The 71,294-nt window shown below is 38.5% G+C and overlaps 4 protein-coding genes and 1 long non-coding RNA gene across 15 annotated transcripts; 4 read left to right on the top strand and 1 right to left on the bottom strand.

Annotated features, from left to right (window-relative positions):
- Window positions 1–30,858: 30,858 nt before the first annotated feature.
- Window positions 30,859–36,685, top strand: LOC110800743 (uncharacterized). 9 transcript variants are annotated; one of them, XM_056830762.1, is made up of 14 exons: window positions 30,861–31,400; window positions 31,561–31,692; window positions 31,952–32,091; window positions 32,291–32,336; window positions 32,869–32,960; window positions 33,064–33,271; window positions 33,374–33,632; window positions 33,720–33,783; window positions 33,868–33,892; window positions 34,015–34,066; window positions 34,160–34,247; window positions 34,390–34,731; window positions 34,812–35,045; window positions 35,728–36,685. In XM_056830762.1, the coding sequence occupies exons 2-14, from the start codon at window positions 31,584–31,586 to the stop codon at window positions 36,169–36,171; spliced, it is 2,103 nt and encodes a 700-aa protein (XP_056686740.1). In that variant the 5' UTR covers window positions 30,861–31,400; window positions 31,561–31,583; the 3' UTR covers window positions 36,172–36,685. The 9 variants fall into 9 exon arrangements, with proteins under 9 accessions (XP_056686737.1, XP_056686740.1, XP_056686736.1 ...); XM_056830758.1 differs by having other exon boundaries at window positions 30,862–31,400; window positions 33,868–33,931; XM_056830761.1 differs by having other exon boundaries at window positions 30,862–31,400; window positions 33,061–33,271.
- Window positions 36,686–36,784: 99 nt separating this feature from the next.
- Window positions 36,785–40,253, bottom strand: LOC110800744 (hexokinase-2, chloroplastic). The gene is made up of 9 exons (XM_022006065.2): window positions 39,776–40,253; window positions 39,049–39,199; window positions 38,779–38,961; window positions 38,587–38,661; window positions 38,330–38,485; window positions 38,147–38,242; window positions 37,938–38,068; window positions 37,407–37,488; window positions 36,785–37,299 (listed from the first exon to the last, which is right to left on the bottom strand). Exons 1-9 carry the CDS (start codon window positions 40,066–40,068, stop codon window positions 36,967–36,969), a joined length of 1,500 nt encoding a protein of 499 aa, XP_021861757.1. The 5' UTR covers window positions 40,069–40,253; the 3' UTR covers window positions 36,785–36,966.
- A 128-nt stretch (window positions 40,254–40,381) lies between these two features.
- Window positions 40,382–51,862, top strand: LOC130462479 (uncharacterized). 3 transcript variants are annotated; one of them, XM_056830763.1, is made up of 5 exons: window positions 41,388–41,781; window positions 46,292–46,406; window positions 46,827–49,829; window positions 50,324–50,537; window positions 50,611–51,862. In XM_056830763.1, exons 3-5 carry the CDS (start codon window positions 49,567–49,569, stop codon window positions 51,214–51,216), a joined length of 1,083 nt encoding a protein of 360 aa, XP_056686741.1. In that variant the 5' UTR covers window positions 41,388–41,781; window positions 46,292–46,406; window positions 46,827–49,566; the 3' UTR covers window positions 51,217–51,862. The 3 variants fall into 3 exon arrangements, with proteins under 3 accessions (XP_056686743.1, XP_056686741.1, XP_056686742.1); XM_056830765.1 differs by lacking the exons at window positions 46,292–46,406; window positions 46,827–49,829 and adding an exon at window positions 40,382–41,362 and having other exon boundaries at window positions 41,580–41,781; XM_056830764.1 differs by lacking the exon at window positions 46,292–46,406.
- Window positions 51,863–52,053: 191 nt separating this feature from the next.
- LOC110800745 (WEB family protein At1g75720) lies at window positions 52,054–59,610 on the top strand. The gene is made up of 2 exons (XM_022006066.2): window positions 52,054–52,337; window positions 58,859–59,610. Exons 1-2 carry the CDS (start codon window positions 52,191–52,193, stop codon window positions 59,360–59,362), a joined length of 651 nt encoding a protein of 216 aa, XP_021861758.1. The 5' UTR covers window positions 52,054–52,190; the 3' UTR covers window positions 59,363–59,610.
- Window positions 59,611–62,357: 2,747 nt separating this feature from the next.
- LOC130462778 (uncharacterized) lies at window positions 62,358–64,217 on the top strand. The gene is made up of 2 exons (XR_008923547.1): window positions 62,358–62,934; window positions 63,267–64,217. It is a non-coding gene; the product is annotated as an uncharacterized lncRNA (long non-coding RNA).
- Window positions 64,218–71,294: the final 7,077 nt, after the last annotated feature.

Below are 71,294 nucleotides of genomic sequence, written 5' to 3'. Positions count from 1 at the left end.
GCCGTAAAGAATCCCACAAACGCTGCACAACGCGTAAAGGACGTTATTAGGCAAGCACGCAAAATCAAAGTCGCATAAACAAAAAAGTAGACGCAAACAGAAAACGAGAACCAGCTAGGGACGCATTTTCAGCGCCCCTGGCTGGGCGCCGATATTTCTCACGCCCTTCTTTGGGCGCTGAAGTTGTTGCCTGGCCTTTTGGTCAGGCAAAGCAGCCTCGGTGCCCACGCATGAAGAAAATACGTAGCAAAAAAAAAACTTTTCGAAAAAAAAAAATTGCTACGAGGGCTTATGAAAAAGCACTCGATTCTAAAAGCGACTTATAATAAAATAAATAACTCGTTGTGTCGTTGTTAGGCCTCCTACGACGACGATGTTCCGCTCCAAAACCGAGCACACTAATTGAAATAACCTTGAATGTCACATGGGCAAAGTATTCAAAAAAATGTTCAAATGAAGTTTTCAAGAAAAAAAAATAATGTTCGAATAAAAAGTAAATCCGAGTCTAGACTAGGCTATGCCAAAGTACAATCCAAATCCTAAGTCTTAGTTGTCTTATCCATAGAATCGGTCCTAATGCTTGGTGTCGTTCTGCAAGTTAAAAGGTTAAACCATATTGAGTCTCCCTTCCTAACATTTAAATCAATAAGCACCCATATGTAATTGTCATCCCTTGCTAAGAATCCACGGCCTCAATACTCTCTCTCACCCATAAAAAGAATATGTTATGTATTTGCAAAATGGAAACAGTCACATTCTAGAAATCATTCCCCCATAGTCACACAACCCCCAAAGTGAACCTAAGGTGTTAATACCATTGGCAAAGAAAAAATTAATGGCCCCAAGGCTTATAATCACATTGGGTCACGACTATCATAGTCCTCTCGAGTCACTCGCTCCATGAAATACTACTAAGTACGGACTAAAAGATTTTCCATGAATGCAACATGACCAACCATGAAAATACCCAAATCGGCATGCCATAAGACAACCATTGGGGTAAAAGCAATACACACTAAGAGAGAAGCCGCACTAATGATTCTAGTCTTGCAAAAATAAAAATTCGATCTCCCCAGTTAACTACCTTGCCAACATTAAGCAAAATGGCGCATGACAAATGAACACCCAAGGGTTAAAATCTAAAGTGTCAACCAACGAAAGTTATGGTCCAATTAGCCTAAGTCTGAGAGTCGCTTGGTCAAGTATTATAGGCTTACACCACGTCATTATTTTGAGTCTAGGCTACCTCCTTGTATTCATACACGGGTTATAATCAGAAAGATTAATGAAAGTTCGAGTCTAAATCACAACTTCCAATTAAATCCCAGAAACTGGAATCTGAAAAGAAGCAAAAAAGTTATTTTCGATGCAATTCTTTCGTTAAATTTCAATAAGGCAAAAACAAGATTTCGAATCTACGCTATTTGCACATTTTAAGAAACGACTAAATACGCTTGCAAAGTAAAGACAATTAAAAGGTCCACCCTAGGCCTACTAAAATTAAATGTCCACCCTAGGCCTACTAAAATTAAAGGTCCACTATAGGCCTACCAAACGAGGCTCACTCAGTCTCGCCTCGTGACTCAAAAACCACAACCATCCACGCTTTTAGCCCAAATAAAAATTTGAAGGATTTATGTTGGGGAGAAATCCCAAGCAAAAGAAAAAAATAGAAAGAGAAAAGGGAGAGCGAAAAGAGCAAGCCATGAAATACTTAAAAAGAAAGAGAAAAGGGAGAGCGAAAAGAGCCAGCCATGAAATACTTAGCCCGTACCTCCCAAAGTGCGAAATTTACCCAAGTGAACGAAGGAAAAGAATTGAGTCAACCAATCCAAAACATAAAATTCTACGATGTCTACCCTTTCCAATCCTTATGCTCTTAGATGCCTTCGCTCTGGGGTCCCTGTTCAGCTCATTAAACCCATCCATGTTCTCACCGCCATAACCCAAGAAAACATTACCTCAACTCTTGTTTTTGAACTTGTTATCAACTGCAAACCACGTACGGCCATTTGACACGTGCGTCATACCCATTATTTCCAAATCCTGTTCTTAAATCACCATTAGCATAATGATCATATAACTTGTTTGGATACATCCTGTTGATATACCCTTGAGCCATCCCTATGCTACTCATTGACCTTGATTAATGTAAACTCGTGACACTAGCCTGAGGCCGTAAAATGTGAATCCTAGCAGATGTAATCCTTATGCTTGACCAATACCTATACAAATTACCCTATCTCATTCAACCAATCTTTCAAACCATCTTGAGTCACAAATAAAAAAAAGACAAATGAAAAGTACATTCTACACTCAAAAATGAAAATTAAAAAAAATTAAAGAATGTGAATAATAAAAAAAAAAAGAACTTTGCAAAGCGCCTCTAAAGTTAGTCTAAAAAGGAAAAGAAGCATTTAGCGCACGAAAAAAGATCCACCCAGAAATAATTTTCAGCGCCCACAGCTGGGCGCCGAAATCTTTAGCGCCCCAGCCTGGGCGCTGAATCTCTCTGCTTGCCAAATTTTGTCCAGAAGTGCTCGTCATTTTATCCGCACATACACGGAAAAATAACGAACACTTGGAGGGGTACAACACGTATTCAGATATACGTACCACCAAAAAATACATGTACTCAAAAAAATATATAAAATATAAAACAAATTTTTGGCTTACGGCAAAGCAGCAGATTAAAATAATAATAAACTTCACTTATTCTACCGTTTCAAATAATATGTTTCCACCTCAGAACATACTTATCGAATTTGGCATTCTAAGAAACCATTTTCTAGGCTAAGAACTACGCAAGACCTGATTCCAAATTAAATCTATTTAAGGCGGATACGTAGGCAATCCATGATTCGGTCCAACCAATCTGCAAAAATATTAAAACCTATAGAAAAACAAGAATAAAAATAGAAGTCCCTTATTGAAATTTAATTACTTGCAATCCAAGTCAAAAGAAAAATTTAAGTCAAAGGAAGAATCCAAGTCATCAAAATGTCAAAATTAATGAGCACACATCGAAAAATAATAAGGGCACGTACCCTTGCCAGAAGGAGCACTCACACTCCTAGGCGCTTAGCCAAGACTCAAAAGATCGCTCTGCCTCAATTGAATGGGGGCTAGCGCAAGCGTCCATGACCTCTAAAAGTACTCGACTTGATCCTCCCTAAAGAGAACTAACTCACTTAAAGACTTTCTTTCACCACTAGATATAGTCGTTCGCTTAAAGACCTTCTTTCACCACTAGACACAGTCATAATCGCCAACAAGTAGTAAAGGCAGTAAGCTTGCAATAAAGAGGATTGTTCTACGGCATCGCCCCATCGTTCATTCGAACTCAGGGCACCCGTTCATGGTAATTCGAATGCTTGCGAATCCCCTTTGAAAAAAAATCAGACATTGTCAATAGGACTTGGCACTTAACCAAGGCTCACCCTACTCAGACATATGACACGGGCATCTAAAATCGAAATCTAAAAGCATCATTAATGGGAAGACATAACAGCAACTGGGGGCTAAAAAATTGAAATGGAAGAGCTAGGGAAAGAACTAAGTATACCTTGACCTTTTGTACAGACATACACCAAGTAAATCTAAGTCAATTTGAAAACGGTTTATATTCCCGTAATTCTGGAAAAGACGGCCCTAAAAGCCTAAAGCATATGCCGAACGGGCACAAGTATATCTTGACGCCTGCACCCTGGCTTCCAGCAAATCCTTAGACAGCATTCCAAAAATCGTAACAGTATTTTGATTCACTCGTGTAATCCTGTACGAACCCTTCTATAAGTCAACCTACTTAGGACACCTCGGATTGTACACAGTAGGATTCGGATTTTAAAATAATTTTCAAAGACTTTTTCGAACATAATAAAGTGTCGTTGGTTTAAGCTAAGTATGCGTTTATCTCAATGTTGCAAGTGAGTCAAAAGATTTCCAAATATGATTATGGGTAAAGAAAGGCACCTAGCTTTTGGACAAGGCACACTTCAACATGTTACTACCTTGACCATGGCAATGTCGCACAATACGACATTACAAGAGAAGCATCAAAATCACTACTCGAACGTACCTCGCACTAAACGAGTCTGGTTCAAACTATTCATGATCCATGTCACCATGAATGCATAAAAACGTATGCAAAGCATTATAGCACCAAGCCAATCCCGTAGCTACAATTGGGGGCTTGAGAAAAACACTCTAAAAATGCTCGAAATGACGATTTTATCGCAAATTCTCGACGCTAATGCTATACATACATCATAGGGGCACGATCCTAAGGTCTAATCATGTAAAACGTACCTTAGAATGGCTACAACCCCTCCCAAATTCTAAGCGCTACTTAGAATATAAAAGTCACCCCACTAACAAGGGTAACTGAAAATCGCGAGTCACCAAAACTCCGATCAAACTACTGCACGTAACGCTCGCCCTACAAGCGCCCCCGTTACACAGTCTACCTCGTTCCAAAGCAAAAGCGAAAGAAAAAAATCAAGGATAAGAACTGTCAAAATATACCCAGAGATAATTTTCAACGCCCAGAGCTGGGCGCCTATATCTTTAACGCCCCAGCCTGGGCGCTGAATATTTCTGCTAGCCAAGTTTTGCCCAGATATAAAAATAAGAAAGAAACACCTATGAATCCTCGCATCGAACGAAGTAATAAGCCGTGCAAACCCACGCAGAAGGTGCTACACTTGTTCGAACACCTGAACGAGGCGTAATGAAGTACTCCAATGCAAAAAATAATAATGATATCACAACACCTGGAGGAATGTTCCAAGACACGCTGTTAGGCCACACAAGCCTACGTCGCACCATAAGTTCAACCATCCCACGGTACAAGTCTAAAAAAAAAGAGTAAGGCATATTGCACTAATGTAGGCACGACCAAGAGCACGTGTAAAAGGGGCAAAAACTACTTATCGCCCAAATTCAAAATGCAAGCCACACGACTTCTACATTAAGGATTAAAAGGTAGCCAAATATTACTTACCACGGAAGGGATAGCTCGCACCTACACGAGCGGAACCCCAAGGCATCTTTCTCAAAAGAACCTACAAAAATCGTACGCCAAAAGGAAGCATCCCAACATGCATACTTGGGGGCTCCAAGCTAAGAAACAACCATGGCAAAATAAAAAAAATCTCTCGAAGCAAATGTTTGAACAATCGAAATGGCACGATGTTTGAGCCCACTTCATGAATGGGCCTGAACCCTATCAAGCTTCTAAGCAAACTATTCAAAATCCGTCGTTGCTCAAAAAAAAATGAAACGATTCAAACAAACTGATTAATGGACCGCACACAACGGCCATTCTATAAACGCTCGTTCGCACATACATATCATCTTTTCTAAGTATCGAACATTTACGAATGCGTTCAAAAGAAAAAAAAGAAAACAAACGAACGAACAAGAGGCCAACTGTGTCATCAAGAAAGCTCGCCAGGAATTATTTTCAGCGCCCAGCGCTGGGCGCCGAAATCATTAACGCCCAGGCATGGGCGCCGAAAATGATTCCAGACCCAAAAAACAGCTCTGACTTCTATAGGGCCCTGCCATATTTATTCGACTTGAAAATTGCCGATTCCTTTACTGAAAGTCGCACCTCACTGCTTTGATAAAAGTAGCACACCACTACAAAGATCGCTCGCACTTACGAGCACAATCCCAAACACGATCAAGGACATTACAGAATGCGTATCCCCAAGGAACCTCTTTGACAAGAAATGACCGTCAAGCACGAATGCTTGGGGGCTCGAAAGAAAATATACATTATGCAAAGTAAAAACAATATTCCCAGACTACGCTGTACGAAGTCCCGTGTTTGGATGTCTCAAAAAATAAAACCAGTTTACGACCTCAAGACAAAGGTCGCCGTTGATACTTATACATAGTCCCCTAATCAAGGACCCAGGTAGTGGCAAAATTGAGCCAAAAGACTAGCTCAAAACCATGAAAAAGGTGATGACCACGAGACTATGGTCCATCTAAACACATTGTCAACCCACATTCAGGTTGCAACTAAATCCAAGCATCCCTCGGAAGAATTCGCTCCTATAAGAATAAATAAGAAAAGAAATTCTCAAAGAAATCACAAGAACAAATGAAATAGGGACTTGCCCACCTCAATCGGGCAAGATCGCGCCACGAACCGCGCAAATTCCAAATCAAGGAAAAAACGAATTCAGGGATGTCCACCCTTAGCGGACAGGGCTCGCCCACCTTCAGCGGGCGGGGTCTGCGTCACTAGCCGCGCAGGTCCTCAGTTTTCCAAAAATGAAATTTTCAAAATTCAAAAATGAAACAGGCTCGCCATCTTCAGCCGGCGGGGTCTACGGCGCAAACCACGTAGGTCCTTATTTTCAAAAAAAAAATGAACACAAAACAAATTCCAAAATAGATTCGTCCACTTCTATCGGACGGGGTGTCCACCCTTAGCGGACAGGCTCGCCGTCTTTAGCCGGCGGGGTCTACGTCACAAGCCGCGTAGGTCCTTATTTTCAAATTTCAAAATAGATTCGTCCACTTCTATCGGACGGGGTGTCCACCCTTAGCGGACAGGCTCGCCGTCTTTAGCCGGCGGGGTCTACGTCACAAACCGCGTAGGTCCTTATCTTCAAATTTCAAAAACAGATTCGTCCACTTCTATCGGACGGGGTGTCCACCCTTAGCGGACAGGCTCACCATCTTTAGCCGGCGGGGTCTGCGTCACTAACCACGCAGGTCCTTAGTCGCTGCAGCGATAACTTTTCTGGTTTTCCCTTTTCAAAAAATTAAAAGGATTGGTTTTCCGTTTTTCCAAAAAAGAGCGATGTGCTGGATTTTCCTTCGTTTTACGTCCCATAAAAACAAGGGGGTTTTCTCGTTTAGCTAGCCCTGAAAATGAGAATCTTTAAAAACATTTTTTACCTCGTGGTTGGGCTTGGCCAGGCCCAATTACACTTTATAGCTTTGATTTCGAAAACATCTGTAGCTACTCCCAATGACAAAGTGAGGGAGTTTCTACGCCTCTTTAGATACTTCCAATGACAAAGTGAGGGAGTATTCTATACTATCCGTTGACAAATCCCAATGACACGTGAGGGATATGTCGACATTTCAAGTGATGACCCTTAAGTCAAATGTTATCACTCGGGGGCTCGTGAGACCCTCGCAAAACAGGTCACATACACCATGGCTTGTGTGACGCACTCCGTCTAATACTTTGACCATCGTCTCATCCCGAGACTCAGTCAAAGTGGGGGCTAACTGTAGACACCTACTTTTGTCCCCATTCCCGAAAGGGAAAGGTTCGATGATGAAAACATAAATCTCCACTTGACAACGCATCTCCTATAAAATAAACGAATCTCAATTCCCCTTTTCATTTCACCCGAAACCTGCTATTTATGGAAACCTGCTAAAAATAGTAAATGCCGTAAAGGGTAGCTTCTAAAAGTGGCAAGTCATAAAAGATAGAAACCTGTCAGAATTAGGTGTTGCACTCCAACATAAATCCTAAATGAGATAGAAAACTGCAAGAATCCTATTCCTAATATGATTCGAAAATAAGAGTTACGTATTAATTAAAATCCTAACGAGCCTAGAGTTTGTAACGGGCCCAGGCGCATTCCGTCATGAAATTGATACGCACTAAAAGACTCGATTAAGTCTCAAACACTATGGATTTCAGGAATCCGAATCTGACAAAGAAACGGCCCAAACAGCAATTTCAACGCCAAGCCCTGGGCGCTGAAATTGCCTGGATCCTATTTTCAACGCCCAAAGCTGGGTGCCGAAATCTTTGACGCCCAGAGCTGGGCGCTGAAAATACTTGGGTACGTGCTTTTTCCTAATTCTTTATGGATTAGAACTCTGCAATTCTATCTTTCCACGAACTCTCCCCTATAAATACAGCCCCAAATTCGACGTGAAAAGAACACAACAACACACAATTCATATTCTGAGTATTGACTCCAACCCTTAGCCTAAGCCTCACGCTGCGAAATTGTTCACGCGTTCTGTCGCAATCGATCCATAAATCGAACAGAACGTATCCTGTCCCATAATTTGAGATTCGTTAAATAAAAAGGAGAAATAGCAAAGTCAAAGTGGTTAGTTTTCTGAGAACCGTGACGCACCTCTTAAGGGTGCGTCGTAATGTGTCCATTTTCGATGATTTAATTGCTTTCCTCGCCCTTTTTATGAATTGTTAAACTAACTAAATCTGATTTTTCTATCACGCCTAACAAATATAATATTTTTGGGAAATTGGATTATCATGCTAGGTCCCTTAATTCTATTTAAATCAGATAATCGCGATCGATCTAGTATTATATGTTGCATATTGCTAAAATCAACTCAGATTAGTTTAATAGTTAACGCATGTCCCTTCAATTATTTATGCTGAGCTAGTAAGGATATCCTGCCTCTGGAGTTATCGAAGAGCGAGTACTCCTCTCGGTAGTTACAGTCCTCCGAACCCTCAATCTCTACCTTGCGGGTGTATGTTGAGAGATCCCCACACCAGGGATCACAAGGGAACCTACGGCCGTCGTGGTCAAACATAATTGCACTCCCTTTATGTCACGATAACCGGGTTTTGTCAGTTTTTCTCATCGTCGTTAAAAACTGAATGGCGACTCCTATATTACTAGTCAATTGGGTATAAACTCACAGGAAATCCAATTACACTTGATTGAATAAAAAGAATCGTCACACCCACGAGGGACGAGGTCACGCATTAGCCTCGTACTTTTTCGACCCTCTCACACAACTCATGGTCTCCAATCCATGTTTCCATTCCAAACCACGATGCTCTTTCGCTCGTCCTTGCCAATGGTTAACTCCAAAGGGATCTTGCCTGATCCTTTGCCAGTGTTTATGCGTGTAGTATCAATATTTAGCATATCTTTATTTCCTTGAATCAAGAACTATTCATATGTATCTTTTCAAGTACCATAGTTTTTCTTAATCTCAATCTAGTTGATCTTTACTTAGACCAATAGAGATTGGTATATGTTCGTTATGCCTAAAGCCATACGATACATTTTTGGCGATCCTTATATTATATTATACATGATAAATTCTTTTGCAGAATAATTCTAATTGAATTCTATTCGTGTAACTTTAGCTCATCTAGTTTCAATAGATACTAATTCCAGCTAAATTCTTTTGACATATAATATAGGTTAAGAATCTCACTTAGATCCTTTGATGTTTAACTTAGTAAATGTTTATACATAGTTCAAACATTCTTTACTTATATTTATTCATAGGGGTCGAATATCTCCAATGGAGTCTTTCGTGTTTGATTTAGTAAATGCCATTACTTAATCTAAAACAATATTATAAGATCTTTGTAAATAGATCTTAATACCCAGTATGTACTAAGTTTCGCCTTGGTCCATCATTGATGAATAATTTCAAATCTAAGTCATTAGAATTTGAATGTCATTTCACAATAGAGAGATATGTGTGCGATACACATAGGACCAATTAAGTTTTACGTACTCCCACTAAACTTCTTATATATCTATTAGATTCATGTACATTTTATGAAACTAAAATACTTATTAGCTTCACTAAAATATAGTTCCAATTCCCAATTGCTTGCTTAAATCTGTACTTAGATTTCATAAGCTAGCTTTCCTTTTCAAGTAATTATTTGGATCCACAAATCCTATGTCATTCCATGTACATAGTTTCTTCCAACATTTGATTAAGGAAGATGTTTTGTCATCCCATTGCCATATGTACCAATATGCAATCATTGCTTAATTTATAGACTTGAGCATTGCGAGTTTGCATGAGACTTCAACACAATCCACGCCGTGAATTTGCTTGTAACCTTTAGCAACTAATCTAGCTTTGTGTGTGAACACAATTCCATGTTCGGTGGTTTTTATCTTTAAAACCAATTTGCAACCAATAGATGTAAACCATTCTTGCAAATCAACAAAATTTCAATTTTGTCATCAAAACATTGAGTATGTTTTATGGCCTCTAACCATTTAAAACATTTGAGTCTATATATGGCCTCTAACCATTTTAGGGAATCTGGGTTTCGTCATAGCTTTCTTACAAGTCACAAACTCATTAATCTACATGATAATAGTTTGACTGCAAGTTGTAGGTTTCTTCACTATCTAATAGAAGAATCTCATAGTTCAGTGTTCTGAACTCTATGTTTCTTCACTATCTAATAGAAGAATCTCATAGTTTCAGTGACTTGAACTCTATGCCTACTTGGGTATGGAATATCAAACAATAGAATATCAACAGACACTTGAAAGTCCTTTGAATATTCAGTTCTCCTTGAAGCACTTGTAAAGTCTTCTAAGAGATGTCTATTCTTTAAAGCCACTTCTAAAGTCCTTAAAGAATAAGTGTTCGGATTTTCTGAAGAACTTATAAAAGCCTCCGGAATGTCCGTTTATGTTTGTTGTTCGCCTTGAAGACTTTCGAGGTCTATTTTCTCCCACTTGTCATTTTGGAACGAATCTCCAAAAGGACGTTATTTCGAGCAAACAAACATTATGTTCTCAAAAATTCGTGGTAGAAACAATACCCTTGTGTCTCATTTGAATAAATCAAAATGAAACATATATCTATATTGGGCCTTAGTTTGTTGAATAACAAACACTAAGCTCCCACTGAAAATATATTTATTATTGAAAAGATATTCTGAATTTACTTTTCACAAGCTTTGACGAATTTGGTTTAGTTTGGTGGTAGGTGAGCATTTTCTTTAGAAATTATAGGAAAAATCTTTATGATTCATCATTGATCGAATCAAGTACCAATTGACTTCGATCATTCCAATTTAGATAAATCATATCTTATGGAGCTAGATTGTGAAATTATAACACATAATCGTTGATGATCATTCTTGGTATAAGTAATCATCAACATGATCTAACCTAGATCTTTATGATTTCTTGCCAAGTGGTGATTTTATGCTTTTTCTATGAATCTTTGAACTAGCCAAACATATTCAAATTTATATCACATTGAGTAAATAAACCAATATTCACTCAAACCTAGGTGAAATAATAAAGTCATAAAATCTTTCTTTAGCTTTGAACTCTATTGTCTAGGTGTTCTAACAATAGTTCATATCTTTTGTTACTTTGAACAAGTAAGACCAGCTTGTCTTGAATGATCTAGAAATCAATCCACTTTCAAAAGTCCATCAAAATAGAGCTTTAGAATGTTAACTTGTTGATATGGTCTCAGTAACAATGCTAAATATTAGTGGAACTCAAATCAAGAGGTTGATTTGCACCTAGTAAAGTTCTTATTGTTAAAGAGTTGTTTGTTTTAATCAAGCATATTGACTCAACCCGTAAATGACCATTTTATTCAAATAAACAAACAAACATTGTTTTTGTTTTTCTTGAATGTGAGTCTTTCTGTGTTTGAAAATAGAAATTTTGGTATTCTGATTATGGAACAAAATAGCCATTAAGTTCCAGCCTTTGAAAGGACTTAAAACAAACTAGATGACCCTACAACTAATGTAGCATTGCTATGCTTCATTTCCCACTTGTAGGTCATTAGTGTACCCTAGCTTCCATTGTTTGAGTTATTACCAAAGTAAGAACCTCAAGCGGTATATGATACCAAGAAAGTTTGATTGCTAGGTCACTTCTCTTTAAACATAAACTTATAGGTCGAAACGGAATCGTAAATTCCTTTCATTTGTTCCTTGTTTTCCAATTTCTTGTACCCTTTCTTATACTCTTAAGAATTGACTTCTCTAGTGTTGACTTTTATACTTTGTTAGACATGTCCAATGTCACTCCAACAAATTTCTTACCATTTTATTTATGTTGAATATTCCGTTCAACTAGATGATCTTACCAGACGCTTCTAAAGTTCTCTAAGTATCGATCTATTCGAATGTGTAGGGACTAGACTCATTCGAGAATTAAATGGACAAAGATTTTAGGTTGTTAACTATTGGTAAAGCTGAGCGTTTAAACTCAATGCTTTATGATCTCAAAACTACATTGTATTTTGAATTCACAAGCACCAATCGGTTTGCCATTTGACTTTGATACTCGAAAACAACCATAAAAGTCGCTAAAAGAAACGTACATTTTAAATTGCTCACTTTCTCTAATTTCCATGAATCATTCTTGGATTCACTATCAATCGAGGATATTTACTGTTACCTTCCTATAATGATTTACTGCAGTGCAAGATATTTAATTATAAACAATAATTAAAACATACATTGAAGCAAGCAAAGTCTAAACATTTATCATGAGTAATAACTTGAAAATTAAAGCAATCATGCAATTTAAAGAAGTCATTGGCATTTTATTCGAATTTATTGTTCCGGCAGGTGTGAATAAAATGAACCCAAGATCCTTAAATCATCGAAGAATTAAACACATTATGTATTTAGACTCAATTATAAAATATTTTAGGTAAGCAAATCCTTTGCTAATAGTCTAGAAACTACTCTTGGTTGATAGGTACGTCTAAGAACTTATTAGGTAAACCTATCTCATTTTCCACGACATAAAAGGACTCCTTACTTATATCGTTGAGTTTCACCAACACTAACATGTACTCACAATTATTTGTGTACCTTACCCCTTTAGGATCAACAAGTAACTCCTCGCTATGGCGGAAAACTATTACTTAGATTGATGTAAGGGTTATCCAATTAAGTAAGTGTTATTTTGGCATGGTACCTTTTAACTCAATTTTTAAAGTTTGGAACTTAAAGCTCTTACTATGTTGGCTAGATTTTAAGTGAACTAAAACCCTTAATCATGCAACATAATCAAGCCATAATCTCATGCATAATTAAGACATATTTAAAGCAATAAATAACTTAAAGCATGCATAAGATTTAAATGTGATCTAGTATGGCCCGACTTCATCTCCAAACTTCAACTTTAAACTCCGTCTTTGAAAATGGATTGGAAACTCCGTCTTGAATTTCACGATGGGAGGCGCCATTTTTTTCAAATAGGATATGCTACAATTAAAACTAATTACAACTTTTTGATGGTACGCAAACCATATTTAAAATAAAAACTTTGGCGCATTAGACCAATTTTACATTCAAATAAATGGTACGCATACCATTTTTTCTATCCTATTTAGGCCATACTAGTCACTTTCCATAACCTGCAAAACAGTACATTTACAATATACCATTCACCCATTCATTTATCAATGAATGGCCCACATAGCAAGTTAGTAGAAAAAATCATGCATCACATAAACTTTTGCAGCAACTAATCAAAGGTTCCAACAATCTACAAATTATTCAACCTTATTAGTTCTAATCGAGTTGTTTGAACCTTAAAGGAACGTAGACCTAATCAAGAGTTTTATGACTAAAAAGCTCCCACTAAAACCAAGAATTTACGTGCTTTACAAATTTTAAACATAAAATTGTATTTCCTAGTCCAACCGGAAACTTACAAATTTAATTAAAATTTAAACTCATATAAAATAATATTTAAATCCCTTAATTTTATTTTCAGTTGATTAAAATTAATTAATTAAATTTTATCAAGGTTTTAATTTTAGTAAAATAATTAGTATAAAATAATTTATAATAATTAAATTAATCAAAATAAAGTTCCGAGAAAAAATTAAATTACGAAAAAAAATTTAATTAAAATCGTTTTCAACCGAAACATAAACAAAACGGCCCAAACGTGCCAAGGCAAGGCTGTTGGCCGAAGCCAACGCCTCGCCCAAGCAGCCACGCTGCATCGCCCATGGGCCGCGTGCACAAGGCAACGCCCAAGGACTGCTTTATTGGTGGCCAAGTGACGCACCACAGCAACGCACCGGCCCAGTGTTGTGCTTGCTGCCTGCGCGCTGAGCAGGGGCTTGCGCAGCGGCACGCGAGCTCCCTTGCTCGTTGTGTTGTTGTCTTGTCTCATGCCTTGCGCTACGATGCATCGTCGCCTTTGGTCGATCACCCGCACAACACACACCGTACAGGGTCGTGCCTGCCGCGCATGCTCGTGCTTGCTCATTGCTTCGTACCGCATGGGCGACGAGCTCCCTTGCTCGTCGTCGCATGCCCGCACTATGCAACACCCCTTAAGGGTAACACTTAGCTTCCATTGTTTCGTGCGTGCAAGAGTGGTGATCGTTTTAAAAAATTTATAACTTTTATATTTTACATTTAACGACAAATTAATAATTCATATTAATTTCACTAAATTTAGGCGAAAATTCGAAAATTTATTATTCAAATTAATTTTCGATTACATGTATTTTTATATATGGATTAAAATCTAGGTCATAAAATTTTAAAACTTTTCAATTTTAACAAATTTTATGGTGGTTTTTAATCATAGGATCCTAATTAAATTATCAATTAATTATGAAATTCAAAACAAATTCTAAATTATTTGAAATTCAACGAATTAATTATAATTACAAATTAGGTTGTATAATTAACAAGATTAGACATTAAAATTGTTAAACATATACAGTAGGTCAATCATAGATTCAAGATTTACATACAAGATTCGCAAATATTTAATTTAACATCATAAAAAATTACAAATTTTGCATTCGAAAAACTAAAACCTCCAAAAAGTCATAGTTAGGCTTCGAAATTGAAAATTCTGGGTTCGGCGTCAAATCTTGGATTTTTGTCAAAATTTTAAAACGTCGTTTACATGCAAAATTCACTATAAAAACATAAGATTCCGACCATTATTGACAAAACTGCCGAAAAATCCTACGAACATATAATCAAATAATCGCACGAATTTGCAATTAATTACATACACGAAATTAATCACCCCTTTAATTCATTGCAAATTTATAAAACTTAATCCATGTTAACTATAATTGATTATGGAATAAATTAGAGGCTCTTGATACCACTGTTAGGGTTATGAAAAATATAAACAATATAATTCATGCGGAAAAACCATAAAGCCAGTAATCCAAATTAATTGCCACATAGTCAATTAGCATAATTTAGTATACATACAATGTGATGCGTGTCTTCCCTAGCTGCTCCCGAACCGAACAAGAACAAGTACAGGGACTCCAAATGTCGTCCCTCCGTAGATAGTCCACAGCACGTTCGGATCCGCCTTAGATTCAACCAACTAGAATATTCTCTAAGGTTTTATGTGCACTCGGGAAACTCACAATGGTGATAGGCAAGTGTTAAATTCTCCCTTGAATTTTATGTGTTGGAATTGTATTATAAATTGTGATCATGAATCACATATTTATAGAGTGGAAATAAAGGGTTTATAATCCTACTAGGAATCGATTAACTAAATCCATTAGGACTCTAGTTAATTAATAACATTAGAATTCTAGGGACAATCAAATACTAAGTATTTCAGGTCTACCCTTAATGTCTAATTTTAGTAGAATTAGGAAAGCAATAACTTGTGGCCCAAACTACTTGCCGCGCAAGTAGCTTGGCACACAAGATTGCTTAGCTTGCAAGCAATTGGCCGGCCAAGGCCTTGCAGCGTGTGGCCTAAGCCCACGTTGCTGCGCTGAGCTTGGTGTCCAGCAACAGCACGCGGCCCATGTTGGGCGCTGCTGCCTTGCTTCGGCCCAAGCGCGCTTGTCGTCCAGCAACAGCACGCGGCCCATGCGATGGGCGCTGCTGCCTTGCTCGGCCCAAGCGTTGCTGCTCCGCGCGGGCTTGCTTGGCGCTGGGCCTAGCGCTTGCGCTGGGCCTTGCGTCTCGCAAGCTCGTTCGTCGAACATTCGTACGTCGCGCTTCCGAATCGTTTTTCGATTCCGGAATTTATTTCCGATTCGAACAAATATTTACGTTTCCGTTAATATTTCCGATTCCGGAAATAATTTCCTTTTCCGACAATATTTCGGATTCCGGTAATACTTCCGTTTCCGTTAATATTTCCGATTCCGGCAATATTTCTATTTCCGATAATATTTTCCAATTCCGGTAATATTTCCATTTCCGGCAATATTTCCGATTCAGGTAATATTTCTATTTTCGATAATATTTTCCGATACAAACCATATTTCCGTTTCCGGCAACATCTACGACTTGGATAATATTTATATTTCCATCATGATCCATATTTCCGTTTCCAGCATTATCATCATTTCCGGAATATTCTTTATTTTGCCTATTGACGATTTCATCTCCCGCTGGAACCGAAATCCGTCGTTTCCGAATGTTCATAAATGGAGTAATTAATGAATAATATATTCACTTAAATACTTGATCCGTTCAGGTACTATTTGTGTGACCCTACGGGTTCAGTCAAGAGTAAGTTGTAGATTATTATTATTAATTCCACTTGAACTGAAGCGGCCTCTAGCTAGGCATTCAGCTCACTTGATCTCATTGAATTATTAACTTGTTTAATTAATACTAAACCGCATTTATTAGACTTAGCATTGAATGCATACTTGGACCAAGGGCATTATTTCCTTCAGAGACCATGGGTGAAAATATTATGATGCGGCATAGCCCGAACCCGGCTTGGCTCGCCATTTGATCAGTTCTAGAGAGGACTAAGCACATCAATGTAAGGTATCATTTTCTTAGAACTGAGAAGAGAATTAAGGTAAACAAAGTGGCTACTGCTGATAACCTAACCGATATGTTAACCAATCCGGTTCCACATAGCAAGTTTCAACATTGTTTGGACTTGCTAAATGTTAGGAGTTGTTGATTGCCCTTCTTGAGTGAAAAATCCGAGGCAGAGGAGTTTCTGGTACATCTGGCATTATTATTGTGCATCTGGTACATCTGTTATTTGTGAGAGGATTCAAGTCAAGGTGGAGATTTGTTAGAATCAGGCCTTTAATCAGTCAAGCCCCTTACTGCTGTTAGGTTATGATACATATGACAATTCATAAATCACGCGGAAAAAACCATAAAGCCAGGAAAACATATTATTTACACATAATCATTTAGCATAGTTTAGATGCATACTCTTTGTTGCGTGCCTTCCCTAGCTGCGCCCGAACCGAACAAGAACAAGTCTTTAGGACTCCAAGTGTCGTCCCTCCGTAGATAGTCCACAGCACGTCCGGATCCGCCTTAAGATTGACCAACTAGAATCGCCCTTAAGGTACTACTTATTTTCGGCTAAAATGGGCAAGAGTTATGGCTGATTTTTCTGCTTAAAAATCCTAGCTTTGAATACTTGAAAACTTGTGTATAAATAATGACCCTAGGCCCTTATTTATAGAGGTATGGAAAAGGAATTGTAATCCTATTAGGATGTGGATTTGTTAATTAGAACTTTATTAGGACTCTAAATAACAAAGCAATTCTAATAAGATTAGGATTTTAATCTTCGCACGAATCCTAATAGAATTAGGATTTCCCGCACACGCATCGTACAAGCCGTGCACCCGCGCAGGCCTTGCGGCCCACGACAAGCGCACAGCCCATGTGCGGTGCTGCGTGCGCGCGCGCGCCCTTGGCTGGGCCTGGCCTTGCGCTGGGCCTGGTCGAGGCGTGCGTTGCTGCGTGCGGCTCGCTGGGCGATGGCCTGGCTTCGTGCTGGGCCTTCGTCTAGCGGGCCTCGTCCGATGCTAATTCGTACGATACGCTTCCGATTAAATTCCCGATTCCGGAATTCATTTCCGATACGAACAACATTTAATATTTCCGATTCCGGAATTAATTTCCGTTTCGAACAAATATTTAATATTTCTGTTTCCGGAATTATTTTCCGATTCCGATAATATTTCCGAATCTGACAATATTTCCGTTTCCGGCAATATTTCCGATTCCGGCAATATTTCCATTTCCGATAATATTTTCCGATACGTACCATGTTTCCGTTTCCGGCAACACCTACGACTTGGATAATATTTATATTTCCGATACGATCCATATTTCCGTTTCCGGCAATATCATCGTTTCCGGAGTATTCATTTCTTGCCTGTGACGATCTCAGCTCCCACTGAAACCAAGATCTGTCGATTCCGAATATCCATAGATGGAGTATTTAATGCCATTAAATACTTGATCCGTTTACGTACTATTTGTGTGACCCTACGGGTTCAGTCAAGAGTAAGCTGTGGATTAATATCATTAATTCCACTTGAACTGAAGCGGCCTCTAGCTAGGCATTCAGCTCACTTGATCTCACTGAATTATTAACTTGTTAATTAATACTGAACCGCATTTGTTAGACTTAACATAGAATGCATACTTGGACCAAGGGCATTATTTCCTTTAGTCTCCCACTTGTCCTTAGGGACAAGTGTGCATTTCCTAATTCCTTTGTCGCTCGATGCTTGCTCTTGAACATAAGGTAAAAGTTGTCATCCTTATTATGTCCAGAGGTGTTCCTCGGTTTCAGAGTTCAACTGATCAAATAAACAGATAATCATAGCCTATGATTCATCCGAGCACGGCCATGCATTTCACAGTTTCTAGCTCTCCGAGTGGCCTTGTACAACTTTTAAGCATCTCATCCCGATTTATGGGAGGACAATCCCAATCTTGCGATCTTGAGATTAGACTTCGTTTGATAGGTGATTACCTGAGCGTTGCCTTTATAGTCTCCTTTTACGGTGCGACGGTTGGTCAACGTCAAAGCAACCAGTTCTCAAACAAGTAATCTCAAATCACTCAGGTATTGAGGATTTAGTGTCTAATAATTTTAATGAAATTTACTTATGACAGATTTTCATCTCTTACAGTAAAGTTTCATAGGTCTTGTCCGATACTAGTCTTCCCAAAGTAAGTATCTATGCAAATGATTATGACATTGCCATGTCCACATAGTTCAAGAAACAGAACTACTAGTCATCTTGCATTCTAATCGTCTAACGTTTTCTATGCGTCCAATTTTATAGAAGACTCCGACTAGGGACCATTTTCAACCTTTGACATTCAAGTTCACTTGATAGACATTTCTTAGTCACAGGACTGGTCCTGACAGTCTATCTTGAATATATCGTCAAATTGAAGGGACTCATCATTTAATAAACCACTAATTAAATGGAAAAAGAATTCTTTTCATTTGTTGTGAATGATTAACCAATAATGTTTTACAAAGATTTAAACTCTAAAACTTTAAAACATTAAACAGGGACATCAAAGCCATTCTCCAATATGCTTGATTCCCATAGCTGCAGTGTGCGAGTTATGCTTCGCCTGCGGCAGAGGTTTAGTTAATGGATCTGATATGTTGTCATCAGTTCCAATCTTGTTTATCTCGACTTCTTTTCTTTCAACGAACTCTCGTAGAAGGTGAAATCTACGAAGTACATGCTTGACTCTCTGGTGGTGTCTAGGCTCCTTTGCCTGTGCAATAGCTCCGTTATTATCACAATACAGGGCTATTGGTCCTTTAATGGAGGGGACTACACCAAGTTCACCTATGAACTTCCTTAGCCATATAGCTTCCTTTGCTGCTTCATGTGCAGCAATGTACTCCGCTTCAGTTGTAGAATCCGCAATGGTGCTTTGCTTAGCACTTTTCCAGCTTACTGCACCCCCGTTGAGGCAGAAGACAAACCCAGACTGTGATCTGAAATCATCTTTGTCGGTTTGGAAACTTGCGTCCGTATAGCCTTTAACAATTAATTCATCATCTCCACCATAGACCAGGAAGTCATCTTTGTGCCTTTTCAGGTACTTCATAATATTCTTGGCAGCAGTCCAATGTGCCTCTCCTGGGTCTGACTGGTATCTGCTCGTAGCACTGAGTGCGTACCCAACATCCGGGCGTGTACATATCATAACATACATTATTGAACCAATCAATGATGCATATGGAATCCCATTCATTCGTCTACGCTCATCAAGTGTTTTTGGGCACTGAGTCTTGCTTAGAGTTATTCCATGAGACATGGGTAGGTAGCCTCGCTTGGAGTCTGCCATCTTGAACCTATCAAGCACCTTATTGATATAAGTGCTTTGACTAAGTCCAATCATCTTTTTAGATCTATCTCTGTAAATCTTGATGCCCAATATGTACTGTGCTTCTCCTAGATCTTTCATCGAAAAACATTTCCCAAGCCAAATCTTGACAGAGTTCAACATAGGAATGTCATTTCCGATAAGTAATATGTCGTCGACATATAATACTAGGAAAGCAATTTTGCTCCCACTGACCTTCTTGTATACACAAGATTCGTCTGCGTTCTTGATGAAACCAAAGTCACTGACTGCTTCATCAAAACGTATATTCCAGCTCCTGGATGCCTGCTTAAATCCGTAGATTGACTTCTTTAGCTTGCATACCTTTTTAGCATTCTTTGGATCCTCAAAACCTTCAGGCTGTGTCATAAACACAGTTTCTGTTAAAACGCCGTTTAAGAAAGCAGTTTTGACATCCATCTGCCATATTTCGTAATCGTAATACGCAGCGATTGCTAACATTATCCGAATAGACTTTAGCATTGCAACTGGTGAAAAGGTTTCATCGTAATCCACACCGTGGACTTGCCTGTAACCTTTTACAACCAATCTAGCTTTGAAAACTTCAAGTTTCCCATCCTTGTCCTTTTTCAGTTTGAAAACCCATTTGCTTCCAATGGCTTGGTAGCCATCTGGCAAATCGACCAAATCCCATACTTGGTTTTCAGACATGGAGTCTAATTCAGATTGCATGGCTTCCTGCCATTGCTTGGAGCTAGGGCTCGTCATAGCTTGTTTGTAAGTCGCAGGTTCATCACTTTCAAGTAATAGAACGTCATAGCTCTCGTTCGTCAAAATACCTAAGTACCTTTCCGGTTGAGATCTATATCTTTGCGATCTACGCGGGGTAACATTTCTAGATTGACCATGATTCTCACCAGATTCTTCTAAAGATCTCTGAGTTTCATCCTGAATGTCATCTTGAGCATTCTCTAGAGTTTTTTGTTCGACTCGAATTTCTTCGAGGTCTACTTTTCTCCCACTTGTCATTTTGGAAATGTGATCTTTCTCCAAAAAGACACCATCTCGAGCAACAAACACCTTGTTCTCAGATGTATTGTAGAAGTAATACCCCTTTGTTTCCTTTGGATAGCCCACAAGGATACATTTGTCAGATTTTGGATGAAGTTTGTCTGAAATTAATCGTTTGACGTATACTTCACATCCCCAAATCTTCAGAAAAGACACATTTGGAGGCTTTCCAAACCATAATTCATATGGAGTCTTTTCGACAGCTTTAGACGGAGCTCTATTTATAGTGAGTGCAACTGTATTTAGTGCATGTCCCCGAAATTCTAATGGAAGTTTGGCCTGACCCATCAGTGACCTGACCATGTCTAGCAAGGTTCTGTTCCTCCGTTCCGACACACCGTTCCATTGTGGTGTTCCAGGAGGAGTCAATTCTGATAGAATTCCACATTCTTTCAGATGGTCATCAAATTCATAGCTCAGATATTCACCGCCTCTGTCAGACCGCAGTGCCTTAATCTTCTTGCCTAATTGATTCTCTACTTCACTCTGAAATTCCTTGAATTTGTCAAAGGATTCAGACTTATGCTTCATTAGGTAGACATAACCATATCTACTGAAGTCATCAGTGAAAGTGATAAAGTAGCTGAAACCACCTCTAGCATTTGTACTCATTGGTCCACATACATCTGTATGGATTAAACCCAATAGTTCATTTGCTCTTTCTCCAACTTTAGAGAAAGGTTGCTTTGTCATTTTGCCAAGTAAACATGATTTGCATTTACCATAATCCTCTAAGTCAAATGGTTCTAGAATTCCTTCCTTTTGAAGTCTTTCTAAGAGTTTCAAGTTTATATGGCCTAATCGACAATGCCACAGATAGGTGAGATCTGAATCATCCTTTTTGGCCTTTTTGGTATTTATGTTATATACTTGTTTGTCGTGATCTAATAAATAAAGTCCATTGACTAATCTAGCAGATCCATAAAACATCTCTTTAAAATAAAACGAACAACTATTGTCTTTTATTAAAAAGGAAAATCCCTTAGCATCTAAGCAAGAAACTGAAATGATGTTTTTAGTAAGACTTGGAACATGGAAACATTCTTCCAGTTCCAAAACTAGCCCGGAGGGCAACGACAAATAGTAAGTTCCTACAGCTAATGCAGCAATCCGTGCTCCATTTCCCACTCGTAGGTCGACTTCACCCTTGCTTAACTTTATACTTCTTCTTAGTCCCTGTGGATTGGAACATAAGTGTGAGCCACAACCTGTATCTAATACCCAAGAAGTTGAATTAGCAAGTATACAGTCTATAACGAAAATACCTGAAGATGGAACGACTGTTCCGTTCTTCTGATCTTCCTTTAGCTTCAAGCAATCTCTCTTCCAATGCCCCTTCTTCTTGCAGTAGAAGCATTCGGATTCAGAAGTGGGTTGACTGACCTTCCTCTTTACAGATTTGGCGCCAGTTTGCTTAGTTGGGCTGGCCTTGTTGCCACCTTTCTTAGCATTCCTCTTCTTTCCAGATTTCTTGAACTTGCCCCCACGCACCAAAAGCACATCCTGCTTATCACTTTTGAGCGTCTTTTCAGCGGACTTCAGCATACCGTGAAGCTCAGTGAGCGTTTTGTCCAGACTATTCATACTGTAGTTCAGCTTGAACTGATCATACCCGCTATGAAGAGAATGGAGGATGGTGTCTGTAGCCATTTCCTGAGAAAATTGCTGATCCAGCCGACTCATATTCTCAATGAGTCCAATCATTTTGAGAACATGTGGACTTACGGGTTCGCCTTTCTTAAGCTTGGTCTCAAGAATTTGCCTATGAGTCTCGAATCTTTCTACTCGAGCCAGATCTTGGAACATGTTCTTCAACTCACTGATGATTGTGAAAGCATCTGAGTTGATGAACGTTTTCTGCAGATCTGCACTCATGGTGGCGAGCATTAGACATTTCACATCCTTGTTGGCATCAATCCAACGATTGAGGGCTGCCTGAGTGACCCCGTCGCCTGTGGCTTCGGGAATCGCCTCTTCTAGGACATACTCTTTTCCTTCCTGCATAAGAACTATTTGCAAGTTCCTTTGCCAGTCAAGGAAGTTTTTCCCGTTCAACTTCTCCTTTTCGAGAATTGATCGAATGTTGAATGAATTGTTGTTTGCCATATTTAAAACTACAATTGAAAAGAATAAACAAATAAATAACCATTCACAGTTTCTCTTAATAAACTTAAATTCTAGCATACATGCATAATTCAATGTTTATTAAGCATTTTATTCAAGTTATGTGTTCCGGCAGGTGTGAATAAAATGATTCCAAGATCCTAAAGTCATTGAAGAACTAAGCACAGTTTGTCGACTTAATCCTAAAACATCTTAGGTAAGCAAAAGCTTTTTGCTAATAGTCTAGAAACTATTCTTGGTTGATAGGTACGTCTAAGAACTTATTAGGTAAACCTATCGATTTTGCCACGACATAAAAGGACTCCTTACTTATATCATTGAGTTTCACCAAAACTAACATGTACTCACAATTATTTGTGTACCTTGCCCCTTTAGGACCAATAAGTAACACCTCGCTGAGCGAAAACTATTACTAGATTGATGTAAAGGATATCCAAGCAAGTGTATATTTTGGCATGGCACCTTTTAACTCAATTTTTAAGTTTGGAACTTAAGGCTCTTACTATGTTGGTTAGATTTTAAGTGAACTAAAATCCTTAATCATGCAACATAATCAAGCTTTTGATCTCATGCATTTTAAGACATATTTAAAAGCGATAAATAACTTAAAACATGCATAAGATAAATGTGATCTAGTATGGCCCGACTTCATCTTGAAGCTTTAACTTCAAAGTCCGTCTTGAAAATCTCCGTGGGAGGCACCATTTTCTTCAAATAGAATAAGCTATAATTAAAACTAATTACAACTATTTGATGGTACGCAGACCATATTTGAATTGAAAAACAACTTTGGTACTTTAGACCAATTACATTCAAATTAATGGTACGCAGACCATATTTTCTATCCTATTTGGGCCATACTAGTCACTTCATAACCTGCAAAACAGTACATATACAATATATACCATTCACCCATTCATTATCATGAATGGCCCACATAGCTGGTTAGTAAAACACATTATGCATCACGTAAACATTTGCAGCAATTAATCAAGGGCACCAATCATCTACAAATTATTCAGTCCTTATTAATTCTAATCAAGTTGTTTTAACCTTAAGGATTTGTAGACCTAATCAAGAGTTTATGACTAAAAAGGGCTCCCACTTAAACCAATAAATTCATATGCTTTACTAATTTTAAACATAAAAATGTATTTCTAGTCTAACCGGAAACATACAAATTTAATTAAAATTTAAAGCTCATATAAATTTATAATTGAATCCAAAAGTTTAATTTAATTTCAGTCGTATTTAAATTAATTCATGATTTTAATTTTAGTAAAATAATTAGAATAAATAAAATTTATTATAATTACAATATTCAAAATTAAAATCCAAGAAAATAATTTAAATTATTAATTTTAAAATTAATTAAAATTACGTAAACTGAAAATTTCAAATTAAAATTTCAAAACGATCTAATCGCATCGCAACAATCCCACGCAACGCACGCCCATGGGCCATACGCACACAGCCATCGCTGGCCATGTGCGCGCAGCCCATACGCTGCGTCGCATCGCTGCTGCTCACCTTCGCAAGGCATCACGCGAGCTGGTGCTCGCTGCGCGCGCCAGCGCTCGATGCACGCGAGCCATCGCTCGCTGCGCTCGCTCACCAGCGCTCGATCCATGCGAGCCATCGCTCGCTGCGCGCGCTCGCCAGCGCTCGATCCATGCGAGCCATCGCTCGCTGCGCGCCTGCCTTTCCCGCACACGAGCTTGCGCTCGTCGCACGAGGCAGCAGTATGCGAGCTGGCGCTCGCTGCGCGCGAGGCATCGACGCTGGGCGTAGCACTCGTGGCACGCGAGCTTGCGCTCGCTGTGCGCGAGGCAGTGCGCGCTGTGGCGCAGCTCGCTTGCTGCCCACACGCGACTGCTCGGCCTTTCTCTCGCCCTCGCCCATTCGCCCATTGCACACAGCCCACGACACAAGGCAGGGCTGCTGCCTTGTGCTCGTGCACTAGGGATGTCAGTGGGGCGGGTTTCGTGGGAGACTTGCCCCGCATCCGCCCCAAGTAGGCGGGTATGGAGGTAGGTTTGGCGGGTGATGGGGCGGGGATGGGTATAAAAACCGTACCCGCCATGGGTGATGGGGCGGGTGTGGATTTTTTGTTGAACCCGCCCCATCCCCTCCCGCCCCACCCCATCCCCACTCGACCCTCCTCATCCCCGCTCGCCCCGCTTCATACTCGCCATGGGTGATGAGGTGATTGTGGATTTACTTACATGTCTAGGTGATAATATGAATTTAGGTGAGATTTTTGAGTTTTTTGTTTGGATTTTTTTGTTATTACGGGTATTTTTTTCGATTATATATGTTACTTTAGTCATAAGGTATTTTCTTCTATAGTTAACTTTTATTACTCTGTATATATAGCAAATATTTGCTAAATAAGAAAAATTAGGCGGGTATGAAGCGGGGATGGATACCCAGTTGGTGGTGGGGCGGGGATGGATTTTAGCTTACACCCGTTGGGGCGGGGATGGGGATGAATTTTGTACCCGCCATGGGTGATGGGGCGGGGATGGGGATGAAAATTTTAGGTGGGGATGGGGATGGAGGGACCTACATCCGCACCCGCCCCGCCCCATTGACATCCCTATCGTGCACCATGGCCTTGCTCATTGCATTCGTACCGCATGGGCGACGAGCTCCCTTGCTCGTCGTCACATGCCCGCACTATACAACACCCCTTAAGGGTAACACGTAGCGTCCATTGCTTTGTGCGTGCAAGTTATATGAGCGAATCGCATAAAATTTTAAAATTTATATTCAAAATTAATGACAAATTAATAAATAATATTAATTTCATAATTTTAGGGCGAAAAATCGAAAATTTATTATTTAATTGATTTCCGATTAACATGGATTCAAGACTAGGTCATAAAAATTTAAAATTTAACATAAATTTACAATTTTTATGGTGGTTTTTAATCATAGGTATCTAATTAAATTATAATTAATTATGAAAATCAAATTAATTCTAAATTATTATAATTTTCAACAAATTAATCATAATTACAAATTAGATTGCATAATTAACAAGGCTAGGCATTCAAACTTGTTAAACATATACAGTAGGTCAATCAAAAATTCAAGATTTATCAACAAAAATCGCAAATATTTAATTTAACATCTTAAATTTACGAAATTTTGCATTCGAAAAACTAAAACCTCCGAAAAGTCATAGTTAGGCTTCGAATTTGAGAATTCTGGGTTCGGCCGAAAACTACTATTTTTGTCAAAATTTTAGAATGCCTTTTACATGCGGAATTGACACAAAAATCACTCGATTTGGATGAGTAACGAAGAAACTGCCGAAAAACTGCGTACGTATAATTAAATAAACGCAATTTGCAATTAATTAACAATTACGAAAATTAATCACCCCTTTTAATTCTTGCAAATTTGTAATATTTAACCATGTTCATGCAATTTAGATTATGAAAATAATAAGAGGCTCTGATACCACTGTTAGGTTATGATACATATGACAATTCATAAATCACGCGGAAAAAACCATAAAGCCAGGAAAACATATTATTTACACATAATCATTTAGCATAGTTTAGATGCATACTCTTTGTTGCGTGCCTTCCCTAGCTGCGCCCGAACCGAACAAGAACAAGTCTTTAGGACTCCAAGTGTCGTCCCTCCGTAGATAGTCCACAGCACGTCCGGATCCGCCTTAAGATTGACCAACTAGAATCGCCCTTAAGGTACTACTTATTTTCGGCTAAAATGGGCAAGAGTTATGGCTGATTTTTCTGCTTAAAAATCCTAGCTTTGAATACTTGAAAACTTGTGTATAAATAATGACCCTAGGCCCTTATTTATAGAGGTATGGAAAAGGAATTGTAATCCTACTAGGATGTGGATTTGTTAATTAGAACTTTATTAGGACTCTAAATAACAAAGCAATTCTAATAAGATTAGGATTTTAATCTTCGCACGAATCCTAATAGAAGTAGGATTTCCCGCACACGCATCGTACAAGCCGTGCACCCGCGCAGGCCTTGCGGCTCACGACAAGCGCACAGCCCATGTGCGGTGCTGCGTGCGCGCGCGCGCCCTTGGCTGGGCCTGGCCTTGCGCTGGGCCTGGTCGAGGCGTACGTTGCTGCGTGCGGCTCGCTGGGCGATGGCCTGACTTCGTGTTGGGCCTTCGTCTAGCGGGCCTCGTCCGATGCTAATTCGTACGATACGCTTCCGATTAAATTCCCGATTCCGGAATTCATTTCCGATACGAACAACATTTAAGATTTCCGATTCCGGAATTAATTTCCGTTTCGAACAAATATTTAATATTTCCGTTTCCGGAATTATTTTCCGATTCCGATAATATTTCCGATTCTGACAATATTTCCGTTTCCGGCAATATTTCCGATTCCGGCAATATTTCCATTTCCGATAATATTTTCCGATACGTACCATGTTTCCGTTTCCGGCAACATCTACGACTTGGATAATATTTATATTTCCGATACGATCCATATTTCCGTTTTCGGCAATATCATCGTTTCCGGAGTATTCATTTCTTGCCTGTGACGATCTCAGCTCCCACTGAAACCAAGATCCGTCGATTCCGAATATCCATAGATGGAGTATTTAATGCCATTAAATACTTGATCCGTTTACGTACTATTTGTGTGACCCTACGGGTTCAGTCAAGAGTAAGCTGTGGATTAATATCATTAATTCCACTTGAACTGAAGCGGCCTCTAGCTAGGCATTCAGCTCACTTGATCTCACTGAATTATTAACTTGTTAATTAATACTGAACCGCATTTATTAGACTTAACATAGAATGCATACTTGGACCAAGGGCATTATTTCCTTCAACTGCAACACCCCAATACGGGGATCTCGTTGCCCGGCCATCTGTTGTTCTAGACTAGGGCTATCTGTTTTGGGCCTATTTTCTAGGCTTTTCTGCATCCCTCTAGAGAGTACTATATAGACTCTCTAGGTCATAACCTAGTTGTATTCTGTAATCTGTATTCCTCGAGATCAACAAAAAAATTCCTCCCATCTGCCTGTGGACGTAACTAACACACTGTTAGTGAACCACGTGAAATCTTTGCGTTCTTTACTTACGTTATTTAATCTTTTTTGCTTCCGTTATAACAATATAGATTATAAATAAAACTTATAATCTCTAGTGATATATTTTATGGAATTTCAGAATTATTATTTTATAATAGTGAATATTTCTTACTTATGAAATAACAGAGTTTTGGTATGATACTTTAAAACAATATATATATATATATATATATATATATATATATATATATATATATATATATATATATATATATATATATATATATATATATATATATATATATATATATATATATATATATATGGGTTAAAGAATTTCGTATATTTTTAATTACCTTCAAAGCTTTGAGATGCCCCTGAGATTTTGTCAGCGTCTACCTAAACACTAAAGTCATGCATTTAATATTTTAATTGGATTTTAGAGGAAAAATATATATATGAAGAACACATATTTTTGAGGGAAACTGAAGAAGTGAAGAGCAAACAACGAATTAATTGTATTTTTTTCGTCAACGAAATATGAATATTTTTCAAAATTGAAAATAAGATATTGCAAATTAAAAATTAAAAATTAAAGATTTCCTACCCTTTTTATACTAATGACAATATATTCATATTAGAAAATCTTTAATTTCCTATTTTTATAGGTGACAATATGACATGTCGCAACTTGCGAGTTGCAACCTTTATCCATTGAAGTAGAACAAATAAGTCTGCAATATAGTAGTATCAACTCTAATTTGCAACCAATTTTACAACAAACGGGATTTTAACTACTAATTTAAAAAACAATCGGTAAATTGAGATGTTAAAAACACAAATTCTTGTAGTGAAACCCTTCTTTTATTGTATTCATCATTTGTTGTAATCGCAATTAAAAAATATATTACGCTTTATTTAGGCTCTGATGCCACCAATCTTTTTTCATTGATTTGAAATTTTGACTTGTAAATACAGAAACAAACTTCAAAACACCATTCTTTTCAGTCGATATAAGAAATTAAAATCTCAAATCAAGCTACGGAATCAAAAAGTCCAGCTCGAGTAAATTCCAAGCCAGTATGCATTCCGTTTCAGTATCACTTACGGAGTACATACTTAGCTATTCAGGGGTGAGCATGGATCGGTTATCCGATCCGAAATCAACATTCGGATCGGATATCCGTATCCGAATATTCAGAAATTTGATATCCGTATCTGATCCCGAAAACTTCGGATATCCGATATTCAAATATCCGATTTTTTCGGATCGGGTAATCCGGATATCAAATATCCGAAATGCTCCTGTTAATTTGTCTTCCTGCTCAAACTTTAAATTATTTGCTACAAACAATTTAATAAATAAGCATTTTGAACTCACTAATCAAGGCACGACTGATCATATTACCTTGCTAAACATTATATCAAATATCTCAATCTTCCAACAGCATAACAACTGTTGGGATTTAATATCAAGGCACACAAAAATCTATTTCAAAGTGGAATAAAAAATTTAATATCAAATATCTCAATCTTCCAACAGCACAATACAACAACAAGCCTTTAAACCAATCTTTATTCCTTAACATAACCAACAATACCTGCTCTTTTCATCTTCTTCAATTCTTCCTCTTTCTCCAGATATAAACTCCACTATTTGCTTCCCTAAAATATACTTCGTATATACATAATACAACATCTATACTTAACAATGAAATATTTATCCTTAATCAGACTTTTCTAAAAACTCCTTTCCGAAATCAACCAAAAGCGTAAACACATCAAAGAACAATTCGAATCGCAATGTACTTGAATGGTAAAGTCGTTAAGCAACGGCGTTTATTTCATGCCTCCTGTCTCTAAATTAAATTAAATTAAATCACCCGCTCAATTGTGCGGTGGTCGGTGAGAGGAAACAAGACGCTGCTTATGAAGTTGTGAGAGATAACTAGATAAGAGTGGTCGGCCGCCGGTGAGTGTCGCCGGGGAGAGACGAGAGATTGAAGATAACCCATAAAGGAGATTAGAAGAGAGAGAAAGTGAGAGGAGTAGAATTGCAGCGTGGTGAGATAAAACAATAAATTTAATAAATATTCCGGATCTTCGAATCGGATATTCGATATTCTATATCCGATATTTGATAATTTTTCGGATATCGGATATACGATTTAAACAAAATAATATCCGCATGGATATCCGATATCCGATTATTTCGGATCGAATATTCGATCAGAAATCAATTTCGGATCGGATATTCAATAAAATCGGATCGAATGCGGATCGGGTGTTCAGATTCGAATTTTCAGATAATTTTGCTCAGCCTTTTCCGCTTCGAAGGCGCATTCATTTCGAAATACGGAAATAGTCATGGATGATACTTGGACCTTTGGAAAGAGGAAGTATTTTCGGATATCAGATATGTGCTTGTAAATGCATATCATAGCAAAAGACAAAATAGGAAAAATAACAAAAAAGAAATTGAATGGTACTTTTTTTTATTACATAATGGTACTTTTTTTTACATGAATGATATTTCCTTTTTTGTCTTTTAGCTATTTGTCTTTTTAGCTGATATGTCTGTTGCCACACATATCTGATATCCGAAAAAACGATCCCCTTGGAACAGAGTAAGAGAGTAGGGTAACGAAAAATGAGAAAATAATTTACCATTTTATAATTAATACACATGGCAAACATTCAATTAACGATAGCAAAATAATGAGTACTCGTAATAAATAAAGATAAAAAAAAAACCGTAGTATGTGGCGACGAAGTTTCAGTTACTCTAGACACGCATTGCATTTCCCCACCCAAATCAATCACCGTACGGAGTACTACGTTTCTCTCCTACCGGAAAAAAAAAACCCGATGTTCTTCACAGAAAATCATAACCACTCATTTAATAAAGGCCCCACACATGCGCGATTGCTCGCACTATTATTCCCATTTTAGCTATAAATGACATTATTCTCGCCGTCTGTCAGAATTTTCTGCGCTTCCCTATTCTCTCTCCTCCCTCTCAAATGTGGTAATATTTCTGGGGATTTGCTCATTTGCAGCTCTTCTTCACTTCTTCTTCTATGGAGTAGAGTACATTTTTAATGCCATTTAATTTCCATTCTTAGATCTTTGGTTGTTCTTGGGGGCACGGCCGTGTTACTCTCTCGATTTCGCTTTTATATCCTGCTTCGTTTCGTGAAGAACCCGATTCTCTTTAAACACGAGAAACGAATTCCACTTTTTTTGGAGAGAGAATAAAGTGCGATTGAGGAGAGAGAAAAAAGAAGCGAAATATGTAGGGAGATTTCGTACTGATTGATGGAGTACATTTCTAGCTTGCTGAAAATAAATTTGGAAAATTTAATTTTCCTTCAATTTTCGATTGGTTGGCTTTGATAATTCCTGGTGAAAAAATAAAAAATTAATAAATCCCACCATTTTCTCCTTTTCTTCAGTAACCATTTTCAGTTGCTTTTTTTTTAGAGTGAGAAAGAGGAGAGAAAAAGATGAGAGAGAAAATGATGGAGAAGAGTGGAGGAGACGAGAGGCGTGTGATGAGTCGGCAATCTGGCCCCAACAAGAAGAAGACTCATCATCATCTGCTTGTATTTTCTGGTAACTCACTCAATATACTCGTAGTAAAATAAATATCATCTGTCGTTTTCATATTACCAACCAGCCTCTTATTTTATTTGCAGAAGCAGACAATTTTTATGTTTTTATTTTATTTTGTATATATTTTATTTGGGATTTTATGGATAAACCCTTAAATTTTTATCTACATATATCTCTGTTTTTTTGGTGCCTCTGTTTTTTCTCCATTGTTTTCGGATAATTTTTTCTTAGAAATTAATTTATCTGGGTGTTAATGAAGGTATCGAGGAAAAGGAAGAATCGAGGAGAGAGAAAGTAAAACAACTGAGTATTGGTGAGAGAGAAATGGATTTTGATGCTCAAGATGAGCTGCTTCACTCTACTACTGTCAGTTCTATCAAATTCAAGCTTCCCAGAAAGGTAATTTTTACTTTGTGTTTTTTTGAGGATTCATGATAAAAGTGTGTTAATATTCTGTGTTTTCTATATATTTGTTTATTTGATTTTAATCACATATTTTGATGATTATTGGGCATTTTAAGTTTCTGGGTTTTGTAGATTTAATTGAATGTAACATTATGATGATTAATGAGATTAAATTTTCCTGGGTATTTTGCAGATATTCAGTGATTACAATACCTCTGTTCCAAGGAAGCTTCGTTCTGGTAATTTTGAACTTTTGTTTGGTTTTATTTTTATGATTGGGCATTGAATCAAGGGATTTCTTGAGGATTTTAGAGCTATTATTTATGCGAATTTTTTGTTTGATTATTGACAATCTCTGGGTTATTTTGGGATTGAATCAAGGGATACATTGAGGATTTTGGAGTTATAAATTTGTTTTTGTTGAGGTAATGATTTGTTTAATGTGTACTAACTACTAAGATGGGATGTGGTGGGTCATTATGGATAAGTTTCTGAATTCTAAAAATTCTTAAATTGTACTTTAGTTTTTAATTAATCCCTTTTCTTTAACTTTTTTTTTTCTTTTTTTCCTGATTACCAGATTCTGTATGTTCTTCCACCTTTTAACATGCTGGAAGCTGCACTTTTGATGTTCTGTGTATTCCCTTTTTCTATTTCAGTAAAAAAAAGCATTATTTTAGTATAATATTGTTCCCTAAAAATCTGTTTTTAATGTATATATTAACCAGGTTAGTGTGTCTCGTTTGTGTAAAATCGTGCTTTTGTTGGCAGCAATTAGAAAACGTAGCTGTGAATCAGCTTCAGTGGTTTCGCCAGATGCAAAAAGATCAAGCAATAGTTTGAAGAAGTCTAAGATTTGCATGGTTTGTTCTCTATACTGAAATAGTTATTTTTTTTTGAGAGAATCTATACTGAAATAGTTAATTCAATGGTATTGTTGAAAATTGAACATTTGCTATGCAGCAGAATGGTTGGTCAGAACCTTTCCTAAAAGGGGCTGTTTCAGTGGGAATTTCTAAAGAAGAGGAAGAGGTGGCAGAGACATTGTTTGCTTTGGCCGGAATGATCCCTCACGTTGGCGTGGATGTCAACCATAAGGACTATGTGTCTCTTGAGGCAAAATCATCAGACTTGCCGAAGAAACAGCACAGTGATCCTATGCCTTCATCTGAAGGTTTTTCTTACCTCTTATAATAGTTTTGCATTTCCTGGCTGTTTCAAGCATGTTTTTTTTATCTAGGTTTTAATGTTACAGTAATTATTTCCATCTTATTAGATCCTTTAATTCTGAAAGAGAAACCAGATGCATCGACTACAGAGGGCTCACCAAGGGACTCTTCACAGGCGACAGCTGTGGATGATTCTGCACCTTTTATTTGGTCTAAATTGTCAGAAAGGCGACAGATGAATCCGAACTTGAAAGTTTCTGTTCCCCCAACACAATTTCAGACCCCTCAGCTGCTTAGGGCATGTGCAGACAGACAATTTACACATTCTACTTCTTATGGTTCAACTGAACAGAACCGAGAGAGGGGGTAAGTATTAGACTGAGAAGCTCATGCGCACTTGTGTATTTTCTCTCCCGTGTTTCAGTTTTGAGACCTCTTTGTTTTTATATGCAGGTTAAGTGAGATAAAACCACAGAAATCCCAGTTTCCTAAGAGAGAATCCCACATCAACATAGGAGTAAGCTTCATTTGCAGACCTGTTGATTTTTGTTGACTGGCCCTATCTTTTCTTTAATGAATCTGTTTCATGTGTGCATTCCAGGTAACAGATTTAGAAGCTAGTCAAGGTAGAGAGTATGCTACGTCAATAGAGTGCAGAGATAATGGTTTTTACATCTTCCTTTCCATCTAGATATTTCTTCAGTTATAATTTATATTCACTCGTTAATATTTGTTTTATTTTATCCAGCTTTGGCATCAAGACCTTTACATGGTTCGGGTGTTGATGGACTCTCTTTGGAGTAAGCTTTTTGCTCATTCAGATTTTAAATATGGTTATAATGTACAGTTCGGCATTTTCAATGGTCTTATGCTATCCTTCTTACAAATTACAGGTCCTCTGCTCCAATAATTCCATCTTGGCTTAATTTTACTTCCTCGTCCAAACTCGTTTCCTGCAAAGATACTTCGTCAGCTGGCAAGGTAGACTTTTTTGTACCATCTGTGGATTGGAGAAGACTTCTTCCCTGTAATTTGTTTATGAATTTCTTGACAACTAGATTCCATTGCCTTGTTCGGTTGTTCCTGATTTCTGACTATTTAAGTCGTGGGATTCCATTAATAGGTACCGTGGTCCATAAATGGTGGAAGGAAGTCGTGGAAAAGATGTCTTGCTCATGTTTACATTAGCCGCATGATTCAGGTGCTGCAAGCATCAGAAGAAGTAGACATTAAGCCTTTAAATGCCAGCAAATCTAGACCATCGCAATATAGGTCTGCTGGACCTGTCACTGGCAAACAGGAAGACCTAAATGTAATTCTTGCATCTGGCCAGGGAGGCCACATGTTTTGCTCTACTGCTGACAAGAATATATGTGGAACGGAAAATGATGCAACAGTACCCCTCAAAAATGGTCAGGTTGAAGAAGACTGTTCACTCTCCGGGAACTGTGACTCAAAGAAGCAGGTACTTGATGATGTTCTTATCATTATCACTGTACTTTCTGTCTGTCATCTTGATCTGATACATTTTTTTGGTGTGTGCAGAGCTATAATTTCCTGTCTCTGTCAACTGGAGCTGGCACATATGTAAACAATGGAGTAAGTGTAAATAGGTTGGGAATGAATATGAAAGCTAAAGATCATGTACTTCAACTGCATGAAGTTGCACAGCGTAATACCTATGTTTCTTGCTCTATGCCTCAAAATAGTTTTCCCCTAAGTCGTTACCAGGATCAAGTTACATCAGTATCAGTGGCACCACCATCGATGCCACCGCAGGTATCTTTCTTTCATATTGCATTTATTGTTTCATAACCCCTCTCAAGCAACAAGTGGACAAGTCCCTTCTCATGGGAAGATTAATGATTTATATAGATCACTTGACGGGAAATGCTTCCGGTCTCTCTCTGGGTCTGAACCTGGACTATCGAAGTAACAAAATATTGATTTTCAGTTGAATGGATATATCTCATTCTAATCTCAGGGGTTGGATTCGGGCCTAACTTGCACTACCCCGAATAGAATTCTTGGACGATCATCTATGTTTTAGAAGTTTAACCATTTTCGATTTGCCTTTTTTTACAAAATCAGTGGCAGGATATTACACAGAAATCCTGTATGTAAACTGCTCTGGCCCAAGAGCTTTTGCTCCAAAGCGTACCCCTGTATTTCTAACTGTTTGCTGCCATAACTTGGTTTTTCAATGGGTAGAAGTATTCTTTCTTTCAGTTCAAGTTACGTCTGTCATTTAGGGATTTGGACCTTTCCAATTACACACCGTTCTAAATATGGACTTTTTACTTTTACTTTTACTGCAATTGTAATTGTTAGACAGGCAGTTGTGTGAGACTGGTGTTGATGACCTGGGCGTCATGTCTCTAGTTTTGATATTCTGTTTAGTATGTAGTCCATAGATTGATTTACTATCTGAAACTCTTGAGAAACTTTGTGGTTGATACAGGTTCACATACAAGTGCCTCCATATTTCAGTAATGGTTGTGGGCCTGTTCCTTTGGGCACAACAAGATCAACACAACAGGCATATCCTAAACAGCAGCAGCAGCAGCAGCAGCAGATTTGGACAACCCAACTCGCGGCACAGTTCAGGCCTGGTCTACTCCGTTCGTCCCATATTGCAAATTGGCAGAATATTGCACGGGATCCACACTCAATGAATCAAATGCAAGCTCCCCGATCATCTCTAGAAACTATAGGTTCCAAGTATATTCACATTTCTCAGCAGTCGCAGCAGCAACTTTTAGGGCTTTGTCCATCCCTGCCAACATCCAATGCAAAGAATCAAAACAGTCAACTCCCTTCAACACGCGAAGACAAAGAAGGTCGATTTCATCCTGATGGTGTGTTGCCATTGAAACTACTCTGCAATGAACGGCTCTTGACGTGAGAAGAGGGCTTTGGACAGGAGAAATAGGTAATTTTCTTCCTGAAATTCTATGGTACCCACAGTTGGATATAATGAATACGAAAATTGAATGCACAAGGATCAGGAGTTGTTCATGGCTGATGTGTTTGTTTACAATGCCAGACAAGGTTTAGGAAATATAAACTAGTGGCTTCTTAGGTCTGTTGAAAAATGTTTGAGAGCTGACATGACCAGTAAAACATACACCGAGCCCTTAAACGGTTTGGGTTTATTACACTTGTTCAGATAGTATACATGGGACCAATATTACAAATACTTCGAGCGATGGTTGTACCTTTAGTTCCTATTAGTCATACTGATTACTGAGGAACAGCAGTTTGCATAGGTGTGGAGGGTGGTTTGCAAGCTAGTTCGTCCGTGATTCTTCTAGGAATTCTTAGATGTAGGAATTCTTTGATGCCGTGTATTTGATATGTTCTATTCTGTATATTCTACTGAATCAGCAGAGTTTTGATGTAGTTGAAATTTTGTTCAATGGTGAAAAAGTAAAAAGGGAAAACGAAAGGTAACATATGAATTCTAGGTTGTGAGCTAGATATTGAAGATAGTAAAAAACAATGAGTGCAGATACAAATTAAGAGAACGCACCCTAAGAATGGTGTTGTATACGATTTGTTCAAAATTTTAACGCTATATGTGAGTATATGACTAGAAGAGAATAGCTAGTGCACAAAATGTGATCTTCAATACGGATCTTTACAAAATAATAACAGCGGAAAGAAATAGAAGAAAAGGGATGAGGATAAACAACTGAGATCATGGTTTATACTTGGAGTTTGCAGCAGCTAATAGAGCTGCTCCAATCCCAGAACCATCTTTTGAATGTTCGATTACTATGTTTTCTGACAATGCTGGTCCTAAAAGATCGGTAACTGCATCCTGGAGATAGGTTCTGTACTGAGGGTAGTTTTCATATAACCCTCCATCCATTGCCACAACAGTCCGCTTCCCAAAAATGAGTCCTTCCATGTCGTCTTCCATTTTTTGCAGAATACCCACAATTCCTGCTCCGGCCAATCGCCCACCTCTCTTAGCTATTGTGTCGCAAACTTCTAGGACCATTTTCCTAGCTCCCATGTTTGATTCAATCTGGTAAACCACAAAAAAAAATGATTAACCTATTACAATCCCAAAATTTGCAAACTTTCAGGATACTAGCTTTAATTTACTAGGTCATTGGAATTTCCTGGACTTACTCCTGCCTCATTGAAAAGAATTGAGCCAACTGCATCCAAATTTGTTGTCGTGTCCTGCTGCATAGCACATATATGTGGGGTTCTGCAGGGGTAAAATTGACATAATGCATCAGTATAAGTGGTTTTGGCACTTCTTGTCATCATTCTAGTGCAGCCAAGACGGTGCGCATAACATTTTAGCAAAACATGATTGTAGACCGTGACGCATCTAATCTGAGGGGAAGGGGTTAGCATAAATTGTTACCAAATCACATGAGAGCACTGAACAACTAAAAGCTGCTTGGGATTCAGCAGCAGTTCATTCTGGAAAAATATGGATCATCTAGGAGTGTATAATCTCCATGGATGTATTTGAAGTTTGAACATTCAGAATCTTTGAATTGAGGAATCACAATTATGAAGAAAATCATATACTTTGTATTATAATTAAGAACGAAAATAAACACTAACTAACTAACACGAGTACCAAATGACTACATATTCATGTAAATAGTTTAACAGAACAGTATACCTTAGACTTAATAACATTACCTGAGTGAGAAAGGTGTTTGCAGTTTTTCCGGGATGCTACTTCCAAACAGAGAACCTGTTTCAGCCATTTCCAATACCACCCTCCTCACAATCTCGCCGAGGTACATACCTGATATTGTTTTCTCGAATATCTGTAACAACAGCATGCAAATATTAACCAGAGTCCACATATTATAAAGCATAAGTTCTGAAAATAAGCCACTAAATACCTGCTCACCAGGATTAATGCTCGCAGCATCCATTCCCCTATCAAATTCAGTCAAGGGAAGTCCAGTTGAAAATGCTCCCCATTCAGTATTAATTATCTGATATAGATTACGCAAGCATCAGTCTTCATCACCAGGAAAAAAAAGGTTAGTGAGAAATCTTTAAATGAAGTGATTCTGGCTTACAGTTGTTCCCGACTTTGATATTTGGCCAGGCAACTTAGGGATGGCATCCGTCCTCTCCACATAACAAGCATTGGTTCCTGTTCCCAAGATCACAGCGATCATGACATCATTATCCCAGTACTTTGCGCCCGCTAAAGTTCCAACTGTATCGTTAACCTAACTTGTTTCATTAGTAAAGAGCATTAGCACTCTTTCCTAATGCTTGCTAAAAGGCTACGACTTTATGATAGCCAAACATTCAACAATTCAACACATACCAAAGCTGAGACTTGCATTTCTAACCCTTGCCTCTTCATAGCTTCATTTAAACAGGCTACTACATCTCTTCCTGCCTAAACAGAATTCAAAGCAAAATCTATTAATTAAGAAAGCTATAGATCTTTATATTGAAATCAATCATAAGGATTACAATACATTAAATTAGAGGAGCCCTAAAGTTAAGCACGAACCGTTCCTGAAACCGCAAAACCTTTTGTCCACTTGATCAGAACACCCGAATCTATAGATGTTTGTTTTACTGGAAAAGAAAATGTGAATCCAAGTTCTCTGTTTCTTCCTTGTGACAGTTGGAATTCTCCATTCTCTTTTTCAGCAAATTTTGCCAAACCAGAAGCTATGAAATCAAAGAGTTCCTGCAGACATGCTCCAATTAACACCTCAGGGTGTTAAACGAGGGAGATTAAATTATTCATAGAATACTAGTAAATAATTCAACGGACCTCAGAGGTACCAAACATTAATTCCTGTGGAATTGAGACTTGCTCAGCTTCAGTAGCAATTACACGTTGATCCGTTCCACCCAATTGCACTCTCAACACCCGGAAATTCGTTCCACCAAGATCCAATGCATAGAACAATCCTTTCTCATTCCTTTCAACAACACAAGTTCACAAGCATCATTGGAATACAAGTTTTTTTGGCCACAACATTTCAGCAAACTATCCATACCCCCAATGTCCCATTTTTCTTGCTCAAACATAAGTCATCTTGCCAATTGAGTTCGTTTGAATATAATACATTGGATAATGAATTAAGATCAAAAGTTGAATATACCAAACTTGAGCCAACAACATGGTATGCTCAAACTCATACACACTCAAAAGGGAAAGATAGATATACTTGAACAAAATTAGTAATCGTTTCCCTAACTCCAAGGGACGAGGGTGAAAACGAACAGAAAATTTCAGAAATTCCCAAAATCCAATTTCGTTTGGTTCTAGGCTGAAAGTCTGAAACCCCATTAAACTTGTAGGTAGGCCCACTCAGGGTCTTGAGTCGGACATAGTACAATCTAAGCTAACTAAAATTTGTCGTCTACTCCGTATAGATTTTATCAACTGAGTTTAAAGGTATTCATTCTCAAATCTCAATTATATCACAATCTAAACATGCGTTATTATTAAGTCACATTAATGAACAACCCTTAAGAAAAAGAAAAGAAAATACCCGGTGGGGAGAGCATCAACATAGCTAAGGATCATCTTGAGATCACTGCTACCATCAACAGCAAGTCCAGCTCTCATATCATTGGCCATAGAATCCGCTACGTGGCGCAATACAGGGACAGGTGTAGCACAATCCTTGTGTAACTTGGTTAAGATTTGAGTTACAGAAGACAGTGTGTCTGTGCTGCTTCCGCTAGATCGGATAGACATCCTTGGATGGAAGGATGAGCCCCTAATCCTTGATCTTGGAAAACAGACTGATCCAACAGCTGCAGATGCCGTGGTCATTGACATATTCGGTCTTTTCGAGAGGGCGTACGATCAGGGAAATAATGGGAAAGAGAGAGAGAACAAGGGAACTAAAAAAAAAGGAGAAGAAGAGAATTTGGGTGGAGATAATGTGAGGTTTGAACTTTCAAGTGGTGGGGCGGAGAGAGGAGAGATCCATGGTGGTTGTTAGACTACTTGTAGAGCTTTTTGTTCTACTGTTTCAGTTTTCAGCAGCTGGGATTCTATAATTAACAAACATTGTTTTCCTAATTACAATTTTTCATTGAAATTTGGTTTTATTAAAAGATAGTATTAGAGCTGATAATGGGTTGGGTTGGGTTGGGATGAAATCAGAGTTGAAAATTTTCCAACTCAGCCCGACCTAAACCCACCGTGATTGTAAACAAATTAACCTGAATTTTGAACCGTTTAAGTTTTTTTCACCCTTTAAGTGTAAATTGATTTGACTTTATAACTAAATGTTATTTGTTCAAGGCAAATCTCATAGAAAAACTTATAATCCAAAATATCTGAAGGAATTTAAGTTGATTTCATTGCTTTTTTTTGAAATTTTTTATTATGTTTCCTTAAATAACATTGCATGAATTTGGGATGTAGGTGTCATGTGACTTTTTATCAATGAATTAATTTGATTATCAAAAAAAAAAAAAACATTGCATGAGAGATGGGAATTGGTTTTGGAGCCCTCATATTATCTACCACTCCGCTTTAATAATATAGATATATTGTTTTCATTGCGAAAATTGTGCTAGTAGAAATTGATTTATTTAACCTTTTTTCTTTTATCTTTTTTTTAATCCAAAATTAATTAAATGATTTGAAAAACATGAAAAATCATTATTTTTATTTTTCTAAATATCAAAAACTAATTTCTAAAAATGTTAATATATAATTAGACTAATTTAATATCCAAGTATTGTTATTTTTCTCTCTCCTCTTGCCAAACCACTCACCAGACCTCCTCACCGGAGCACCACACCAACCATCTTCTCCCTCTCTCCTCTTCCCAACTAACACGTCCGACACCAAGACGGAGAACACACGCCATGTCAAACTTCGCTTAGAGTATTCGCAACTAGTCAGGGTTATTTGCACCACTTTGCATCTGGTTCATCGTGGCGCATCTTTGGAGTAGAGAGAGGGGAGGCATTGATGCAAGCATCAATCTCATGGAGCCAGCAAGTGTAGAGCACGCAATGGATGAAGGAGGAAGTTGACACAAAAAGACAAAAAGAGAGTATGACCCGGCACTTGAGATTGTGACAGGGGGGAAGAATATAATTGAGGAATAATTTCAGTAAGTTGTTATAACTGTCATGGTGACAGATTATTGTTATCCCTTTTTTCCCTTTTTTCTGTTGAATTGTAAGCTATATAAAGCCTCATTTTAGGTGTAAACGTTTATGTTGAAATTAATAACAAACTTCCCCAGTTCTATACTCTCTCTCTTCTTCCCCAAATTCTGTGTGGTTAACAATTGATTATATTCTTGAGAGCTTATTCTTATTCTGCAGGTTCTTTGGATTGATCAATACTGATCCTCATCTCTTCATTGAGATTGGGTCAGTGAGTGTGGTGGGTGTTAGTAAGCTGATTGTATCATTGGTATCAGAGCCACCGTCTCCTTGGATCAATTATGCCACCAAAAGCAACAACTCGTGGTGAGAGTAGCGACGAAGGCGATTCTGCTTCTCGAACAGATCTTCAAAACTTGAGGTAACCATCAAAAACTTGCTAGAAACGAGTCAGGCCACACATAATACAAACATTGATAAGAACACTCGAGCTATATCAGAAATTGCTAAAATGCTAGATAGAAATAGCACCTTCAATAATCTGAATATTGATAAGAATGCAAAATTTATTTATGAATTAAGTGATTTAGTGATGGGATTATCTGTTCAAATTACTAAGTTAGTCACTACAAGAAATGGATTAATTTCCGACCGTCGAACGTGGTCGGTAAAACACGAAATAGGGTCGGTAAACTGTTTAGCGACCGGCAACGGTCGTAAAAGGTCGGTCAGTACTCACCTGGACGGTAATTTGGAAAACTCCGACTGGAAAACGGTCGGTAAAATTTACCGTCTGAAATACCGACTGCTTAGTAGTTGGTATTTTATCGACCGCTTAAGTAGTCGGTAAATTAACGACCGCATAAACAGTCGCTAAATTAGCGACTGCCTTGACAGTCGGTAATTTAGCGACTACCAAAGTTGGTCGCTAAATTACCGACTACTTAAGCGGTCACTAAATTAACGATCGCCTAAGCAGTCGCTAAATTAACGACCGCTTAGGCAGTCGCTAAATTGAGTTAAGACAAAACAAAAATACATTGGAGCCAGCTACTGTTTTCTTAGCCGAATACGAAGTACATTATATAGGTATAAAAAATTACCCAATTTAAAAATGTCAACTTGCAAATGTAAAGTAACAAAAATGAACTTTTATTATGAAATCATTCACTTGAATTATAATTACAAAGATACTTGAATTAGACTATGTATACATAAAAAAATAATCAACGGTAAACCTCAGACTATGTATATAATCGACGGGCGAGCTTGCTAGACGCAAGGCCCAGCAAGAAGCCAGGCCCAGCGCCCAGCAAAGCCCGCGCGCGCGAGCAACGAGCAAGGCAGGCCCAGCAAGCAGCGCCCAACATCATGGGCCGCGTGCTGCCAACGCCCATCCCTTGGGCCGAGCCGAGCACCAGCGCCCCTCGTGGGCTGCGTGGCTGTGAGGCTTCGTACGACCAAAGACTTGTTCGTTTAGGATTGCTTGCTTAAATCTCGTTTTCCTAATTCTACTTAAATCTCGTTTAGGATTTACTTCAACTAGAATCCTAATGGATTTAGTTATTGGAATCCTAGTAGAATTCTAATTCCGTTATTTCCACCCTATAAATACTGGTTCATAATCACAATTTATATAACAATTCAATAAGTATTCACATAGATTAAGTTCAAGTGAGAATTTAATAATTTGCCTAAATTAATAATTAAGCTTTCCGAATAAACATAATACCTTAGAGAATATTCTAGTTGGTTGAATCTAAGGCGGATCCGAACGTGCTGTGGACTATCTACGGAGGGGCGAGATTTGGAGTCCTAAACTTGTTCTTGTTCGGTTCGGGAGCAGCTAGGGAATGCACGCATCACATTATATGTATCCTAATTATGCTAATTGACTATGTGGCAATTAATTTGGATTCCTGGCTTTATGGTTTTTCCGCATGAAATATATTGTTTATATTTGTCATAACCTAACATACCGTTCCTCTGCAATAGAAGTGCACTTGATAAACTCCGAACTGACGCATTAAATATCCCTCATGTTTCCTGTTATATTTTCTTTCTACGAAGTAAGAAAATCATTGTTTAAAATGTTAACATCCATTTCTAACGGAATCAAAAGCTCTTTATTCATTAACTTTTATGTGAGGGTTACATACCTACATGCAACACTATCAGTAACAACTCACTCAAAACCGCTGTTGTAATATAAAAGGTCATTTGAAACATAGATGTACTATGTCTTTTTTCTATCTAGAAAACTATTGGATGAGTGTACTTGTTTTCATTTTTCTATTTTCTTCAGCTTTTTGGGGTTAAAGGTGGCGAAAACACAGCAGAGAATACAATATTCTTACAAGCAAAGCCGAGTTTGAGCTTCATTATAACATTTGAATCAGAAAAAATATAGAAATACTGCAATCATGCTTAATTGCCAAGTGTATTGGAAATTTTACCTTGCTTATGTTAGGTTATGATACATATAATTGAATATAAATCATGCGGAAAAACCATAAAGCCAGGAATCCAAATTAATTGCCACATAACAATTAGCATAATTTAGGACACATACACTTTGCAGCGTGCCCTCCCTAGCTGCGCCCGAACCGAACAAGAACAAGTCTAGGACTCCAAATGTCGTCCCTCCGTAGATAGTCCACAGCACGTTCGGATCCGCCTTAGATTTAATTAACTAGAATTTCACCTATGGTTCTATGAATATGTTCGAATATTTTAGGCAAATATTAGACTTAGTTTTAATCCTTAAAACTAGGTGAATAATTGAAATTATGCGTATTTAAATTTGTGAATGCCATCACATATTTATAGAGTAGGAATAATGGAATTAGAAGTCTACTAGGATTCAAGTATTCTAAATCTATTAGAATTAGAGTTTACTTAAAACTAGTAACTTAGGAAATTAATCTTTTAATCTAATCCTAATCGCTTAAGGATTCGATGCATGCACAAACTCCAACACACACACGAGCACGGCCCACAAGCGAGCAGGCCATGCCCGCGCGCGTGAGAAGCCCGCAGCAGGCTCGCAGCCCACACGCTGCTTCGCAGCCCGTGTTGCTCGCAACCCGCGTTGCTCGCAGCTTTGCTCGCAGCCCAAGGGCGCTCTGGCCCTGGCCTTGCGCTGGGCCTTGCGTGTCTTTGGCTTGCTGTGTTGCTTGTGCCTTGCGCGCTGGGCTTGCTAGGCGTGGGCCTGGCTTCGTGTTGGGCCTTCCTCTAGCAAGCTCGTCTGATGCTTAATTCGTACGACGCGTTTCCGATTAATTTTCCGATTCTGGAATTCATTTCCGATTCGAACAATATTTAATATTTCCGATTCCGGAATTAATTTCCGTTTCGAACAAATATTTAATCTTTCCGATTCCGGAATTATTTTCCGATTCCGATAATATTTCCGATTCTGACAATATTTCCATTTCCGGCAATATTTCTGATTCCGGCAATATTTCCATTTCCGATAATATTTTCCGATACGTACCATGTTTCCGTTTTCGGCAACATCTACGACTTGGATAATATTTATTTTTTCGATACGATCCATATTTCCGTTTCCGGCAATATCATCGTTTCCGGAGTATCCATAATTTTCCTTTTGACGATTTCAGCTCCCACTGGAACCGAGATCCGTCGATTCCGAATATTCATAAATGGAGTATTTAATTCCATTAAATACTTGATCCTTTCACGTACTATTTGTGTGACCCTACGGGTTCAGTCAAGAGTAAGCTGTGGATTAATATTATTAATTCCACTTGAACTGAAGCGGCCTCTAGCTAGGCATTCAGTTCACTTGATCTCTGTAGGGGGTTTTTTTTGTGCAAAACTTGTTTCCCGTTCTATAAGAGGGGCGGTTCTTTAGAAAAACGTAGAATTTTTGTACCTCGAAGGAGTCGCCACCAAACATTGTTTAAAGTCTCGTTTGGAAAGACCGCAAGTGACTCTATTTTGGATAAGGCCTTGAATCCTTGAAACGGATGGGTGAGATCCGGGCACGGGAACAAAAATTCTTATTCCGCGAGCTTTAGAAATACGGTTTTTTCATGAAATGCCCCCGAGGTTTGCAAAAATGCACCAAATACCCTCGCGCCTTTTGAATCACATAATATACCCCTATTTTTTTATACTGTTCATGAGATGCACCTTTGAGTTAACGCCGTTAGTCTGCCGTTAGTCGCGTTTTACTATTTTGCCCTTAATACATGTTTTCGACATAAATTCCAAAAAAAAAAAATCAAACTTATTTCTCTTTCTCTCTCCTCTCCGACGTTCTTCCCCCTGCTATCTAGTGGCCGGCGGCGTCCGGTTTCCGCTCTCTGGTCGCCGACGGAGGCCGATTTCCGTCTTCCCCTTCCCGACGTCCTTATTCGCCGCTGTCGAGTTTACCCGTCGTGAGGTTCCACTCTCTCCTTCTCTCCTTGACTAGATTGGAATTGCATTTATTGATTTCAGTGTTGAATGTTGTTGCCGTCATTGTTGTTGTTTTTTTGTTGCTATTGTTTTCAATTTTCTGGATGTTGTTGTTGTCGTCGATAGAATTGATAGACTATTAGAGTAAATGTATTGTTTTTTTCGAATCCAAACATAACCTGTTTGCTGCTATTTGAATGTTGTCGTCATTGTTGTTGTTTTTTGTTGCTATTGTTGCCATTTTTGTTGTTGCTGTCAATTTTATGGTTGTTGTTGTCGGTGGAAGTGAATTGATTGATTGATTAGAGTAAATTGATTGATTAAAGTAAATTAATTGATTGATTAGAGTAAATTGATTGATTTTTCGAATACAATCAGCCCCTTTGGTATGTATGTAACCCAGAATTTCACATCTTTTATGGGTTGCTAAAAGTTGGGTTGTTAATTACTTGTATATGAGAAAATATGTTGATTGGACTGACTTTATAACTGATCTTTATGCAAAGTTAATCCAGTTGCATAAAACTTCAGCATGTTGTATTCTATGCAATCGGGTGACAGGATGCAGCCAACACGTTCTAGTTTCTGGCGCCATTCTAAATGTTGTTGCTGCATTATCTGGTAAGCAGAAATGCTTTTATAGGTATAGTGTAATTGCCTCTGTTTCAATAGGCAGAAAAATTGCATTATAAGAACATCGTTGTATATCAACTTGTCAATATATTTGAACTATGAACTCGTAGTTATTGGTACATATGAATTCATTCTGTGTACATATGTTCAAAGCATGAGGATTAGGCTCCGAACTTGCTAGTGTGGTCATTGTTAGTATTGAATACCCAAGCATGGTTCTATTGGTTCCCTGAATAGTGGGTGGGTATTCTTAATAGTGGGTGGGTATTGTTAAGTTCAATAAAATTGAACCAATGGAACTACCGAATTATTGAGACTGATTTTGATGATTTATGAGCTTGAATTCTCTTATGTTGCAAGAGAATATTTGCTAATATCTTGAATATTTGTTTATGCATTTATTTTCAGGCTCAGAAGGTTTCTCAGGTTCACGTTTCGCAGCCCAAGCTCGAAGAGGAGAGGTTCAAAGTGTTTGCTGGAAACATCAGGTGGAGGTAAATTCATGAGTCTAGTTTGCTTGCACTTGGGAAGAGAGTTCGTTCCTCAATGGTGGCTGCTGGATTTAGATGTATTTGGTGCAACTTAGTTTTAAAATAGTTTTATATCCTTATTTATAGTTTCAGTTACTACAAAACCATCAAATTCTGCAGTTTAAAAGCATTTTGCGTATTTGGTGCAACTTAGTTTCAAAATAGGTGTATATTGTGCAATAAATTTATAAATAGGGGTATTCTGTGAATTATAAACACGACTTAACGGAGGACTAACGGAAGGTCGGTTTAGGGGTATTTTGTGCAAACTTGGGAAAAAATAGGGGTATATTATGTGATTCAAAAGACGCGAGGGTATTTGGTGCATTTTTGCAAACCTCGAGGGCATTTCATGAAAAACCGTTAGAAATATTCAAGTATGTTGGCACAACATTTTTTTCGAAAATAAACCCTAGATTAGACTATGTGGGTTTGAATTTAGAGCAAATTGAATCTCTAATTGTATGGTGGTCACTTTGCTTTAAAGATTGATTTAAGGAACCTAAGGCCGGTTTGTCCAAAAAAATATCTTTGTTAAGCGTGATGTAACCTTTGTATTTTTTTGTATTTAGCATGTGCGGTGATGAAAGCAATAAGGCAAATAAAGCAACATCACAATACTAAATAAAGTGCGGAATTAGTAATTAAATACAAGACCCCCTAGAAAAGGACTAGGGAGTAGGTCCACATTGCCTAGAAATGGACTAGGCAAGTAAAGATGCGGAATTGAAAGTGCGGAATTGAAATTGCGGTATTGAAATTGCGGCATTGAAATTACGGTATTGAAAATGCGGTATTGAAAGTGCGATATTGAAATTGCAATATTGAAAGGTGCATAATTGAAATTTGTACTTGGGCACATGAGATTCGAACGCCAAGCGGCTCCTTAAAATTAAGTGCGCCCGACACGAATTCAAAGCCAAAAATCTCAACTTGGGAGAGGTTGCTCAACCCAAATATCCTAGATTTTGCATGTTAAACTTGAACTTGAAAGCTTGAATATTGAAGTTTTAAACTTGAAATAATTGAAATTTGAACTTGAAATAATTGAAATTTGAACTTGAAATGATCATAGTTTAGGGAAATAACCATGAACAACCCTAAACATGGTGGGATCTTGAAAATTGAAAACTTGAACTTGTATATCGAAAATGGAGTTTTGAATCTCAAAATACTAAACTTTTAAATGTTAAAAGGTGTCATCTTTGATTACCCCATGTTTTAAGGTGATTCTAGTCCAAGAGGTGATTGTAAACAACTTGGACATCCTCGAATCTTGAAAATTTGTATTTTGTATTTTGAAAAAGTTTGTATTTTTGGAAAACATGTATGATTGTTGCAAGTGGTGTTTTTTAATGATTAAAAACACCAACTTGCTAATCATTTAGAAATCAAAGCAACATAGTTTATTAGAATGGGATTCGGATTTACCTAGTTAGGTTTAGGCAAGAGCTCCCAATTGCTTTGGAATTTAGGAATTTTGTATGTGTTTTTGAGGAGATTTTGAGTTGTATTTTGAGGCGTAATGTCGAAATTACGACGTTGTATTGTTGTTCTCCTCCTCATTATGCTGAAAATGAGGGGTATTTATAGAAGGAATGGGTGCAAGGCGCTAGCACATGTCAGCGCAGGGCGTTGGACCAGCGCTGGGCGCTGGTGACGTGGCTTGAATGCCGCCAAAGCAAGGACGGGGAATCCGTCCTTGTTTCGTCTTGTAGTGTTGCACCTGTTGTACGAATAGTACTAGGTTTGGAGTTTTGTATTTTCTTGGAGGTTAAGGCATCATTTAGCGTCTAAAAACAAGCCTTTCTCGGGTTTTGAATTCCGGTTTTACGGGACGGGGCCCTGCATGCTCGGTTTTGTGGGTCGGCGCCCGAATTTGACTTGCCTTATATGATTTTGAGTGGAAAAGGCCTAGTAAAACCAATGGGATGGTCTACTAGATGAGTTTGTTCTTGGATTTTGAAATTGGATTTGGAAAGTTGTATTTTGTACCGAGAACCGAAAGGGAAACGGTCTCGGGGGTTGGATTTTGGATCTTGAATTTTGGAAGCATTCTTAGCAATTGGGATTTCCGCCTGGAGTTATTCCAATCACCTAATAAGGATAATGGTATCGTCATCATCCCAAAGGGGAGACACAAATTAGGTGTCTACAGAAGCCCCCACTTTGACTGAGCGTTCGGTTAGGAAAGCGCAAGTCAAAGTATTTCGAAAGGGACGGAGAATGATCAAGATGTTCTACAATCGAGACCACTCTTTTTACGCCGGTACCTGCATAAAACAGGCGTTAGAAAAAAGGATAGAGTTTACCTCGGTGCGGTTGGTGATGACTCCAGTTTGTACTTGTATTTTTCGGCCTTCAGTTCAGGACGAAGCTTGGCATCGAAAATTTTGAATCTTGAATTTTTGAATACCCGGAGTTAATCCGTTGGGGATGTGCTTTGCTGGGGATAAGAGCTTTTTGCTGGCCCTTAAAATTTGGAATTTCGACTGACTTTCCCGGAGCTTGGGTCCGTTGGGAGTTGAACGCCTGAGTCGTTGTATTTTTTGGACTTTGTATTCTTGAAATATGCATCTGTTTGCACTTGGAGATACAGGTGTATACCCGTATTTTCGATGGATGGCCTGATGCGATGTTTGATGCTTGGTGCGGAAGACCGTAGCAGCAAAGGACGTGCAATCAGCACGGGAGACCGCGCGTTGAAGATTCGCGGATGCAGGGGGGCAGCGCTGGGCGCTGGGGCTGCGTGTGGCGCGGGGCTGCACTATATAAGTGCCCCTTGCCGTGCCATTTTGAGGAGCAACATCTTGCTTTCTTGCTCTCTTTCTCTCTCAAAGGTCGAATTGTCTTCCCTTGGTCTTGTTCTTGCCTTATCCATGTAAGTATTTCATGTTTTTGCTTATGAAATAACTCTAGGATTGCATGTAATTTTGATTTTCTCGTACTTTGAAATGATGCTTGTATGCTTAAGCTTTTTGAATCTTGTAGAAGACTATTTGATAGCCACTTGAATTTGAACTGTTGGAACTTGTAGTTTTGAATTTTTGAAAGTTTTCTTGAATGTATACTTTTTGTATCGGCTTCGACATGGATAGCCTAGGCGTTGTTGTGGAATTTGTATACCTGCTTTGGCATGGATAGCCTAGGCGTTGGTGTTTGAACTTGTATACCTGCTTTGGCGTGGGTAGTCTAGGCGTTGGTGTTGAACTTGTATACCTGCTTTGGCATGGGTAGCCTAGGCGTTGGTGTTGAACTTGTACCTTGAACTAGAGGTCCACTGGGGATTCGTCTTGAATTTTTTGACTTTGTTTAGGCTAGTATAGGATAGCCCCCAGTTTAGAATTTTGATACCTTGTACTCCACTTGATTCAGTATGCCTCGTCACACTCGGAGGAAGCTCGCCGAATTGTCGGTAGTTCGAGCTGCTGAGGAGGACGCTTCAGATGATGAAGAGGCTGCCATAAACGCGCCCAACGGGGGTATGATTCCCCGGGATGCGCCTACTTTTAGTGGTACTTGTTGGAGTCCTTCCGACCTGGTGTTTCGGCCAGAGTGGCACTTGTCTCAGCGGCCTCGCGCTGGCATGGTGAGTCTTGTATTGTGCTTTGAATTTGTATCTTGTATTTGTATAGGTTTGGAGTTAACTCGTTCACCTGTAGGCCGATGGAAAGCCGTTTCGTACTTCCTGGTCCTTGGTGGAGGTTCAGAGGGCTTTTAAAGCTATTCGTGCTGATGAGGAGGCCATGGAGATTTGGTCGCAGACGGGCCTGGCCGACTTCTGGCGTACCATGGGAGGCTCTTCGAGGAGAACGGGGATCAAACCCCGACTGTGGGCTTTGTCGGAGCGGTGGTGGGATACCACCAATACTTTCCACATGGCATGGGGGGAGATCACCATTACCCCCTTTGAGTTTGCTAAGATCACGGGTCTTCCTTTTTCTGAGAGGAACGTGACCTTTGATCCGGAGCTAACGTGGCGCTCTGCCGCTGCCAGGGACTTGCTTGGCCCTGTTGTTGACTTGTCAGATGACGATGCCCATGCTTCTGTGACGGTGATCGTGGAGGCTATATGCGGTGTGGGTGTATCCGCAGAGCAGAGGGTCAGGCTTTTCCTCCTAGCCTTGGTGAGTAGAGTGATGGTCCCGAGTAGGAACAGTCGGGTGCACATCCGGTTCCTGTCCGTTCTGAGGGACTTGAGAGCTGTTTCGAGCTATAACTGGGGTGGCTTGGCATATAGGATTTTATTGATGCATCCGACTTTGTGATGGAAGTTGTTCCTCTTTTGAAGAATCGATCTCCTTTAGTACCATGACATGCACAATAGGAAATTGTCGGATGTAATTCTCAATAATTGTGTTGCAAGTTGGAGTTCACACATTTTCGTTTCGGGATGTTAATTGTATCACATATGTATCATATATGCCTCAAAATTTCAACGACCTACATTGTAAATGTATTTATGGTTATATTGTTATATTGTAAATCTAACTTTATCAAAAAGTTTCTAATATTGCGTTTTCATAAATTCTTAATGCTCGTCTTTTACATGACGTAGTGCAATAAAGTTTTTAGGATCGATTTTTTACGTAAGCTTATTTACATAAGAGATTTTTATATCTTGGGGACCAAAGACTAGTATTTATAAAACGGAGGTATTACGTGACAAGAAGGAGGCAAGTATCTGTACTCCGTAGAAAGCAATTTCACATCAAAAACTAATCATTCCAACATCATCATATACTTAATACTTGGTAAAATATAAAAAAGGGTTGATTAAGTTACATTTTTATCTAGGTAAAAGGTCGTGGTCTACGTGTGGTGCTAACCAAATCTAAGTGGGTCCCAGAAACTAACATTAAAATATCCTAAAATAATGAGTTAGTACTGTGGAAACAAACCAATTGCATAAACCTACATTACCCAACCCAACTAGTTTACTCACAACTTACACCTTCCTAAAATGGTACTTGTATTTTACTAACAGAATTCTAGTGAAGTGGACGCCAAGAAAAGAAGCCTTTTTCATTATTTTGTACCATTTATTTCATTAAATTATGAATTACCTTAACCAAATATCTTCTAAGCATCTACTACCACACTATAAATTAAAGAAGAACATACATCAACGTATATATATAAATAAATACACATTATTGTTCCTGCATGTTGTTATATTAGTGTTACCTATTCTATCTCTCTTTCTCTATTTCTGTCGTTCTGGTTTGGCGCCGTGCTGCGAATGGCGGGCAGCGGAGATGGGGTGGTGGTGTTGAATAGCAGGGCGGAGATTGATACACGAGCTCCGTTTAGATCCGTGAAAGAGGCGGTGTCATTGTTTGGTGAAAGGGTTTTAGCTGGGGAAGTTTATGCTGGTAAACTCAAAGAGGTATCATTCTTAATTTCTTTGTCTAATTAGTTATGTTTTTGTTTTTCATCTTTCATCTTGTTACTCATACGTAATAATTTATGTTGATAATTGATGATCATTGATGTATAGCTCTTTAAATAAGGGTAGGCACATATTATATAGTTAACCTATTTAATTGTTTAATTAAATTGACTCAGAATACATCAATACATGTATGATTGGTAAAGTGTACTATATGTGTGAGTGTATGATTAGCTCCTACGCTCACAATTTCATGACTTTTCAGGATATGCATGCATACAAATTAAGTTTAAGAAACTAATCCGTAGTGATTCTTGTCTTAGTTAGTAATTTTTATTTTTTTAAAGGGCAAATTCTTAATTAGTATTTAAAATGGACAAAGTGAAGTACATGAACACCTTAAATGCTTAAACTAAACATCATAGCGCATACATACATATTCTAAAATACAAGGTTGATAAATATAGATTATAATTCTCTTATTAAGTCATTAGATGATACGAATTGTGAAATGTAGACCGGGCAGGTATAATTGTGGGGTCAATTATCCACACTTAAATTTTAAATTTTATACGAAAATGATAGTAAATTTTAAGTCTATTTTTCCAGCACAAGTAAAAGATTTGTAATTGTGTGGAGACACGAGTAATAGTGTAATACGAGTTAAACTTGTCAGAAAATAATGAATATAAAATATTAAGAAGAATTAGGAATGTTCCTAACCAACCATAGATGAATTTGATTAAATTATACTTTTTTGAGGGAAAGATGAAATTGATTATTTGAGTGTCCATGAATCCAATACGTGTTTTATCAGTACTTAAGGGTTTATCAACTGAAAGGATAAAGTAGCAAAATAGGTAATTGAATAGAAGATGGTGGTACATGTGTGATGTGTATAAGTTAACGTACCCCAGCTTTAAGAAGGAATCCGTCACTTTGCTCCTTGGGAAGAAACCTCCCTCAGCCCCACATTTATCTTCTACAACAAATCTCCGTACAACTAATTTTCCCATCTTTTATTTATGAATTAATTTTTTATCTCACATTTGTAAAAAGGTTTTCTTTCTTTTGTATGTTAAAATAGATGATGGATGGTTGGAGAGGAAAATGTGGAACTTCTTCTTTACAAGATATTAGTTTTTTTTCACATAAAAAAATTCAATCCTTAAACAACACAAAGGGGAATTAAAAAGTCATTTTCCAATAAAATGTTTTTAATTATTTTTATAACTAACGGAGCCTGTTGTTAAGAATACTTTTACATGAACTTTCCTCTAGGAAATCAATTTCAAAATAATTTTATATTGCAACTATTTTACAAGAATAAAAAGACGGGCCAAAATTATTATAAGAATAATACACAAAGTCAAAATAGTGCAAATATTGCCACGCATCCATGTTTTATTGGTTTACTTCTTGTACGGAATAATGGTATATTCTCTTCTATCATTTAAAAGGGCGAGTTAGGTTGGTTTTATGTTAGGGATCAACTAAGCTTTTATATCCTTATAAAAAATAATAATTTGGAGCAACTAATTTATGCAGGGAGGTAACATTTTTGCAAATGCTAAGCACTATAAGAAATACCACTTCCGTTTCAAAATAATATTTACACTTTCCGTTTTATTCTGTATTACAATTTTGTTTACATTGTTCTTTATTCTATTTTTGGAAATGCAAATTTATTATCTTATCCTCAGTGGCGGAGCTACTGCAGGGCATAGTGGGTCACAGGACACACTATTCCCAAAAAACAATATTGAAAAACCAATACTCCCTCCGTATTTTTTTAAGGGATACACTTGCCTTTTCCGGCCGTATTTATTTAAGAGATACACTTGCTATTTTTAGTAACTTATCAACCCCACCATCTAATTAAATAATACATCTAATATACTCTATCACCCACCATCCTATTAAACAAATAATTTCATAACCTCACCCCACCCTCCACCCACCAAAATGACTTGGTCCCCACATGTTTAATTATTAAAATATCTATCCAACCCCACTTACTTTATTATTTTATTTTATTAAATTATTCTTCTTAAGACTCGTGCCCGGCCAAGTGTATCTCTTAAAAAAATACGGAGGGAGTATAAGTAAATATAATGTACTCTTTATATCATAAAGTGCAAGTTGTCTCACTGGTTCCAGCCCCTCATGCTGAATTTCTCGTCACTATTTATCTGTGTTCAAATCCCATCAAACTTAATTTTACCTTTTTCATGTTTTTTTCCTTCCTCTAATTGATACTGAAGCATTGCTGGGCCCTTGTTTTATTTTCCTTCTTTATTTCATATGGGGGTTGCTAAATGCAACATGCTTTTACTTGACGCAACCCTTTTTTCTTTCATTTGTTTCATTCTGGAAAAAAAACCTAACACCCACTTTTATTGTTTTCTCTCAACCTTTTCCCCTATTATTTTTGTTCACGTAAACTTGAATTTTTTTAGTGTAACGTGTACGTGATAAAATTAGAATACGTATTTGGATTGACATAGACGATTTTTTTTGACTTGAAAAACCTTGGAATTGAGGTAATATCCATTTTTTTCTGTTTTTTTCGAGTCACTTCATGTAACTTATATGAAATATACACTTCCATTTTGTACAGATTGAACAAAACAGAATTAGCTATTTCGCATAGATTGAACATAGTGGAACTAACTATTTCGTACAGATTGAACAAAATAGAGTTAACTATTTCATACAGATTGAAGAAAAATATAGTTAACTATTTCATACAGAAACCAAAGAATTAAAAAGGGTATTTCTGGTTTTTTACAGGGGTGCGCCAAAGTAATTGAAGGTTGCGTATAGCAACCGTGTTTCATATGCGTTGTTGTTAAACTGTTAAAGTATTCCCGTTCTTTTATGTCTTTCTCATTTTAGTTTTTATTATATTAATGGTTATTCAAAAATAAAAATTATGCTTATGAAGACGAATTTATCAATGCTGCAAAAAGTAAAAGGCGATTAGTTTTGTTAGTAAACTCATTTTTTTAATAAACATATACTATGTACGAAGTATTTTTTACATGTATTTGCTAGTTGTAATTGTGGTGAATATATAAAATTGAATTATATTATAGGTAATTCGTTCATTGTCTTACATTCGAATGTGAAATACGTATATTGATGCTACTTTAGGTCATACAGAGCACATAGTATGATATAACAAGTTCCACGTTATTTGGATTTATAGGAGTACTATCTAAAATTGAGGAAAGACTTTGTCTTATCTAAAGAGCGTATTAAAAGGTGACCTACCAAGTGTTGAATCCTGGAACCGCCACTGCTTATCCTTTTTCCCAACAACTTTTACGACTTTCCACTCAATTTCTCTTACTTTATTTATATTTTTCTCAAAACTACATTTTTTTACACATTTGTCCTACTTTATCCATATTTTGTTATATCTATCACGTTTTTTACACATTTTTCAAATGTTGTCTTAATATTTTTGCAAATAGTAAACGTTAAAGATCATTTGAAATGGAGGTAATATTAAGGCAAAGTGACCAAGATATCAAACTATAGTTAAAGACATACTCTTTAGTAGGGATGGCAGCGGGTCAGGATCCTACCCTGATCCTGTTGGACCCTACACTAAAAGTAGGGTATGAGTTTCAATTTTTTTAGACCCTATAGGGTAAGGGTAGGGTATGGGTATATGAAGTATGGGGTAGGGTAGGATAGGGTAAGAGTCCAATTTTTTCAAACCCATACCCTACCCAGACCATATTCATGGACCCTTAAGACCCAAACCTTACCCATACCCTACCCATACCCTAAACTAAACCCGCTAAAATTTTATGAAAAACATAAAATGAATAATAAAAAAAACAAAATCCTAAAACAATTTACAAATCATCTCTACTCCTCTAAAAGTAAGCTGACAATACCACTCTCTAAGTTAAAGAAACCTCGAACGTTGACGTTGTGTAGTTGAGAACTTGAAAATTTGTACTATGTGAGCTTAGCACGTACGTTAAATTGTGATGCGTTTAAGGAAAGACAAGGATAATTTTTGGAGACTAACTATTTATTTATTTTAAATTGTCAAATTAATCGTTAGTTTTGTATTTTTTTTGCGCATTACATATAATTATATATTAAAAAACACGATAAAAGTTATCGAAAACATGGGTATCGTAGACCCACTCTAGACCCTAGGCCCTACCCATTCCCTACCAGACTCATAGGGTCCGGGTAAGGGTCTTATAATTTTAGACCCTACAGAGTAATTAAGGGTAGGATATGGGTATACGTCAAAAAATTAGGGTCCGGGTCTGGTTACACGCTACCCAAACCCTACCCATTGCCATCCCTACTCTTTAGTCTTAGACAGTGTTGTATTTACTCTTTTGTTTTTGAAGGGAAATGTAAGCTAGTATATTACTTTAGGGATAAATTATTTTTTACCACTTAAAAAAAATCGAATAATTATTTTTTACCACCTAAAAAACTAAAACTTTTATTTACCACCTACAAAAAAATTTAAAACTTGTTTTTTATCACCTGAAATATGGAAAAATATATAAAAATGTTATGTAGGGGGCCACAATAATAGTACTACTTCTTATATGTTATGTTATTCCATGATTTCATGTATTTAACTCTCATCTCTTCCCCAAGTTTCTTATGTTCCATGAATTTACATAATTTTTCACCATCATTAATTCACAAAATTGATAAATAAATGGAAGTGAAGAGAGAAGGGTGAAAGATTTAAAGAAAATCACATTGGAAGTGTAAAAAGTTGAAGGGAAATCGAATTAGGTTGTTATACATAAGTTTTCATCTACATTTTCGCTTTTAGGTGGTAAAAAATAAGTTTTAATTTTTTTTTGGTAGAAATATACAAGTTTGAATTTTTTAGGTGGTAAAAAATAATTTTTCGATTTTTTAAGTCGTAAAAAACAACTTGTCCTTAATTTAGGGACACAATATCCATAGTTACGTACACACGGACCGATTTCTTGTGGACAGTGTTCTATTTTACTTGAATGTCACTTATACTACTCCCTCCGTCCCGGAATACTCGACCCGATTTGACAGGCACAGAGTTTAAGGGACTTGAATTGACTTATTTAATTTAATAGGTAGTAGTTGATAGTGGGGTATTATTTTAATGTAGTTAGTGAGAAATGTGTAAAGGGGTGGGGTTGGGGGAGAGTAGGGGTTGAATTTTTAATTATTTTCTGTATGGAGTAGGGGTAGGTGGGTTAATAGGGGTGGAGTGAGAAATAATATAATATTGTTAGAAAATTTCCATTTTTAGAAACAGGTCAAGTATTAAGGGACGGCCCGATATGGAAAACAGGTCAAGTATTCCGGGACGGAGGAAGTATGTGAATTATCAGTCGTAGCTAAATTGTCAAAAATTAAATGATACTCCCTCCGTATTTATTTAAGAGATACACTTGGCCGTGCACGCGTATTAAGAAAAAAAATTGAATGAAATAAAGTAATAAAACATGTGGGGTTAAATAGATATTTTAATAAGAAAAACAAGTGGGGACCATGTCATCTTAGGGAGTGGGGGGTGGGGATGGGGTGTAGATATATTATTTAATTAGATGGTGGGGTTGATAAGTTACTAAAAATGGCAAGTGTATCTCTTAAATAAATACGGCCGGAAAAGGCAAGTGTATCTCTTAAATAAATACAGAGGGAGTATAAACTGATACTATCTGAATTTATGAGACCGTAACTAACTGGAATTGCTCTCTGAACTTATTAGACGTCAAATAAGTTACAATAAATTAAGAAGAATTGATCTTAAATATATACTAGCACTACAAGAAATTGCACTATTAACGACGGAAAATCCCGTCGTTAAAGGTCAATAATTGTTGATTAACGACGAGATTTTCCGTCGCGAACCCGTCATAAAAGGGGGTCGTCGTTAATGGAAAATCCCGTCGTTAACCTGTCCTAAAAGACATTTGCGACAGTTGTTCCCGTCTTTGTTGGGTTGTTATCCCCGTCGCAAAAGCCCTTTTACGACGGGATTTTATCCGTCGCTATTAGGTTGTCATAAAAAAACAAATTTTTGTAGTGTAGTCCTAATCTTGCATTATCTGAAGGTAAATTTGTCAAAGTTACCTTATAAAATTGGTTATTTGTGAGAAACAACCTTATATAAAAAAATGTTGTAATTAAACTTATAAAAAAATATTGTAATTAACTACCTTATAAAAAAATGTTGTAATTAACTACTATATCTGTTTCAAAAACATCTTTATACTTACTATTTGCACGGATTCCGGTGCAATATCGTTAATATATCCAATAATGTACGACAAAAGTTTTAAAAAAATTGGTATTTATCAAATACATTTTGAGACGATTTTAACAAGATATTTCATGATAATTTTTAATAGATATAATAGTGAGAATTTATGGTCAAAGTTTTAATTATTGGACACATTTTTCAAAGCGTAAAGAATTTAATGAAACGGAGGTATGTTGATAAGTTAACAGTGTACAACATTATATGCATGCAGATGGAAAAGGGCACAAGTAATGAGACTGACAAACGAAGCTCAAAGCTAGGAGTGATGACAGAAGAGCTTGAAGAAACAAAACAAAGCCTTCTGAAGGCAAAAGAGGAGACTATGGTGATAGCCACTTGCCTATCTTCGCTAGAAGAGGAGCTCGAGAAAACAAAAAGAGAACTTCAAGAGCTGAAATTAGAAAGGGAATCCGAGAAGCAGATGATGGAGTACGAGATCGAAGACCTTAAATTTGTGGAAGATCCACCAAAACCCGAGGCAAACCTAGAACAAGTAAGAGAAAGTGAAAGAGTTGAGTACCAGAACAGAAGATATGTAACCTTTGGAAATCCAACTTTCTCTCAAGTTGTAGTTCCTGATCAAAAAACTGGGCCGTTTCTCGAGAGACATCCTTCTTTAAAGAAGAAGAAAAGACAGCCATTATTACCTTTATTCGGAGGGTTGTTTTCGAGGAAGAAGAAGAGCTCTGAAGTTGCTTCTGCCAAAACTCCATAATATCTGCAAGTTCTTACAAGTGAAGCAGTTCAATAACCATCCTCCTCAGAACTCGTGCTAATTTCTGTTGCTGTTTTGACTCTTTTAATTTCTATCTTTTTTGTACTTCTTTCCCCCCTTTTCTTTTTCTATTTTATGTTGGGGGACTTAACAATTTAGTAGTATATAAAGCAAGAAATGCTTGAGATAGTGTGTGGTTAATGTACGTACGTAAGAGAAGATCAATAAAGTTCATCCTCTTCGCATAAGTTTTTTTTACGCATAGCACACCCGGTTCACTGGAGTTTATCTCCGACTACATCCGGATCCGACCCGTGTCGCACACCTTGATTGTGGTGAGTGAGTCTCCCAACAAGAGTTTCTGCATACGGCGAGGCTCGAACCCGAAACCTCTCTTAAGCGGCATCAAACTGCTTACCACTTGAGCCAACTCTATGTTGGTCTCTTCGCATAAGTTATATGTTACTTTTGTACACATTTTAAGTCCGAACGACCCTTAACAATGGTATATGGTAGGTCCGACCAAGTTCCTAAGATAACAAGAAGTCAATGGTTAAGTCAAGCCCAGTCAAGGTATGATCAATCCAAGAGCAAAAGTGAAGCGGCCCAACAAGGAAAGGCCCAATGGAAAAGCAAAGCCCAGAAACGTACGGCAAAATCCAGCGCCAGTTACAGCCCGTGCTGTCAAAACAAGTCATCGGGTCGGATCTGGGTTGGGTCATCTCGGGTCATGATCGGATCGGGTCGTGTTGGGTCAATGTTCCATCCGGGTTGAGGCCGGGTTCGGTCGGGTCCATTTCAGATCAGGTCATGTCGGGTTTTTTCCTATCTCGGGTTCAGGTCGGGTCATATTTCGGTCAGGTTTAATTTTGGGTTCGGGTCTTATCGAGTCGGGTTTAAGCCGGTTTGTAGCAGGTAATTTCGGTTTCGGGTCTTGGTTTTGAGCGGGCAATAATCGGGTCAGGTAGAATTAAGGCTGGGTCACTCTCGAGCACGGGTCAAACTCGGGTCTGATAATTATCGAGTCTGCTCAAGTTTTTAGCCTATGCATGTTAATTTTTTTATATTGTAAAAATATTGTTTAACTTATTTTACAGTTAAATTTACATAGACCATCGTACTTTTTTGTCTAGTCAATACATATATAAATTGAATATGGATTACGAATCAATGATCAGTTTGGTCATTTTAAAATATTAAAGTAAAAAAATATTTACTCTTGCAATTCCAATTTCTTTTTTGGAATGAGGGGTAAGTGAGTGGGTCTCGAGTCGATACGAGTCTCGTGTGTGATAGTGTAACCATTTTTCTCGTTGTCGAGCACATTGACGTAGCTCGCACAAACAAAGAGGAAGACTATTAGTGAAGATGCTAGATTCAATTCCTACCTTTCATCTCAACCAAAATGCTAAAACCCTAAACTTTCATTATCATTTGAAACTCACTTATTCATTATTGGCGAAAGACACGCATCTTGTACAATTTTATATCATAAGTACGAGGTATATATCGAAACATATTAACTCTGAACTCTGAACTATGAAATTATAAGTTTGGCTACGTCTATAACTGTGGACGTCTAGTTAATTAGACTAGTTAGGTATAGGCTACTAACACTACTTAACTACGGAGTATATTATATATACGATTATAAGTGATAAATCTTACAAGCAAATAACTACGACCAAAACGGGTTATAACTTGTAAATAACTAAATAAATCTATGTGTCTATAACCAAAGTTGATTCAGGTCATTAAAGTTGTTTACCATTCAGATATAGGTCAAGTTCGATTGACGTCATATTCGGGTCGATTATGACTATAACTATGTAACTACATACAATTAAAACCACATAACACTATAAGAACAAGACTATGATTATATATTTCTAGTAGGACTATAATTAAGTACTGATGAATTTTTATAAGAAGTTCAAACAACGACTCGGATAGTTTATAACATGTTCAATTACTCGATCGGTTAAATAGTTCAATTAACCACAAATTAGACAATTAGTTCAAACAAAGTCATATTACGATTAGTTTAAACACAATAAAAAGTGATAAAAACACACTCCAAATTCACAATTCACAACCTGTTCCATGAAATACTCACCGTATATATATTAAACATAAAGAAAGACTAAAAACGATTTATACTTGTTGGGGCCTAAATGAGTATCCACACTTTTAGGCCCATTTATCTCTCCGGCCCACAAGAAGAGTCCAAGCCGCTTCACGGATAAATGGAGAATTCGGTTTATCAAGTCCAAGGCCCAAAGACCGCAAGATGGACCAGGCCCAAGTTAACCAACGGCCCATTAGATTGGATTTATTATGCCTATAAATTCCAACTATCTTCCACATTTATGACATTTTACTAATCACATTGCTCACTAACCTTAAGACATTCACCTAATATTAAGATAGTCATCCGTTAATGCATAATCCATTGAGACTCTTTCCAATCAGACAAATTACCTCTTTAGGGATTGCTTACACCCGAAACAATACTCAAGCACACAAATCAATTACTATACTCAAACATTAGCTAATAAGATTTATTACTCCGTACATCGTATTAACAAAGTACTTATTGATGCTAATAATTAATAAAACAATAATGATGAACTATTAACTTATAATTTAGTATTTTTTTTAAATTGGTCCATCGTATATTCATATTGGTTTAAATAACAACGATACAAACAAGTTCAATTAATAACTGATAACTCCATATGAATCTAACGCCAATATAAAGTTGGAAGAGAACTTCGATCCAAAAACTAAAATAAAAGTAGTTTCCAACCGTTGATGAGTCAAAATCGACGGTTGCAATCAATAACACAAGAAAGCCCGGATCGCTGTTTTAATCCGTTGGATGCAATTAGAATCAACCGCCAAAAAGGCCCAAACCATTTCGTTCACCCTGCCTCCTTGTCCTATAAAACTCAACAGCCGTTTTCACACTATCTAAATTCTAATGATCTAAGTATCTAACTCAAAATTTTCAATTGTTTAAAGCTTTCGATAAACCAACAATTGGATTTTTAATAATTTTGGATTATACTTACGAGTTTCTAAAATTGATGGGGTTTTTACGAATGAATCTTTATTTCTTTAGATTTTAAACCCCATATCTAAATACCACAATTTTGGGTTTTCTAAATCTGCTCTCAAACTTGGGTTCTCAATCCATAAATTGTTTATAACCAAGAATTCTGGTTGAGATCTGCTACTGTTGCTTCCTTTCCTTTGAGTTTCTTGTTCAAATTGTGCTTCAATGGTTGCAAACTTGCAACTCTTAGTAAATAAAAGGAGTATGAATGGAATTTAAATCTAGTTCTGGTTGGCCTTGTTGTTTAGCATCTAGTTCTCCCCTTGTTTTTCAATCCGTCAAATTTAACGAAAAGGCTGCAGTTTTCATCTTACAAACAACTAATTAACAAAGTCTTCCTAGTCTAAATTTGCAAGTGTTCCTATGGCCTATGTGAAAGGTTACGAAGTGAAGAAGATGAAGGTAAATTGGATAAGTCGATAGGAATTGATATGATTTATACCGTATTTTGAAGGTATTGGACTGTATTTTAATTCTTGTTATCCTTAAGGCGAGAATAGCGATAATATTTCCCGGTAAGATTTGGCCGAAAAGTAATAATTGAGAGTTTTTCACGTCGAGCGTAAACTAGTCACAAGGCTAATTTATTCCGATCAAAACCTACGGGGTTGATCTGCACATATGACTAAGCTTATATTACGACTATGTAAATTATGTAATACTACTCATGTTCCAATTTTACTATGGGCGTAGTAGTATTTGTTCATATTTTATTATTTTAAAAACTACAAAATAAGTAAGTTCAGAATAATTTTAGTTTAATATTCCGCACTTCATTTGTTTCAGGTAAATAAATTAGTAAGTTGGTGGTTGGTATTTTCACAGATGTTGTTGAGCACTAGAACGAGGGGGCTAAACATTTCGGGGAGGTTGGCTTGAAGGTGTTGGTAGTAGGTATTTTGTGGATACATGTTGTGTGGTTGATGAGGAGTGAACTGCGGCACGACTTGTTGCATGAAGGGAGGTGTCCCTAGAACGGCGCTGGTACCTGCAACATAAGGGAAAGGAGTTACGAAATCATGACTAACCGGAACAACTGACCTGGTAGGAGTGTTGTATAGGGAATAGTTTCGAGAGGAGTCCGGGCGGAGCGGAGTGTGTGGGAACGCCGCTTGTGGTGCTTGACTGGCTAGGGGAACCGCCATTATCTAAGGAGGTGCTCCTGGTGTAGAAGTGACTAAGTTTGCAACACGTTGGACGACTTGTTGGGAGAAGATTTGATCCCAGGGAGTTTGGGTCGTCGGTGTTGGTGTTGGCCTTTGCGATAGCGCCGAGACGGGGAAAGGCATCGACAAGTGTAGGGAGGTTTTTTTTTTTCCCGTTTCCTACAAGGGGGGGTTTTAGGAGGCCGTTCGGCTCGTTTAGAGAACCGTTTGAATTTTTGCACCTCGAAGGAGTCGCCACCACACTTTATTTAAGGTCTTGTTTGGAAAGACCGCAAATGACTCTATTTTTGGATAAGGTCTTGAATCCTTGAAACGGATGGGTGAGATCCGGGCTCGGGAACGAAAATGCTTATTCGGCGAGCTTTAGAAATATTCAAGTACGTTGGCACAACATTAGTTCGAAAATAAACCCTAGATTAGACTATGTGGGTTTGAATTTTAGAGCAAAATAGAATTTCTAATTGTACGGTGGTCACTTTGCTTTAAAGATTGATTTAAGGAACCTAAGGCCAGTTTGTCCAAAAATATCTTCGTTAAGCGTGATGTAACCTTTGTATTTTGTTGTATTTAACATGTTGGTGATGAAAGCGATAAAGCACATAAAGCAACATTACAATACTGAATAAAGTGCGGAATTAGTAAATACAAGACCTCCTAGAAAAGGACTAGGGAGTAGGTCCACATTGCCTAGAAATGGACTAGGCAAGTAAAGATGCGGAATTGAAAGTGTGGAATTGAAATTGCGGTATTGAAATTGCGATATTGAAAGTGCGATATGGAAAGATGCGATATTGAAATTGTAATATTGAAAGGTGCATAATTGAAACTTGTACTTGGGCACATGAGATTCGAACGCCAAGCGGCTCCTTAAAAATAAGTGCGTCCGACACGAATTCAAAGACAAAAATCTCAACTTGGGAGAGGTTGCTCAACCCAAATATCCTAGATTTTGCATATTAAACTTGAAATCGAAAGCTTGAATATTGAAATCTTTGAACTTGAAATGATTGAAATTTGAACTAGTTTAGGGAAATAACTATGAATAACCCTAAACATGGCAAGATCTTTGAAATTTGAAGACTTGAACTTGTATATTGAAAATGGAGTTTTGAATCTCAAAGACTAAACCTTTAAATGTTTAAAGGTGTTTATCTTTGATTACCCCATGTTTGAGGGTGATTCTAGCCCAAGAGATGATTGTAAACAATTTGGACATCGTTGAATCTTTGAAAATTGTACTTTGTATTTTGAAAAAGTTTGTATTTTTGGAAAACATGTGTGATTGTTGCAAGTGGTGTTTTTTATTGATTAAAAACACCAACTTGTTAATCATTTAGAAATCAAAGCAACATAGTAGATTAGAATGGGATTCGGATTTACCTAGTTAGATTTAGGCAAGAGCTCCCAATTGCTTTGGATTTTAGGAATTTTGTATGTGTTTTTTGAGGAGTTTTGAGTTGTATTTTGAGGCGTAATGTCGAAATTACGACGTTGTATTGTTGTGCTCCCCCTTTTTTCGATGGAAATGAGGGGTATTTATAGGAGGGAATGGTGCAAAACTCCAGCACACGCCAGCGCAGGGCGCAAGGCCAGCGCAGTGCGCTGCTGACGTGGCTTGAATGCCGCCAAAGCAAGAACGGGGAATCGTCCTTGTTTCGTCTTGTAGCGTTGTACCTGTTGTACGAATAGTACTAGGTTTGGCGTTTTGTATTTGCTTGGAGGTTAAGGAATCGTTTAGCGTCTAAAAACAAGCCTTTCTCGGGTTTTTGAATTTCGGTTTTACGGGACGGGGCCCGGCATGCTCGGTTTTGTGGGTCGGGCCCCGAATTTGACTTGCCTTATATGATTTTGAGTGGAAAAGACCTAGTAAAACCAATGGGAAGGTCTACTAGTTGATATTGTACTTGGATTTTGAATTTGGATTTGGAAAGTTGTATTTTGTACCGGGAACCGAAAGGGGGGGTTGGATTTTGGATCTTGTATTTGGAAATATTCTTTAGCAATTGGGATTTCCGCCTGGAGTTACTCCAAGCACCTAACAAGGATAATGGTATCGTCATCATCCCAAAGGGGTAAGTGTCTACAGAAGCCCCCACTTTGACTGAGCGTTCGGTTAGGAAAGCGCAAGTCAAAGTATTCCGAAAGGGACGGAGAATGGTCAAGATGTTCTGCAATCGAGACCACTCTTTGTACGCCGGTACCTGCATAAAACAGGCGTTAGAAAAGGATAGAGTCTACCTCGGTGCGGTTGGTGATGACTCCGGTTTGTACTTGTACCTTCCCGCCTTCAGTTCAGGACGGAGCTTGGCATCGAAAATTTTGAATTTTTGAATCTTGAATTTTTGAATTTGAATACCCGGAGTTAATCCGTTGGGGATGTGCTTTGCTGGGGATAAGAGCTTTTTGCTGGCCCTTAGGTTTTTGAAATTTCGACTAACTTTCCCGGAGCTTGGGTCCGTTGAGAGTTGGGCGCCTGAGTCGTTGTATTTTTTGGACTTTGTATTATTGAAATATTCATTTGTTTGCACTTGGAGATACATGTGTATACCCGTATTTTCGAGGGATGGTTCGATGCGACGTTTGATGCTTGGTGCGGAAGACCGTAGCAGCAAAGGACGTGCAATCATCACGGGAGACCGCGCGCGCTGCAGATTCGCGCATGCAGCAGGGCAGCGCAGTGCGCTGGGGCGGTGCCTGGCGCGGGGTTGAGCTATAAAAGCTCCCCTTGCCGTGCCATTTTGAGGCTTTGCTCTTTTCTCTCTCAAAGGTCGATTAAGCTCTTCCCTTGGTCTTGTTCTTGCCTCGTCCATGTAAGTTTTAATGTTTTTGCTTATGAAATAACTCTAGGATTGCATGTAGTTTTGTTTTTCTCGTACTTTGAAATGATGCTCGTATGCTTAAGCTTCTTGTATCTTGTAGAAAACTGGTTGATAGCCACTTGAACTTGAACTGTTGGAACTTGTACTTTTGAATTTTTTTGAACTTGTATCTGCTTCGGCATGGATAGCCTAGGCGTTGATGTAGAACTTGTATACCTGCTTCGGCGTGGGTAGCCTAGGCGTTGGTGTAGGAATTTGAATACCTGCTTCGGCGTGGGTAGCCTAGGCGTTGGTGTAGGAATTTGTATCTTGAACTAGAGACCCACTGGGGATTTTTGTTTCGAATCTTTTGACTTCGTATAGGCCAGTATAGGATAGCCCCCAGTTTAGAATTTTGACACTTTGTATGCTATTTGATTTAGTATGCCTCGTCACACTCGGAGGAAACTCGCTGAATCATCTGTGGTTCGAGCTGCCGAGGAAGACGCTTTGTATGATGAAGCGGCTGCAATAAATGCGCCAGGTGGGGGTATGGTTCCCCGAGGTGCGCCCGCCTTCCCTAGTACTGATTGGATCCCTTCCGACCTGGTGTTTCGGCCGGATTGACACTTGTCTCAGCGGCCTCGCGCTGGCAGGGTGAGTCTTGTACTGTGTTTTGGGTTTGTACTTTGTAATTGTATAGGTCTTGAGCTAACTCGTTCACCTGTAGGCCGATGGAAAGCCGTTTCGTACTTACTGGTCCTTGGTGGAGGTTCAGAGGGCCTTTAAAGCTCTTTGTGTTGATGAGGAGGCTATGGAGATTTGGTCGCAGACGGGCCTGGCCGATTTGTGGCGCACCATGGGAGGTTCTCCGAGGAGAACGGGGATTAAAAACCGTTTATGGGCTTTGTTAGAGCGGTGGTGGGATGTGTCCGCAGAGCAGAGGGTTAGGCTTTTCCTCTTAGCCTTGGTGAGCAGAGTGGTGGCCCCGAGTAGAAACAGTCGGGTGCACATCAAATTCTTGTCCGCTTTGCGGGACTTGGGAGCTGTTTCAAGCTATGATGACGCTCCACCTTTTGTACGAGATGAAGCGGGACTCTTGGACTGCACTGGGGAGCGACCCGAGCATGGCTGCTCTGTGGAGCGTGCTGGAGGCATTTGAGACTCCTTGTACTTTGTACTTTGTACTTGTATGCTTGTATTTTGAACTTGACTGATGTTTTGCTTGTTCCTTGAAAGATTTGGATCTATGATCACTTTCCGACTTTGGCGCCGGAGCGTACTAGAGATGCGGCTTACCCGTATGCTGCCTCTTGGATAGGAGCGGTGCGCAGCAGTGTGCCTCTGGCGGCCTCCCGCAAAGCTTGGAGAGTCCTACCTGCTGACGAGGTAATATTCTTGTACTGTTGTGCCCTCTTTGTATTTGTATTTGTGTTGTTGCCTGAGTTTTCTGTTTTGCAGGTGGTATGGCGTCCTTTTGCCAACGCGCTCATACCTGCCTCGGCTAATCGTGCCCATTTCCTGTTTGGGCGGTGGGTTTTGCTTCCAGGTGTGTACCGCCATATGTGGTACCTAGGAGAGAGAGTGTCCCCTCAGCACCATTCGGGGAAGAGACTTATCCCCAAGGATCCACCAGGGTCCATGCTGGCGTTGGATGAAGAGCTGGCCCGGCTCTATGCGGAGGCTAGGGGCGATGCTGTTTGCCGCTCTTGGAGGGAGTTTGTACACAGGAAGGGTAGCTATGATGACTTCCTGAGGAGGTTGGCCCCACCAGTACGCTTTGTACTGCCGGTGAGCTTTTGAATCTTGTATCTTGTATTCTTGTATTCATGTATTCTTGTATTGATTGCATGATTGTATGATTGTATGATTGTATGTAGGAGGAGGAGGTTGATCCTGAGGACATTCCCCATGCTGATAGGATCCTTCGTTATGAGAACACGAACGGGGAAGAGGTGGTGGAGACCATTCCTTGGGCTTCTCCTCCGCACTGGAAATCATATGATGCTGTACCTGAGCATTACGCCCCTGTAAGTACTGTTGCATTTTTGAAACTGTTTGTAACTTTGTATGGGAAAATTGATCTTGAACTTTGTATGCAGGCGCCTCGGGTGAGAGTGCGTCGCTGGATGCTCTTGCTTGATTCTTGGAAGAGGCAGTGCGCCAAGCTGACCCGAAAGCTTTCTGGCCGGAACAGAGAGGTACCTCACTTGTTCTTGAAACTTGTATACTAGAAATTCCAACTAGGAAATTGATTCTTGAAATTGTATTTTGTATAGGAGCGCCGTCGAGACTGTAGAGACTCTATTGACAGAGAGCCTCAGGCGGAGACGTCCTTGGGATAGGAGGGACCGAGCTTGGAGCTGGGACAGGGGTCCGGTGCTGGTGCTCATCAGAGGCATTCTGATGCTGAGCGGGGAGCTTTCCCTTTTGTACATGTTGATCCCACCAGGCATTCATTTGGAGGTGCTAGCGGTTCACGACCCTTTGTTCCTCCTTCCGGTTACTACTTCGGAGGAAGTGGTCCTCAGCCTTGGGGTGCGGGTTCATGGGCTTGCTATGTGGAGATGGAGAGGATGCGCCAGACACAGATGTTTGGGTCGTACCCGTATATGCCGATGCCGCCGCCTTATCAGTATTCCTTTCTCAGCAGGGAGTTCATCCCTCCACTGGCACACTTTGTATCTCGGAGGAGGATCCTAGTACCCTTGGGACGGAGCTGGATCGAGAGCTGGAGCGCCTTAGGAGGCGTAACAAGGACAAGGCACCCATAATTGATGTCACTGCTGGTGATGATTCAGACTGACCCTGCATGGTAGCGAGTTCCAGCTTGCCTGGGTTGATTTTGTATAGGCTGGATTGTATTGTATTTGTATGGCTTGAAACTTGGATTTTTGTATGGTTTGTGTGGCTTTGAACTTGAATTGGTTTGTAAAATTTGAAGATTGGTTTTTGTATGTTTGAATGCTTGAAATTGTATGCGTTGTGTGTGCCTTGAAATTTTGTAGCTATATGCATGCATGATAAATTTGCAAAAAATTTGAAAAAATTTGCCCATTTTTTCGGGTACCCACTATAAGCCCCCACTTTGACTGAGGTTTTTTGGTTAGGAAAAGCGCAAGTCAAAGTATATTCAACTTTTGCTAATGCACATGCTGACTCGACTTAGGACGCCGATCTAGGACTAGAATGCTTGAATTTTGAAAAAAATTGATCCGAAATCTGCTTGAAGCGTTGATCCGGACTGCTTGAAATTGCGCGGCTTGCGGCTTTGGAATCTTGAATAATGGAGGTTGTACTCTGCTGTCCGAAACACTAAAGAGTGTGTACTCGGAGTCATAAAAGAGGATGGTGGCCTCGTCTTTTGGTGCAGGCTCCCGGCGTCTGGCGCGGGCTTGGTGCCTGGCGCCTGTGGGCTGACGTACAAGCCGACTCTTATATAAATAGGGAGCTTGTTGGATCATTTCTTGCATCAAACCTTCCCTGCTATCATTGCATACTGCTTCCTCTCGAAAAGAAAGTATGGCTGTGTCCTTTGAGAGTGCCTTGAACTCGTGGATTGGTTCGCTAGGCAAATTGGAGAAAAGGGAGCTTGATGGCATGCATCTTGGGGTGCTCGTCTCTTTCCGGTTTGTAAAATTGGACTTGCACTTCATTCTTGCTGCTCTGGAGGCTTGGGACCCGAATCATCATGTCTTCCGTTTTGGAAATAATGAGGTATGTCCCCTCCTTGAGGAATTTAGTGCCATATTGGGGTGGGCCTTGATGCTGGAGCCATGCATGCCTGGTGTTGTAGAATACTTTTTCTTGAGTTTTGAAAGGTATTTGGGCTTGAAGCCCCCACTTTTGAGTTCTGTTGTATATGGCAGAGGGGTGGATTTGTCCCTCTTTGTCACCTATTTTGCTGGGCTAGATGTTCCCAAAGTTTTTCGCCTGAGAGCCTTGAGTTTTTGTATATTCGCTCGCTTCCTCTTTTCGAAGCAGGGGTTTGGCAATGGTGATGCCTCCCTAATAGAGATTGTAGAGCAGTTAGCTAATGGTCGGGACCCAATGCCGCCTGTGATTGGGGAAACATTGATGGGCTTTGATATGCTGAAGTCGGACCCCTCTTCTTTGCCATCGGGAAGTCCGGTGCTAATCTAAGTAAGGATCTGGAGCTCTCTTGTATGTTGAATTTTGTCCTTGTACTTATATTTTGAATTTTGAATGTTGAATTGTGTTTCTTGTATACTCCCCAAGGTTTGGCTTATGGAGAGGCTTATGTTGGTGGCACCACCGGAGAACATGGCGAGCTACAATAGAAGAGGATTCACCGTGCGGCCCATGGTGTATGGCCGGCTTTCATTGGATGAGTGGAGATGCGCACTCTCTGGGATTGAATCTTGTATAAGGTGGGTAGTTCCTTGGTGGGGAATTGCTGCTAAGAGACATGCCCCTGGTTCTACTGCTTTGAGGGTGCCAAGCCTCACAATGCTGGTCTTCTACTCGCCTGCCCGAGTGATGAGACACTATGGCTTGAAACAGGAGATCCCGGACTGCAAGGAAGAGAACCCGAGACCTGTTGCGCTGAATGCAAATCGACTTGAAGTTTGGAGGCGGTATTGGATTGCCAAACCATTCTTGAGTATCCAGTTCCCACCTGAGTCAGTTACTCTGTCTGCGGGGTACATTGTATGGATGAGAGGCCTAAGCCAGAGGGGCATTTCTCTCTCCGGACCAGCTAGAGTCCGAGGTTCTAGAGCTAGACGTCTTGCATCAACTGACTATGAGGAAGGTGACGGGGGTGTGGCCCATCCGGTGCTTGACCGTTCGGAATGTTAGGTTATGATACATATGACAATTCATAAATC

This window comes from Spinacia oleracea, chromosome 6 (genome assembly GCF_020520425.1).
Source record: "Spinacia oleracea cultivar Varoflay chromosome 6, BTI_SOV_V1, whole genome shotgun sequence".
Lineage (NCBI taxonomy): Eukaryota > Viridiplantae > Streptophyta > Magnoliopsida > Caryophyllales > Amaranthaceae > Spinacia > Spinacia oleracea.
Note: the sequence above shows the minus strand (reverse complement) of the source record. Positions and strands in the feature narration are given on the sequence as shown.

What these genes read in the sequence shown, in the direction of transcription:
- LOC130462479 (XM_056830764.1), top strand. Translation starts at nt 49,567, where the DNA reads ATGGATGGCCTGATGCGATGTTTGATGCTTGGTGCGGAAGACCGTAGC. An exon ending in CTTGTTCTTGCCTTATCCAT is followed by an intron (nt 49,830 to 50,323) that starts GTAAGTATTTCA and finishes CACTTGATTCAG; the next exon opens with TATGCCTCGTCACACTCGGA. An exon ending in AGCGGCCTCGCGCTGGCATG is followed by an intron (nt 50,538 to 50,610) that starts GTGAGTCTTGTA and finishes GTTCACCTGTAG; the next exon opens with GCCGATGGAAAGCCGTTTCG.
- LOC110800744 (XM_022006065.2), bottom strand. Translation starts at nt 40,068, where the DNA reads ATGTCAATGACCACGGCATCTGCAGCTGTTGGATCAGTCTGTTTTCCA. An exon ending in GCATTAATCCTGGTGAGCAG is followed by an intron (nt 38,069 to 38,146) that starts GTATTTAGTGGC and finishes CTGTTGTTACAG; the next exon opens with ATATTCGAGAAAACAATATC. An exon ending in TTCTTTTCAATGAGGCAGGA is followed by an intron (nt 37,300 to 37,406) that starts GTAAGTCCAGGA and finishes GTGGTTTACCAG; the next exon opens with ATTGAATCAAACATGGGAGC.
- LOC110800745 (XM_022006066.2), top strand. Translation starts at nt 52,191, where the DNA reads ATGGCGGGCAGCGGAGATGGGGTGGTGGTGTTGAATAGCAGGGCGGAG. An exon ending in ATGCTGGTAAACTCAAAGAG is followed by an intron (nt 52,338 to 58,858) that starts GTATCATTCTTA and finishes ATATGCATGCAG; the next exon opens with ATGGAAAAGGGCACAAGTAA.
- LOC110800743 (XM_056830756.1), top strand. Translation starts at nt 31,584, where the DNA reads ATGAGAGAGAAAATGATGGAGAAGAGTGGAGGAGACGAGAGGCGTGTG. An exon ending in TCCAAGGAAGCTTCGTTCTG is followed by an intron (nt 32,337 to 32,868) that starts GTAATTTTGAAC and finishes TTTTGTTGGCAG; the next exon opens with CAATTAGAAAACGTAGCTGT. An exon ending in ATACTTCGTCAGCTGGCAAG is followed by an intron (nt 34,248 to 34,389) that starts GTAGACTTTTTT and finishes TTCCATTAATAG; the next exon opens with GTACCGTGGTCCATAAATGG.